Source organism: Gastrolobium bilobum, unplaced genomic scaffold (assembly GCF_033153095.1).
Source record: "Gastrolobium bilobum isolate Gb01-03AN ecotype WA unplaced genomic scaffold, APGP_CSIRO_Gbil_v1 utg2926, whole genome shotgun sequence".
Taxonomy (NCBI): Eukaryota; Viridiplantae; Streptophyta; class Magnoliopsida; order Fabales; family Fabaceae; genus Gastrolobium; species Gastrolobium bilobum.
Window position 1 is genome coordinate 252,628 of NW_026898807.1, and position 60,948 is coordinate 313,575.

Sequence of the window (60,948 nt, forward strand, 5' to 3'; positions counted from 1 at the left end):
TGAACACCGCTACCAGATCTGGAATTCGACCTCGATAATTAATCAACTTCTTGTGCCTCCGATTTTCATATGCGGCTTTTAAAACATAACTAGTTTTCACCAACTATTTCAATATGGTGCTTTGCTGCAACAGTTCGATTCCACAAATTAGATTACATCTACAAGGAAGGGGATAACAAAAATACCAACGGCAAAGGTTAGAACCTTCTCCAGGTTCTACCTACACTTAGCTAACCCAGATTATTCTTGTTATTATTCTAAAAATATATATGGTTAAACAAAATAATATTAATCTACGAAGCAATAATTATGTGCTATTATTTAGTTACCTTGATCTATCTGATAGAGATGGATTGGGATATTAACAAGGCCCGAAATCTTCACCCCTACCCAACGGAAAACCAGAAACACGGTCGTAATTCGTTGCAGCAAAACCACGGGCTGAGAGAGAGAGAGAGAGAGAAACGGTTGGTTTTTGTTGTTTCTAGAAGTTTCGAAGGAGAGACTAAATGATGCAAAAGATAGTAGTAAAAATAGGAGCTCCTGTGGATTTGAGAAGGAAAGGCAAATGAGAAAAAGAAAAAATAAATTGGAGAGGTCCAAAATGAGTGGGGCCCACGGAGAGGCAGAACTAAGAAGGCGCTAGAAGAAAGTTTTGATGGATAAGGGATGCTACGTGTTACTTGGCGGAGCTGTGATCACGGCCGTGGCTTCATCCGAATAAGGCTTTGGACCGTTGGTTTGGTAATCCACTTTCCAGAACCTTCCTCATCCTTCATTCATTTCTCATTATTATTATTTATTATTATTTTTATGCCTTTTAATTTGTCCGATGTTATTATGCACTTCCACATTTACACGTGTTGCAATGTTTATCATCGACGGGGGCCCACTGGGGCACATAACGCACTTCCATTCGAACTGCAAGGTTTATTTATATTTTTTCCCTTTATGGATCAAATCTTCTACGGGATTTTTTAGCTTCCAGATGATCTTAACTATATTAATTATGGGTTAAGAAATAAACATATTTAATTATTTCATATTATAAGAAATAAATTTATTTCTTATACATAAATAGAAATGTGTGAATTTTTTTTTATCTTCTCTTCACATAAAATTATCCCTCACAATATAAGAAATATTAATTTCATTAATTATTGGATTAGTAGCTATATCTCTTGATTCAGATTCTTTTCCTAGTGATGTTGTACACTTGGGAAATAATTAATCCACATTTTGATAAAATTTAATTAAATGTAAAGATGATTGATAAAAAATTCAAGTAATAAGTGTAACTTGTCAATCCAAATTTTAATAATAATAAATATATAAATTTTTAATGTTTTCTTTCATCCAAAGGCTTATTTATTTTACATGAAAAATTTAAGGTTAAGAATAATTATCTCATTATAAAATTATGATAAGTGTCTAAACTGAATAAAAATATACACTAATGCTTACATTTTTATATTTTCAGAATGGGTAGGATATTGTAACAATCAATTAATATTATTATCAATCAATTTCACCGTTAGATCAATTATGTTGATCTAACATTTTTTTTATCTTTATATGGTTATGATTCCCTATATTTAATATGCAAGCATTAAATATTAGAAATCATAACCAGGTGAAAATAAATATAAAATATTAAATATGAGAAATCATAACCATACAAAAATAGAAATAAATATAACCGTTGGATCCACGTAATTGATCTAACGATAAAATTAATTGACAGTAATATTGGTAGTAATATTAATTGATTGTTACAATATCCTTCCCGTTTGAGAATTCAAAATATTCTTATATTTTCACACAAGAGATCTGATATCAGAAGATAACATAATGCAATGATAAGGAAAAAAAAATCACAAAAAGACCTTGATAAAGTTTGTGCGGAAGTAACGTTAGCTAGTACTATATTATGTCTTGTTTTTTTTTTTTCCTTCACAGTACCTTCTTGTACCCATTCACATGTTATCTTTTATACTCAATTTCGGGTAACTTTCTTCTTCTTTTCTTAGGTTTCCCACGACATAAGTAATGTGATTAGAGAAATTTCGTGCAACTTTTTTTGTCTTAAGTACTCGAACTTTTTAACTTTTATAAGATGATAGTTTCCTTAATACTGCACTTAATCTCTTATGAGTAACTTCGTCCAACTTTTTTTTTCAAAAATATCAGTGCTTCAAACAAACTAAGAAGTACACCATATTATAGATAGGACAGTGGTGGACCCAAGTAATTTTATTTATATTTAGAAAATATGAGATGAAACGGGTAAAATGTTTTGAAATAAGTTTATATAATATTAATTTTGAATAAGAAAAAGTAATTAAATGTTCCATATTTCTATTTCAATCAAAAATTTCATTAGATGAATTTATAATTTCTTAAATATTCAAATAAGAGCTGAAAAAGAAATATATAACCTTTGACTTAAATTGGCATAAACATTTAAAGAATTAAAGAAATATATATAGGATGTGAGTTATGGAATATATGTTGATGAGATAAGTTCATTTTTTTTTAAAAAAATTAAACAAATAAATGTATATTAATTATGGATCTAATTTAAGATGCGTGATTTTAACTCACTCAAATTTAAGGATAAATATATTCATCCTACTCATTTAAAAAATAAATTCAATTTAAAAGAATTTTTTCCTACTAGCGTGTTAAAAGCACCTACTAATGTTTTAGTAAAGTGAGCTCCACTGCCTACCCCCCCCCCCCCCCCCCCCCCCCCCCCCCCCCACCCAAAATAAAATAAAATAAAAAATGAGCTCCATTAATCTATTGTTTTATATATTTTAAATCCTGAACCTAGAGATTCTTGATATTTGCAAAATATTTCGATCATTCGATTATTAATTGATTATCACCTTTAAAGGTTTTCGTGTTTTACAGCTCTTACATTTGTGAGATTTATTTTAAGTCATTTTGTAATACATACTACATACATTTAAATTACAAACACATGAACTTACTTGATGTCAGAAGTGAAGAAATTACCTGGAAACGAATGTAAATATAATTAAATGAGTCATTTGTTGTTATTTAAGTGGGTATAACATGTATTTCAGAAAGATTAAAAAAAAATTATCCTTGACCGTCCTTCCAGCAAATTGTAGGTATACATTTTGTTAATTGTTATACATTTTCTCTCGGCTTTTTGACCCTTATGATCCTTAATTAATAACTGATTACCAAATTGTCCTTTATTCAAAACTATTTCGAAAATTTACCCTCCCCAACAAACATAACACCAATCTGCCCATGTTTGACCGTTGACCACGAAGCCTACCCGGGTACACCATTACCTACCCGGGTAATTTTTGAAACTTTTTATCTACCCGAGTATGTAGGGGTGTACCCGGGTAGAGTTCTTGAATCTGGAAAAATGGTTGAATTATTTACCCGGGTATGGAGCAGTGTATTGGTATCCATATCCAATGTAGTATATTGTATCCATATCCACTACAGTCTCTAACCTGGCTATCATGCGGTGGATGGAATGTATGCCTTCTGACCCCATTTTTTTGAAGAATTCTCTCCTTCAGTTCATTGCATGTAGTGCCCACTTTGATTTTCATCGTTTTTGTTTTTCCTTCAAATCGGACACCGTTCGGACCTTCAAAATGCCTCCCATTGTAGTAAATAACTATAGGAACCATGTTTGGACTTGAACTCATCTTTCACACAAAAATTAGATCTAGGTTTTGGGTTTGGAGGTTGGTTCGGATTTTTGAGCACAAAATGGGAGTGTGGAGATGTAATCTCAATGTCCCACCAAGATTCAGCTTTCTGAAATGATGAGATGAAATATGTGTGATGTTTCGGATTAGAGAGGGTAAGAGAGAGAGATTTGGGGTTTCAAAAACCCTATACCTCGCAACAATGGCCGAAACCCATACATATTGGGGTTTCTGGACGCTATTTACCCGGGTACACTGATCCATACCCGGGTAAATAATTCAACCATTTTTCCAGATTCAAGAACTCTACCCGGGTACACTCCTACATACTCGTGTAGATAAAAAATTTTCAAAAATTACCCGGGTAGGTAATGGTGTACCTGGGTAGGCTTCGTGGTCAACGGTCAAACAGGGGCAGATTGGTGTTATGTTTGTTGGGGAGAGTAAATTTTCGAAATAGTTTTGAATGAAGGGCAATTTGGTAATTAATTATTAATTAAGGGTCATAAGGGTCAAAGAGCCATTTCCTCTGTCTTCGGCTGCAAAACGGATCAGCCTTATGGATTGAAGTGTTTTAGGATTATTTATGGGTGAAAGATGGGTTTAAATTATCTTATGTCGTAAAAGAGAACTATTTTATGTGAGTGAGACATTAAAAGTCGCACCATTGTTTTTTCTTTTTTTTTGATTTTTTAAAAAATGACGGGACCCACATAATTTATTTTTATAACATGTGATAAGCCATCTTATGCCACATGAGATTAACAAATCCCGTGAAAGATACCCAAAACAGGTAAATGCGGGCAAGACTACAACAATTTAGGCCCAAGTTCTGCCTCTAGATAAAACCATTTTTCCCATATACAAAAAAAGCTTAGGCCAAACAGTCCAACTTTATTTATTTATTTATTAAAAAGAAAGTTATATTTATAACTTATTTTTATTTATAGTTTTTTACAACTATATTTTAATTATTGATTTTTGTCAATCAATAATTATTATTTTTCAAATCAAATTTATTAATTAATTATTAATTCACAATAATTAATAATTACTAATTAGTGAAAATCAATATTTATGATATAATTATAAAGGAAAATAGTTGTCTTGTATCACATAAAATAATTATCTTAGGTTGCACACTCATAAAATCTTGTGCTCATATTTTTTTAAAAATTGTAGGCCTCACAATTTTTTTTTACCTACATGAATTACCTATCTTATCTTATATGACGTAAGATTAATAAATCTCAATTATAAAAGGGTGTAAACGAATTCTTCGTTTTTTTGATACAAAAGAAAACAAACAGCGCTAATAGACATTTTGTGGAGTCGTAACTCCAATAACAGCTTCTTTTAGAATGGATAGACAAGATGTATATTATAAGCTCCTGCATCAGCCTACTCTTTTCTGAGAACTACAGAAATGCAACCCTTGTAGAAAATGTTTGCTGTTTATGTTAAGGTTATATGTCAAATAATACAAGCATATTCCATCATTCCATGCATCCTTCCGGAGATTTGGCTATGGCTGAGTAATTTGGTCTACGAAGGAATGGAATAAACCCCTGTTTCAGTTTTAGATTATCTAAACCAATAACATGTTCTGCTTCAGAAGTACAGACGATGGTGTTTGGGCACTGTCATAATAGTTGGCACTGCCTGCCTTACTGGGAGTTCTTTTCCTTATAATAGAGGGAATATTTTCATAGGTCATTGCTAAGCTTCTTAGTACGGATTCTGGGCTGATGCCGCTTATGTAATTCCTGGGTATAGACGTTGGGGGAGTATAATGGGAACCTTCATTGTCCGCGCACTCGATGTGTGTTTTTGGTCTTAGACATTCATTGAATTCTGCAGGGGACACCAAATCTTCCACCGGGGGGAGTTCATTAGAAAGGTAATCATATTCTTTACTTATGCCGTCTGCATTGCGTGGCATACTGTTGATTTTATTGTTGCTTCCCCATCCAACTTGATCTTTCTTCTCACGATTAGACGATTTTGAGTAGCTCAAATGGGGGCTGTCAGATTCGTCACCCACAATAGACTTTATATTCGAAGAAGAAACCTTTTGCCTTTTGAGAGATTTATAGGCCTCATAAGTAATAGTTGTGGCAAGAGGGAAACAATCCAAATTTTTAGTAAGCATGTCCAGAGAATTATTCAAAGACGACTCCATAGATTTAATTGTGCAAGTAGGGTTGGTATGGTCTTTGCAACATGTAACAGTGTCTATCTCATTTGGTAAATTAATCAGTTTGCTTTCACCTTGTCTCGAGGCCCCAGGAGTTCCCTCCTCACAACAGCTTTTTCTAGAGCAAAATTCCTCTCCAGAAGCATTTTGAAGAACAAGTTTTGTTGGAAAGTTATCAACACTCTGGTTCAACCAGTGACTCTGCTGGAGAGACACCATTCCATTGAAACTTTGATCCTCAACTTTGACCAACACATGCGCTGGCTTTATTTGAGAAGCGCAGAAACTGGAAGTGGAAACCTTCATGTCACACCCAAAAGGTGAGGATGTATCCAATTTCTTCTTCATTAAGCAGTTCCAATGATTTTTTATAGCATTGTCAGTCCTGGCTTGCCCAAAAGAAATAAAAAATTATCATGGTTCAATAGACAACAGGATGATATGAAGCTGCTTCAGAAATGCAAATACATTTATCAATATCTTCAATATTATTGTTCTACTTTTATTTGCCTACCTTGCTTTTCTAGGGAGAGGTGAGGTGACAAGGGCAATACAGTCACAAGAGAGATACATAAAGGATAACTTAGGCATACAATGGAAATGACCCATCAATTAACTGCTCATCTTTTCCTCAAAATCAACTATTAAATATTTATGCATGTTTTGAAATATATATTGTTAGAATGCAGGTTGAAAAGCCTGCGTAATAGTATCAGATAAGTACCTTCCAGGAAGAATCTTTGCAATTTTTGCCCATTTACTGCCATATATTTGGTGATAGTAAGCAAGTACTGATTCCTCCTCCTCCGTCCATGCATCCTTCTTTATAGCTGGATCAAGGTGATTGTGCCACCTGAAATGATAACTACTTAATTATTACTTCATTTTCTGGCAACATAATTCATTGGAAATATACAAACAGTGATCTGTCAAATATATTATCAATGGGAAATAATACTCTTATGCTACATAAGAGTACGTCATTTTTCTACACTAATTCGTTTTTCGTGTCAATTAATTTTTCTTTTCTTTTTTAATATAAAATATGGGACCCACATTTAACTCCTCTCTACTTTTTTTATCTCCTACAATCCTACAACATAAGAAAACTTAAACCCATTATCAATACAACACCTAGGTTATCTAACATATGCGTCCAACATAAACAATCTAACTCAAATATCTTCTTGATGAGTCAGTTAGACATCAATCAAGCATTGAAATCCGACAAAGGCTATAGAAAATTGTCTGCGAATGAATAGTAAAATTGCATACAAAAGTTGTCATTGGGTTACCGCAATAGTAATGCATCAAATAAGAAAAAAAAAGGAGAAATTAACAGGATACATAAAAATACCCACTCTATGCCACAAACATAAGGGCACTTATAAGGTCTGTTATTGCCTACCTCTCTCTGCATTGCTTCCCAATACGACCTGGCAAGGAATTTGCAATAACAGACCATCTCTTTAAACCATACTTTCTGACTAGCTCAACGAGGCAATCATCCTCCTAAAACATTAAATGGAGAAGCAGACCTCAATTACAATCAACATTTCAACAAACAGCATTTAGTACATTAAAAAATTATAACAAAAGTTAAAGTATAGTAGAAGTGCACCTCCTCTGTCCATGATCCCTTTACAAGATCAGGATTTAAAACCTTTTGCCAGCGATGCAAGCATTGGACGTCAGTTCGCCCAGGGAGGTATGTAGCTGTAAAGGACCAGTTTGGCAACCAGATTAACTTGGTTAGCAATAAGCCTAAAAGAGTATATGGCAATTAACTCCTGCATGAATGCATTCAAAGATGACAAAGAATGTCATTAACAGTATCTCAGTGTACTAAATTTCATAACGGAGGAGCAATCTATAGTTTTATAAAGCATCTCTTAACAATGCAGCGGTGAAAAAACCCAAAATGCAGTATAAAAGAGTAGACACTAGCCAATAGTTGGCGAGTTGTATTAAGTTCTCAACATGTTGCTTTAGCCTTTAAGATAATTTCAGTTGAGAGTAGACACAAGAAATAATAGTTCAAACTGATACTGATTTTGCCACATCCACCTATTTTCTTCCAGTTCTTTCCATCGTGCTTCTTCACAGTCTCAATCAAAAGGTTGTCCTGTTTGTCAGAGCCACAGGATGGCCAAGTTAGGAAGCGTTAATACTGCAAAATGTAAGATAACAAAAAAAAAAAAAATCCGGAGAAAGGATAACAAAAGAAAAAAGAGAGTATAAAACCCATGTACTTCATTGCAGTATGCATATTAGCTTTATTTTAGGGAATTTGGTAATCACTCGTCATTGTAGTTTCTCTGTTTTCAAATATTTCGATATTAAGAAGGAAAATTGCAACTTCCGTTTAAAGGGAAATTTCCACAACAAAAATTTCAAAGAGCACACAACAAAAATTTCACAATTAGGAAACTGTGGCTTCCGATTGTTTTGAAAAGGAAAAAAGAGAGGGTTAAAATCAAGCGACAGACCTCTTCCTCTGTCCAGCATCCCTTTGTCGAGCGTCTAGCTTGGGCTTTTATTCTCCTATCAATTTTTGTGAAAAAATAATTAGCACTAAGCAATAGAATGCATTTTTAATAAGGGCGTTTAAAAAGTCCAAAGTACCTAGAACTGACTAGCAAAAAATTCTAGAAGCCAAACACGAATCGATTTCCAAATCCCAAAAAAACAACAACATTCGAGGCTTGATACCAGGAAGTGTCAATAAAAACTTCGACTGGATCAAAATTCTGTAAGGCCCCTTCTATAATTATATAGGCTTCAAGAAAGATGATATTTCCCCGAATCCGTTTCATGATTTACTTGTTCCATGATCATGGAATCTATTTCATGTATAGCATATGCTTAGTTCGAAATCATTATATAATGCTTTAAGATGGAAATGGAGATGAAATTTTAGATTTAGACAGAGTAGCTTACCCTGCAACAGGTGTTGATTTCAGAAGAGAGGTATCGCAATTGCAATTGGGCGAAGAAAGACACAAATGGAGCCCATCTTTATGAGGTGAATCAGATTCGAAATCCTCGAGCTCCTTTTTAACCTCCAACATGACTCTTTTTTCTAAATCAAATCCTTCAACAGAAAATGACGCATAATAATGATCACATTGCGAACAAAGACCACAGATAATAATCATAAACAAAATATTTAATAACACGAGTTTCAATCCGTTTAGACGATAATGGATTCAGCTTCAAGTGGCAGATTATTTCATTATTTGCAGATATTTTATGAAAAGGAAAACAGAACATGGAAAGCGCGTTGCTAAAATGAAGTAGAAGATGCTCAAGTATGAAATTTCTACTCGTAACTACTCGAAAATTGCTGAAGGGAAAAGGAGGACGTTACTGAGTAGGAGTGTGAAAGAAAATGCTGGAGAAAGCAAGCAAAGACAGATATTAGTCTGAAGTTTGAAATGACATAATAAGTGGTTTGGGTAGTTTTAACCGCTTCTTAGTGTGCTGCAGAAGCAGCTTACGTTGGAAGCTAATGGAGAGAGACGGCCGTTTTTTTTTATTTTTTTAAAGTTAATAAACGGCTTGCATTGCAATTTTCTTGTGACTAGTTAATGAATAATGAGGTAACGGAGATGAACGGTTTATTATGATGAAGATATTGTAGGCCTGGGCTTGAGTGTCTCATGATGGAGATAGATTTCTGCCCATTAAGATAACCCATGTTCCTTATTAAGGGCCTCAATCCTATAAAGCCCAAATATCTTCGGCCTCCTTCCTTACTAATGTGTAGAGGGGATATGAATAATTTGACTTTTCTGATTCCTAGTTTACACGCAAGTAAATATAATACATCAAACTTCAAGGCATCATCCACCGAATCTAGAAGATCAGGATCAAAGAAATTCGAAAATTTAACAATAAGATTTAAGACTTAACTTCGACCATGTTTTACACAATTGACTTTTATTTTATACAGGTATTCAGCGCTCGTTTTTCAACCTTCGGCTCTACACAAAATTCAAATGTGACTTTTGACTTTGAATTCTTTTTTTTTTTTACCACTTTCATCCCAATTAGTTTATTAAGAATGAAAATGATATATGTTAACATTAAATTTACAAGGAGCAACATGAGTCGACATATATGATTTAGGTGCTTGATTTGACCCCAAATTCATTGCCTCCTGTTCCAACAATTAAACATTTGTCAATTGGGATGATGAATCCTTAAACATATTTCGTAACTAATTATTCTCTTATCATTAGATAAATGTCTGCGAATTAATCATATAAAAATTGGAACTGCAAAAGATTATGCTTTGGAGATAAATTTTAGCATAAATAATGTTGTGAACAGATGTTACAGAGCTCCAAAACTTTCTTATGTAATTGATACACGCGCTTCTTGTACACTTTTATTTATTTTTATATAAAACAATATTCATTAAACCGTGCATAGATAGGTTACTTCTTGCGTGTTGAAGCTAGCTTGCTAATTCACATTTGCGTATTTCCAGTTTCAACAATAGTGGGTTGATTATTGTCCTCACGTTGATTTATTACGACTTCAGATGAAAACTCATAAATCTATTTATTGGTTGGGTGATTGGATGGAAATTGATTTTTCATCTCTTCTTTTTTGGCAACTGTATATTTCTTTACAGCATCGTCTTCCGAGACCCCAAGTAAAAAATGAGGGGATATTCTTATTATCAAAAAAATTCAGTATCAACTCATTACTTATCTAATCACTATTAAATCATAGAGAGAATGCTGAAAAGTTTACGAAAAGAGAGAATATTGATTCAATGATAATTAGATAGAAGTCCATTTTTCATACAACGGTCACATGTACTATTGTTACTCACAATCAAACACTGTTTAACACATTATTTTTTTCTCTTTTTTTTTTTTGGAAATATTCCATCGATTCATCGCTTCGCGACTAGTCTGATTCGAGGCGGGTCCAGAATTAAGGTTTTAAACCCCTACCAAAGATGATACTGGGGATTGATATGAGTATTTTTGGTAGTAAAAATATCTTACTTTCGTATAAAATAAAGAAGAACTTGAGAAGGTTAGAAGAGGTTTCTTACCAATGGAGGCAGGAGAATCTGACCCGTATTTAACTCACCAGATTTCTAAAATCACGGCTCAAACCACGTTTTAATTAACGTGACCCATTTTGCTAAGCTACCATGTTCTTCTACAAATTCAGTTATTTGTATTGCCAAATAATTGACTTGTCTTCTAGTCCGTAACTTATATCTAATACATGACATCATCAGATGAATTTTTCAAAACCATCCTATAAATATAATTATATATAAACCCAATTCTCATCCCTTTTCCTTGAACTCTTTGCAACACAGGTAAATTATAATTGCGGTCATGAAAAGCCTCTCCGTTTTCCTTTTCATCGCCATAAGCTGCATCGCTGCAGCTCAGGCAGCCAAATTCGACATCACAAACAGATGCAACCACACCGTGTGGGCAGCAGCCATGCCTGGCGGCGGCATGAGGCTTAACTCCGGCGAAACATGGAGCTTCAACATGACAAACGGCACCACGGGAGCACGCATTTGGGGTCGAACCAATTGCAGCTTCGACCGTGCAGGACGCGGGAAGTGCGAGACAGGTGACTGTGAGGGTGTTCTGGAGTGCAAATCATACGGCACAGCACCGAACACACTTGTCGAATTTGCCTTAAACCAATACAACAACCTGGACTTCTACGACATCTCACTCGTCGATGGGTTCAATATTCCGGTTATAATAAGCCCAAACTCTACCTTGTGCAAGGCCGTTAATTGCACCGGTAACATCAACGGAGAGTGTCCACGTCAGCTGAAGGCTACAGGTGGATGCCACAATCCATGCACTGTGTACAATACCACTCAGTATTGTTGCTCCTCTGGTAGCTGCGGTCCTACTACTTACTCCAGATACTTCAAGGACAGGTGCCCTGAAGCGTACAGTTACCCTAAGGATGATGCAACCAGCACCTTCTCATGTCCTGGAGGAACCAACTATGGGGTTGTATTTTGCCCTTGAGCTTCTTTTTTCTTTCTTTTATTTTTATCTGTCGTTATTCTATTGTCCTTAATTCTGATCTCGTGATTTCTATTGGTGTTTATACTTTATTATATATACTTTCATATATTGTAACACCGAATAAAGGTTCATGTGGGCTTTGTATTTGTGCACAACTCTGGGATGTGCTCTCTTTGTCCATATGTTGGTGAATAAGTGATCATGATTATTATAAAGAGTCCTTGATTCATTGTTCATTTCAAAAACTAGGATATGATGGATGTTGTCAGGCACGGATCATTTGGTAAGAGAAACTGAATGCATTTTAATATCTAGTTTTAAGGCCATAGTAGTCAATATATGCATCTTTTCAAGATTAAAGGAGTGCTCTAATGCAGCACTAGTTATTGATTATTAGATTATTAGTATTTTAACCCGTTCACAGAGCAAAATATAAAATTTTAATTGTATTCAAATTTTCTAAACATATACAATAATTATTAACTTTTTGAATTGAAAACGTATAATAATTATTGACCATTAAATATACATTGTTAGTGAATTCCTACTCCTTCTTTGATAGTATCACTAAAAGAATATGAGTTTGATTTTGATGCGTAAAATATTTTTACACTACTATTCGTCTTATATTACCATCTTATTTAATGATTTTAATTATATTAACATGAGATAGTTGTTTCATCAAATGATGTCACAACACATATTATCATATATAACTAAACATGAAATGTATTAAAAAAATTTTGGGAGAGAGAACTTTGTCGTATTTACAATCCTACCCAAGTTGAATTGAGATTAATCGGCATCCGTTGGCAACCAAATACCACGTGATTTATATAAATTTTTTTACTTATACACCGACTATCATTAAAATTAAATTGTTGTTTATATATATTTCCTGATTTAGCTTCACAAATTTTACTCCGTGATTTACCATCTATGAAGTTGATTTTATTTTTAGTATAGCCAAGTTTGACCTGGAAAAAATTGGAAACAAAAAACGACTAGTCTCTATGCTGATTATTATTAAATTTGTTAACTTGTGAAACAATCTTCCATCCTATTGTTCGACCTTTGAATTTTGGGAACAACAACGACTTTCATTATTATCATCAACTTGTTTATTTTATTAAAGGGATCTATTAATTATATCATATTCCATGAGATAATTATTTCATGCAACATGAGATAATTATTTCTCTTTATTAAAACAAACAAATAGGCGGGTTCTAAATCTTGTTGGGATAATTAATTTAAGGGAAAAACTATTCTCACTCTACATGAGGTAGGTTTTTTCTTCTACACACCCTTCGATAACTGTGTCATTTTTTTTAAGTGATGAAACCCACAAGTTTGTCTTAATTTAAGGGATTTATACTTCCGTTTACACCGCAAAAGTATAATCTCCTGTCATAGACTCATCAAATTGTGTGCTTTAATTTATTTATTTTTTAAATATGGACCCCACTGATAAATGTATCTGTTGTAAAATCTCAACATTTGTTGTCACTAGGGATGTAAATAGGTTAGGTTAGGCTAGACTTTGGCTTAAATAGGTTAGACCTGTACAAAAAACATTGGGTCTAGCCTGACCCGTTAGCCTGTGTAGGTCCCAACTTATAAGTCGTCCTATATTTAAAAAAAAAATTATTATCCTAGGCCTGTTAGCCTGTTTAAGCTTATTAAACATTCAACAATTAAAAGAATAACTAAAATAATATTACTTTATTATTCAATATTTTTAAAATAATAATTTTATTTATTTTATTTAAAATAAATAATATGATATAGATTGGCCAGTAGGTTTATAGGCCCGACATGTAAAAAAAAGCCTATGACCTATTTTCTAAATAGATTTTTTTAAAAGTCTAGGTCTGTTCTATTTTATTATTTGTAATAGGCCAAATATAGCCTAATATATATAGACTAGATCATAGGCTCCTGTAGGCCGACTTAACTTATTTACACCCCTAATTGTCACTGCAGAGCCCTTAATTTAATTTACATACACTAATAATGTGAAGGAGTTTTACACTTGGAATGAGATATTGTACGTACTATTTTTCATACATATTTATTATTATTATTTTTGTGGTATCCTCTTTTCATGCATATTTAACTCACTTCTCTCCACACTCTTATATTACTCCTTTATCCTTTATCTCTCATTTTACTATTGGTTGAGATTGTGATTTAATGAAATGAAAAGAAATAGGTAAAATAAGTATAAAAAAATTAAGTATAATATCATAACCCTAGTTTATAATATAATTAAAATTTTATTTTTTATTTTTGATAAATTAATTTGAACTTATATATAAAAAAAAGATAATTTAAAATCATTAATGGCACGATAAAGATTGTTTAGGGTTATAAGAAGTTGCTATCACTCGGTTATAAGAGGTTGTAATATGATATAAAGTATTAGTTCCATCCTAAAGCTTTTTTTTTTGTGTGTGTGTGATCCTAAAGCTTAACTTATTAAGTGAAAGACATATGCATAATTTTATAATATACTTTTCTAATATTATATTTATTATTTTTATAACTTACATTTAAATTTATGAAATTATATGCTACATGTTAAAAGAATTATAATAAAAAAAATTAAAACTAACTCAATTAAAACTTTATTTTTAATTTTTATTATAATTTATTCAATATATATAAAACGACTAGATTAAATTGATTCACTTATAACTTCAAATCAAACTTTTCCATACCAGGCCTATTGTCAATAACAAGTGTAGGGCCATCTATGATCATTCTATACCTTACTTATTTTGTATTCACAATGTTTAAGTGGGCTTTTTGGACAAAAGTCGGATATTATTACAAACTATGGAAAAAATGTGTGTATTTTTAAAGGATATAAATTTAGGTCTTTTTAACAAAGAGTTAGAGATGTTTTATTTAAAATTTAAATTAAAAAAACTCTCACTTTCTCTTTCCCATAATATATTTTTATATCTTTTTTAAAAGGATCTAAGTTTGTGTCCTTTAGACATATTTTTCCCACAAACTATTTATCATGTTACAATCAAAACTATCTGATTAAGGTACATTTTATATATAAAGCTAGCAACCCTCCAAATGTATATTTTTTTGGGACCACGTTATCGAAGGAGTCAAATATATGGATAAAGTTCTTCCACTGTTGTGTAGCTGATTTTGGTATTTGCATTCGTTGTTGGAGTATATGCCTCATATTCCAAATCTATTTTTAAAGATTTTTCTTTCTCACCATAACTTGCTAATTTAATTTCATTTTTTTAATATTTTTTTCAAATTTATGCATATTTTTAAAATATTTCGAAAGAAATTAATCGGTCTGTACTCTTACTGCATGTAACGGAATTTTTTCACTCACATCCACCAAAATTTTGTTATATAATCATTTATCACTATTTAAATTTGAAATAGTACCTTTTTTATGTCTACTTCATCATTTCTAGTTGCGTAACCACATTCACGTCAACAGGTGCCTTGGCACATGTTTGTTTTAATTTTTTTTTACTTATTATATAGATTATATAATTAATTATAATTAATCAAGGTTAAAATTATAATTTGACACCACATGCATATAAAATTAAATATTCAATACAAAGTAACAACAAACCATCTAAATGGAAACAAATAATAAGGAATGAGTACAATATGGTTGTTTTTGTGTTTCACCTTTTTTTATTTTTTATCTTGTATATTTATTTATTTTTGCTTTATTTTAATCAGTTATGTTATTTATTCTTATTCCTAGTATTTTAAAAAGAAAGTCTTCTAAACTTAATCACAAAAATGATTAGTTGACCTATTTCAAATTTGGGTCCAACTAAACCAAATAAACTCATTTAAAGGTAGGAAAAAGAGTTTATCTTTTTAAAGGACACAAGATTAGTTTTTGACACTATATCTTATCGGTAAGACATATTTATAATATGAAAAAGTACTTTTTTCTCTTTTCTCAGTCACTTCAGTTAACGTGAAAAGAGAAAAGAAGTAACTTTTCATGTTATAACTATGTCTTAACGGTAAGACATAATATTAAAAACTAAAAGAACACAATTTGTGTCAATAGCGGACCCAGAAAAATTTATTTATGTCTACAAATTTAGTAGCGTTGACTTTTTTAAATGCATTAAAAAAATAAACAATAAAAGAAAAAAAAAACTTTAACTTAACATTAAAAAAAAATAATCAAGAGTCAACTAAGCTATCATAATTTCAAGCAATGATTATTTGTTAAGTTTTTATTTGTATAGCGATGCAAAATAATCTTGTCCTGATTTTTATTATTATTTTAATATTAAATATAACTATATATCACAAGTGAGGGTGAATTTTTTTATATTATGAGTTGTACAACATTTCATAGAAACTCCAATAAGTTTCAATATTTTTTGTTGTAAAGCCAACTTTATACCTAAAAGATGCATGGCTAGATATTAATATAAAATATGTGTCATAATGTATAAAATGAGGGTAAAATTGGTTGATTTGAAACATTAATATATATAAAATTAATATAAAACTTGTGTAAAGACTTGAAATATGTTGTTGTTCAAGTCTTTACATTTCATTTGATATTTCATAGAAATAAGTTCCAAGTCTTTACATTATGAGTTGTTCAAGTCTTTATATAAAGTAAACTCCAACGTCTCATAAAGCTAACATTCCCACAAAAACTTGTGTCTGCAAGTGCCCACACTTGCAATAGTGTGGGTCCGCCATTGATTTGTGTCCATTAAAAAGACACACTTAACTCTTGAAAGTAATAATCATGAAACCAAATAAATAACAGGTCTATAGTTATGGAATATGATGGTTCGTTGAACTATTGTGTTTTGAGTTATTGCACACACAAAGAATAGTCAAAAACCTAATTCTCAAATGTGAGAGCTTTCCATCGTGCTTATTGTGGCTGTTGCAAACAAGGGCGATGTTATCTAACGTGAGATATTGAAAATTTAAAGAATATAGATAATGAAAGAGAAGACGAAAGACAATTCTTATTATACATATAATTATTTTATTTGTGTGTTTTCATATCCTTAGGACAATGTTTGGTTCATTACTTATTTGTTGTGGAAGAAAAGTGAAATTATTATGTTTGAAATGGTTACCGGAAAAGTTAGTGCATTTTTATATGTTTGCTTTGATATATAATTAATGACAATTGTTCATTTGAATTTTCAATGTTATGTGACATTATTTAGTACATAATTTAGATAACTATGCTAGAATTCATACTAAATTTTTTTCTGATAAATTTGTGTAATTGCGATCAATATTTTGATAATTTTATCTGTCAAATCTTTTGGCACCGCCTAAATTTTTGGGCGGGCTCCACCACTGATCATTTCTTTCCCCACTTTTAGATTCCAATCTCAATTAACATTGGGAGGAGAGAAAAAGGGTGAAAGAACAATTTCCACCAACAATGTGAGGAGAAAAAAAGGGTGAAGGAGTTGATCTAATGATGCAGAGTGAAATAAGTAAAGTAGAAAAGTAAAAATAAATAAAAGGTAGGCATAATATTTCATCCCTTTAAATTAACTTTAATCAAAATCTAAGAATAATATATTATGCCTATCTTTTTTTCTTGATTACTTTATCTAACGATATGGAAATAAGTAGGTAAAATAGGCATAAAAAAGGCATAATATCCTTTCCCAAATCTAATAAAGATAATTATGTTTTCTTTGGATATAATAGAAAAGTTTATAATAATTTTGAATAGGGATTAACATTTCTTTTGTAAAAGAAGAAGAAGAAATATCTCTTGTAAACTCAAAACAACATAATTTTAGGATTTGACAAAAAAAATTAGGGTATTTTAGTAAAAATTTATCATACGAGGAAAGTAAAGTTTTCAACATACCATATATTTTTTGTTGTTGTAAACTCCACAACAATGTTGTCTTGAGGTAGTTGAAAATAACTTTATCTATCAATCCAAGAAAAATATTTTTTCCTCTTAAATAATATAAAGCTTCTTGATTAAAATATATTTTTAGATCACAATCTCAACCGGCTTTTATAATTTCTCTCTCTCTCCTATCATTAGTTGAGATTGTGATATGGAGAGAAATAGGTAAAGTATCTAAAATATATATGACTTTTAATTTGATTTAAATTGGATAAATTTACAAGCTTGAGTACGAAGACGAATTTAATTCAATTAATGTTATACATCTTTAGTTTTTTCAATTCATTCTATTTTCAATTATTCAGCTCAAGATATTCGATTTCAACCGGGCTATAATCAAAGTTATTTAGCTAATAAATATAATTAGTGGACAAGATATTGTGCTTATTATTATTTTTTGGAAATAGCTTTTTTTCATATCTAGTTAAATTACAATCTCAACCAAGGAGAGAGAAATGAAGAAGGTCAACTGAAAATATAATATAATGATATTAAAAGAAAATATATAAAATAGACATAATAAAAGATATGTAGACACAATATCTGGCTCTTTGACCCATTTGGGGTTTTTACCCCTTTAATTTGTCAATGTGGTATTTAGTTCACGGTATTTACTAATTGGAGTTATTGAGTGACGTGAGGGGACCAGGCGTCACTGAGTGCCGCACACCTCTCCATGTGTCACTCACACTTCTTTTATTTATTTATTTATTTTAAATGACTGCCGCCTCCCTCCCCTGGGGAACTCACACGATTGTGCCAAGTGGCACAATTCTGTTTGTTCTGTTACCGTAAAATTTCGGAAGGCCATAACTTTTGACTCGGGTATCTAAGTCAGATTATTATTTTTTGATTTCACATAACTTTTCGATATCTACGCAATGACATCTCATTTGACATATTTTATCTTTCATTAACATAGTTCAAATTTACAACAATAGTTCTATTTTTTTACAAATTTGAATTATGTTTGTGAGAGAAAAAAAAATATGCCAAATGAGGTGTCATTGCGTAGATCTCAAAAAGTTATGTGAAATCAAAAAAAATTTATTTGATTTGGATACCCGAGTCAAAAGTTACGGCCTTCCAAAGTTTTATGGTAACTGGACAAACGAAATTGTGCCACTTGACACAATCGTGTGAGTTCCCCAGGGGAGGGGGGCGACATTCAATTAAAAAAAAATAAAAGAAGTGTGAGTGACGCAGGAAAGGTGTGTGGTACTCAGTAACGCCGGGTCTCCCTCACGTCACTCAACGACCCCAATTAGTAAATATCGTGAACTAAATACCACATTGACAAATTAAAATCCCAAGAAACCCCAATCGGTCAAAGAGCTCACAATATCTTATTTCTATAATTATAAGTTGGGTTCAAAAAATTGCTACCATATTCAACGAAGGATCATAGGTAAAAAAATAAAAGAAGAGAATTGAGATAAATAAATTTAAATTTAAAATACGAAATGTCAAAATTAAATGAAGGGTTTTATGTTTATGTTACATAATATAACTCTATTTTTTTACACACACATCAAAGAAGTGAGATCCATATTATTTTTTTCTCTCTTTCATTATTCTACTTTTTCTTTTTCCTTTATTGTGTGTGTAGAAAAGTGGAGTCATATTATGTAATATAACAAACATAAAACCTTTAAATGAAATATAAAGAAGTGAACTGGCACGCGTACGTAACACCTACTGGCGCCCACCACCCTGCTTCAATTTTTATGTTTAAGAAGAACAGTATCACTGTCGCACTGAGTAGGCATACGACTGCCCTTTAAAATGAAATTACAAATTATATATGTATTATAGGAATGCCCAGACACAGTTTTTTTTTTTTTTTTCTCTTTTAAGAAAATATGTCACTATATGTGTTGTATTTTTATTGGGTGGATGTATATATAACCTTATTATGTTAGAAATTTCGTGGTTAATATTCTTAGAATTGCGATTGCGTTCACGAATGAGCTTCGGACTGAGCAGCCTCTATTTCTGTTGAGATTTAACCCACTTGATATATATGCAAGTGTGCTGTGTTTGACCATTAATGAACCACAGGACCCATCCTTTCTTTCGTGTGACGATGCTTTCCTGCCTAACCATTTTGCTGTTATAAATATATTAAAGTTTTATTATGCATGTATTCATCTCAATAGTTATACCATTAACTGGTTTTGTTCAAAATAAATTGTACATTTATCTTTCGATAAGAATCTCTTATATTACTCAATGGTATTGTTAACGAGTGTTTTCTACGTACAGATGAAAGATAATATAATAATTATATTAAATATTGTAATTATTAAAAAGAAAAAATATTGAATATTTTTAAGTTCTTAATATATTATATGCCTCACTTTCATTTAATATTTCAATATTTAATTCCTTTAATCCGTATTTTAAAGACGCTCATTAACAACCTCTTTTTATATATAAAATTCCAGTAGATGCAGAATAGAGTCAGTCAAGTTTGATTTACAATGAATTTTATGAAATTGTTTTAGGTATATTAAGAGTCCGTTTGGATAAGCTTTTTTTTCCTTCAAAAGTTTTTTTTTTTAAGGAAAAAAAAGCACTTCTCGAAAAAAGTCTGTTTGGATGCCTGCTTTTAAAAAAAGCAGAAGTCATAAAAAAAGTCAAAAACTTACTTTTTTCGGAAGCTAAAAATTTTAGCTTCTCAAAAAAGCAGAAGTCAAAAGTCAAATATTTTTTTCAAAAATCAAATATTTTTTTAAAAATCTAAATAGCTGTAACTTTTATAAAAAGTACTTTTAAAATAAGAAAGTGATAAAATTTTTTTTTAAAAAAAGTGAATACAAACGGGCCTAAGTACTATTCTTTAAGAGTAGTACTCTTAAAATCCGTTAAGATTTATACAGTTTTACATTATTTTTAATGATATATTTTGTAATTATTTGTTCAATGTGCATCAAATTAAAATTTAGTAAATAAATATCCAATAATTAATTGCGTTATATTTTTGACATTATCTTCATTAAGATGTCTCGTCAGGAAGGTGGATAGCCGCCCCCCACTTTTAATTATGACAGCTGAGCCACTTGTTTTGTTTTGTAGTATTCCAATGTGACAGGTTTGGTTATTAATTATACTAGTCTCTATATAAACCCCAAATAGCATTCTTCTATTCTCACACTTCCCACTCACAAATCAATTTTGGCTCTGAAAATGGGTTACTTATCCAACCTCACACTGTGCTCCGTACTCATGCTGAGTGCGTGTTTGGTCACAACAACGCGAGCAGCAAATTTTGAGATAGTGAATAATTGTCCTTACACAGTATGGGCAGCTGCCAGCCCCGGCGGTGGTGTCCGCCTTGAAAGAGGTCAGACATGGAACCTGGGGGTAGCACCTGGCACCGCCATGGCTCGTATATGGGGCCGTACAGGCTGCAACTTCGATGGCAGCGGTCACGGTCGTTGCCAAACCGGTGACTGCACCGGCGGACTTAAATGCACAGGTTGGGGTGTCCCTCCAAACACCTTGGCTGAGTTTGCATTGAACCAATATCAAAATCAGGATTTCTATGACATCTCTCTTGTTGATGGTTTCAACATTCCAATGGACTTCTATCCCCTCAATGGTGGCTGTCACAAAATCAGCTGCACAGCTGATATTAATGGACAGTGTCCTAACGAATTGAGGGCACAGGGTGGGTGTAACAATCCATGCACAGTGTTTAAGACCAATGAATATTGCTGCACCAATGGCCAAGGAAGTTGTGGAGCCACTAACTATTCAAGGTTCTTCAAAGACAGATGCCATGATGCATACAGCTACCCTCAGGATGACCCAACAAGTACCTTCACATGCCCCGCTGGCTCTAATTATAGAGTTGTTTTCTGTCCACTTGGTTATCCTCATATCCCACTTCAGATGCCAGGAAGTACGACCAATGAGTATTGAAAACAAAAGTACGAGAAGATGAAGTTTTTCGCGAAAACTTCATTTATATATGATAATCAATAAGCTCGGAGCTTGTTTAGTTTTTTGACTGTGTGTAATGAAATAATATATATGGACGAAATGAAGGCGTACCTTCTACTAATGAACTTTCTTTGTTATGATAAGATCCCTAACTTTGTTACAAATTAAGACTACTTTATATAACTTCCTTTATCTTTTGATAACTTTTTTCCGATAAGTATATGGTGACCATTGATTTTGGATATGAAAATGTAAGCTTCACTAGCGCAGTCGCTGTTGACTGAAGTCCCTTGGTACTGTATAAATTAATAATTGAGTATATATTAGGCTTTTTTTATCGTTTGATGATGACATCCAGTAATCTCTACCAATTTCATCTTCTATTCATTGGATCCCGACAAGTTATTTGTTTTGGCCAATTAGATCATTTCATTGTAATGTGACCAATGTCCACTTGTACTGTATGAGTATTATAGTGGTTGTTGTACTAGTTTATTATCACGTCATAGAAACTAGACTAATTTATTAGAGGGTATCAACCATAACAATCGTCATATAATTAACAACTTTCAAATAATTCGAGAAATTCTTAAGTAGACTTTATCAAAAGTCTAGGGGACCACTCTAAGGCAAGATGTAGCACCTGCTGCTTTTTAGAGTTTATTCCTTGGATATAACAAAGGATCCATGCATTGTATCAATCCTTTCATTATTACCTTTTTCTCTCTTGAAAAATGCTTTTTACAAGCATGCATGAAATATAATGATAGATAACATGGAACCAGTTGGAATTCAATGGTAAAAATTCTGATCTTGCCTTTGCTTTTCCTTGATCCCGTTACGGCCATGTCTAAGACTATGGTTAATTTTTTTAACTTTTTTTTTTTTGGGTAAACAGACTATGGTTAATTTAACTACAATGGTCAAGGTGAACGAAGATCTTTTTTGGCTGAGGTTAGGTATACCATTATTTTCGCGCAAACATTTCTTTATTGATATGGATTCATCATAAAGGTTCAAGAAGACTAGTGTCGCGTACTTAATTACGGCTATAGCTATCGTTATAGGTTTGAAACTTTGAATTCAATGAATATGAAAAAGAGTGCTTTTATGGGGCGGAAGGATACTATATATTGACAGAGTTTACATTTAATTTATGGGTTTAGTGTTTGTCATTTTAAATGACATAAGTTATGTCAATTTATGAGAGAAATAGACATAAAGAATGAAAATCATGATGAAGAAAATAATTTTTTTTTAATTTAAATTTTAAATAAAAAAATTTATTTTGTATTTATCTCTATTTTAAAATGACATAATTTTATGTCATTTTAAATGAGAAACACTGTTACGTGATTTTATTGTAGCGATAACATCTTATACTATCAGTTATTACAGTAGTTAGTCCCATTTTACTAATAACGATTTTTTTTTTGGTAACACTAATAACGATATTTTACTACTTAAAGTATGTGCCAACGTATATTTAATTAATGGGAAAAGTATTTAAGGTAAGGTAACGGGAAAAGTATTTATGTTTTAACTATAGAAATTTTTTTATAACATAATTATATAAAATTTTTAATTTTTTTTATTTTAAATTATTCAAAAATTTCTAAAAGTCTTAATCTTAAATAAAATATGCTAAAATACATAAAATAACTTCAAAAAAATTTACAAAATAAAAAATTATATCTTCAAAAAAGTAATTTTAAATTGATTGGTAGTATTTATGTATGTAGCACAACAAAAATAATTTGAATAACATTAACATGAAAAAAAATTCATATTCACACTCAACACAAAATAATTCAATTTAGATAATAACTTGAGTTAATTTATTTAGTGGATATAAATAATAGTTAACCATGTCAATCACATATTACTTGTAGTATTTAGATAAAGTTAGAGATTTGTTACCGATCAAAGTTAATGAATTTTTTTTAGACACGCACATCACAATGGCAGTGTGGTTGGTCGATGATGGTGTCAGTGGTAATGGTGATGACACGTGATAATGACAGTGATGGCGACTTTGACGTTCATTTGGAAGCTTTAATGGGATAAAGAGTTAATTTCGGGAGAAGAGTTTTCTATCATGTCACAATAAATCCTAATTAATGTTCCCCATTAGGATTGTTGGAAATCGACACCACAACGTACAAATCAAAAATAGAAAAGAGAAAATACAATAAGTCAGAGGCCCACAACAGTACGATGGCAGTATGGCTTCCTGCTGGCCCCACCAATAAGAGTGGTCATCAGATTGCGAAGTATGAGCCATACCCAACATTCTCCTACTTGGTGGATGATTCACATTTTTCTTCAGTCCCAATGTAGCTGTACACTATTCAAATTTTTCTAAATTCACTGCCTTGGTCAGAAAGTCAGCACTGTTAACCTTTGTGCCAACTTTCTCTAACAATACAACCTTGTATTCTATCTTCCCTTTGATAAAGTGGTACTGTATGCCGATGTGCTTGGTCCTCACATGGAAATTTGCATTCTTAGCCAAGAAAATGGCTCTTTGACTATCACACCCAATTGTCACCTCTCCTTGTGCAAAGCCAAACTCGTTGCCCTCCGCAACCAAATAGCCTCCTTGACAACATGTGTCAAGGCCATGTACTCTGCCTTTATAGTAGATAAAGCAACTGTGCTTTGCCTCTTATTCATCCAGCTGATAGCTCCGCCAAATAAGGAAACAACATATCCACTTGTAGACCTTATATTATTAATGGCGCCTCCCCAATCAGCATCCACCAAGCACCTCACTCTAATAGTGTCTGTCCTCTTGAGCCTTTCACACCTTCATAGGATTACCCAAGGTCAGATGTTCCACGAAGATAACGGAACACATGCTTCATCGCCGTCCAATACTCCTTTCCTGGCTTGGACATACGCCTGCTCAAAACTCTCACTACTTGAGCAATATCATGAGGAGTACAAACCATTACATACATCAGACTTCCAACTACACTAGCATAAGAAATTGGTGCCATATCTTCTTCTTCTTTAGTCTTGGAATATTGGTCAGCCGATAACTTGGAACGGTAGACATGGGAGTCAACACTAATTTGCAGTCAATCATTTTGAATTTCTTAAGAACATCCAGTATTTACTTCCGTTGACTCAGCCATAACATTCCTTTGTCACGCCCCCTCTTGATCTATATCCCCAAGATCACATTTGCAGCGTCTAGATCTTTTATTTCAAGCTGCTTCGCCAGCAGTCTTTTGAAAGTGCTAATCATCTTGAAAATGTTTCCAACAAGTAGCATATCGTCAACATACAAAGTTAGAATAGCAAATTCACCTTCTAACCTTTTCACACAGACACAATGATCAGTATCACAATGATCAAAGCTAAGCTTCACCAAATAGGTGTCAAACTTTAGGTACCACATCCAAGGGGATTGCTTCAGGCCATACAAGGATTTATTTAGCTTGCAAACTTTGTCCTCTTTGCCTCTTGCTACTAACCCCTTTGGTTGTTTCATGAAAATAACCCCCTCCAAATCACCATAAAGGAAAGCCGTCTTTATATCCAGCTGCTCCACCTCTAAGTCATATGCAACAACTACAGATAGAACAAGTCTTATGGAGTTTAACTTTGCAATAGGTGAAAAAATCTCACTGTGATCAACCCCTTCTGTCTGTGAATATCCTTTTGCAACCAACCGAGCCTTGTAACGCTCAATCTCCCTATTAGCACCAACCTTTTTCTTGAACATCCACTTGCAATTGATTGCTTTTTGGTCTACAGATAGCTTCACCAAACTCCAAGTTTAATTTTTCATCAGAGATTTCGTCTCATCTTTCATGGCTTCCTCCCACTGTTTGGCATCATCCGAGCTCCTAGCTCGTTTTATAGTGCTTGTATCATCAAATTTAATACTCAATGCACAATTGTCATCACTAGCACATAGGATATAGTTTTCAGGTGTATACCTCTCAAATGGTCTCATTTCCCTTGCAGACCTCCTCAGCATTGGTGCTTCAACTTCAGCCTCGATTTTAGAGTCTTCATCTTCCACTCTGTTATATTCAGTAGCTTCAAAATCTGAATTTTTCGCTCCAACTTGTGAGTTTACTGTATCCTCTTTCAAACCCTCATCTAACTCCATCGTCTGTGGCTTTTCAGGAGCTTCCGAAAAAAATCTTATTTAGCTTAGATTCCTTGAACAAACATCTCTGCTGTAAGTTACACTTTTAGTATACGGATTCCATAACTTGTACCTTTTGACACCATCCTTATACCCAATAAAGATGCATTTCTCTGATTTCCTGTCAAGCTTGCTCATTTTCTCCTTGGGTACATGTACATATGCCTCACAGCTAAACACTCTAACATGAGATACATCATACACAGGCTTCACCTTCAAGGCCGATGTAGGAGATTTTTTCTTCAACTAGCAAGCATTAGCTACTGCCTTCGCCCAAAACTCAACTGCAAGCATGCACCGCTCAACATACTCCATGTTTTTTCATGAGAGACCGATTCAATCTCCCTTTCATCCCATTCTATTGAGGTGAGTAAGGCATAGTCTTCTGCCTTGCAATCCCACTACTCGCACAAAACTGATCAAATTTTGTTGAACATAACTCTCTTCCACTATCAGTTCTCAACATCTTGACTTTTTTTGTCAAACTGATTTTCCACTAAGGCCTTGAACTCGTGGAATTTATCAAACACTTCATCTTTGCTGTGCAAGAAATATAACCACACATATCTTGAAAAATCATCAGTAAAAGAAATATAATACATTGATTTTCCATGTGATGCTACAAGTGTGGGGCCAAACACATCACTGTGTATCAGGTTTGAGATCCCCTTAGCTCTTCCTCCTATGGAGTCAAAAGACACCCGATTTTGCTTCTTGTGCAGGCAATGTTCAAAAAATCTAAAACCCATAGAGCAGCTTGGAATTCCATCAACCAGTTTCTTTCATGTCAAAGTCTCCAAAAAAATTTCACCAATGTGCCAGACTCCTATGCCACTGCATTGCAGTGTCTTCCTCCGCCAGTTTAGATATGCAGCTTTCACCACTGAACACACAACTACTTAGCAATTTACCATGATGTTCTTCTTTTGCAATAATCGTAGCTCCCCGAGTCAACATACATGAATACTTTTCACTGTTGAAATTGATACCTGCATCTGCCATACTTCCAACGGAGATCAGATTTCTGGCAAGGCTCGAAATATGCATTACGTTCGGCAGCTTCTTGACTGTTCTGTCATTCATCTTCAGCTTTACCTTTTCATGCCCCACAATAGCATGAGTCGTGTCATCTCTCATTCTGACCGTACTGCCATAATATGGTTCATAAGTGCAGAACCACTCCCTATGAGGTGTTATATGAAAGGATGCTCCAAGATCAATAATACATTCATTGCAGTTGTTGTTACTGTCAAACGCCATATGCAGATCCCTTGCGCTATCTCCATCATCTTTCTTTGTACCAGAACCGGAAGGTGGTGGATCTTCCCGCTTCTTAGGACCTATGCTTTTACTCCTGCAATTCCTTCCCAAGTGTCCAATCTATTTGCATCACTAGCACCTCACTTCAGATTTATCACAGGACTTTGACCGTACCCTCGATTTATCTTTGTGACCAGACTTTGATCTGTCACCACTCCTCCCTCTAACAAATAGAGCCTCATTACTGGTACTTTCAGAACCTATCATTTTCATCTCCTCAGACAATAAGGTAGCAACAGCTGTCTCAAACAACAGTTTATGAACACCAATACTAATTGAAACAATGATGTGCTCCCAAGAGTTAGGTTGTGAACATAATAAGGTGCAAGCTTTGTCTTCCTCATCGAGGTTCACATCTACAAATGTAAGTTGCGCACAAAATAGTATTAAATTTAATTAAATGAGTAGAAAAATAATCACCTTCGCTCATCCACAAATTATACAGCCTCCTTCGCAGGAACAACTTGTTCATGAGCGACTTGCTTTGATAAAGACCTCCTAGCTTCTTCCAAAGATCCTTCGCGGTCTTCTCAGAAGTTACGTTTACCAAAATGTTATCTTCCAGGCATAACCAGATCAAGCTTCGACTCTTTTGACTATCTCTGATCCACACCTTCAACTCCTTCGACTTTCCTTCCTCAGATGTTCCGTCACCGATAGGTATCGATGGCTTCTCATCTTCGATCACGTACCGCACCTCCCTGTCAACGAGCAAAGCCTCCATCTTCAGTTTCCATAACTCAAACCCCTTTCCTCTGAACTTTTCAACCTAGATCCATGATTGTCCAATGGACATCCTTTTCAGATCAATTTTGCAGTTTTCTCTACGCCAAGACAAAATCTCAAATCCTTAAACCCCAATCTGCCGTCACAGGAACCTCGGACGCAGAACCAAAGCTCTGATATCAAATGTTGGAAATCGACACACACACACAAAACACAAATCGAAAAAAGAAAAAAAGAAAATACTCAGTTGGCTTTTTACTGACCCCGCCAACAAGGATCGTCATCAGACTGCGACGTATAAGCCTTATTCAACAAGGATAACCTATCATTTCGTGGGTAAGATAAAATGAATCAACAAGATTGACTTATCATATTATGTTAGGTCATCAAATAATAGTTTATTCTATCACATGTCCATTAGTATGTTCATCAAACAGGCTATAAATTTTGTAGAGTAAATTATCAATTATTAATTTGTTAATAATTTTATAATATATTTAGATATTACCTAAATTTAAAATTGCTGCTAAGGAAATACTTAAAATTTTATCCTGAATAACCCAAAAAAGTAACCAGAATTAATAATGCTCATGACCATAGTTTTGAAATTATCATTGATGCATCAATCGTGATACTAATTAGGAGGAGGCATAGAGGCGCGTGAAACGTGTGGTGTTGTGTGTTGGTAATGGAACTGGTTTCATTTCCTCTTACCATACACACATGGGCCATTCGGATCATGTTTCTCGGCATTTATATTCTGGTCCATTCATATTTTATTTATACTTTAGACTAATTTTGGACATGAATTTGGAAATTGTCGACTTAAATTGAATGACAGATTTTTTTTTACTCTATTTATTAAATATATGATGCCATATATTTGAAATGGTAAGAGATTGTTATTAAAATGGGAATAATAACTGTAATAATTTCTTGTTTATTAATAGTAAGATGTTACGACGACGATAAATTAAATGTAAACTCTGTTAATATATATAGTCTCCCTCCGCGCCAAAAAAGTACTCACATTCTCATGTAACCATGTTCATTGAATTCAAAGTTTCAAAATCTCTCAAAAGAACCTTTATGATCAATACATATCGATCATTGAAAAATGTGTGCCTAAAAATAACGATGTACCTAGAGCCGGCAAAACGAGCTCAACTCGGCGAGCCAACCCGTCCCACCTGCTAAACGGGGTGAGGCGGACTCATTTTTTGACGGGTTGATGGCGGTCATAGACGGGTCGAGGTGGGTCAGTGTAAAATAGGCTCGGGCTGGCAGGCCAACCCGCCTAACCCGCCAAACGGGACGGGGCGAGCTAAATTTTTCAGCCCACTTTCAAAAGCGGAGCTGAGCGAGCTGGTTCATTTTTTGGCGGGCTCCCGCCCCGCTCACTTTGCCACCTCTAGATGTACCTAACCTCAACCATAAAAGATTCCTCGTTGATATGACCAATTAAATTAACCATAGACATGGCAGTAACAGCACCTAGGAAAAAAAAAGGCAAGATCAGAATTTTTACCATTTAATTACAACTGATTCCATGTTATCTTATAAACACTTATATTTTGATTCAATTGTATACTTAACATATAAGATCATTGTTTCTTGCATGTGTGTAAAAAACATTTTTGAAGGAAAAAAAATAGTGCCGTGGAAACGAAAGAAGTAATGATAAAAGGGTGAGATGTCGTAAAAAAAAGTTGGGTAAAAAGCATGGGAAATTTTTAAAATGTTCCGGGACTATCAAATTTTTTTATGCTCCTTTTTTTATTTCTGATAAAAAAATTACTCTTAAATTCTTTTTTTTTTTTATATATTTCTCTCTCAATCTCTTTTTATTTTTATTTTTTGACAAGAAGCACCGTGCTCCCATATTACGAAAAAAGGCTCCAAAGCATGAATCCTTTGTTATATTGCCTTAGAGTGGTCCCCAAAACTTTGGATAAAGTTTCTTAATAATTTCTCTAGTAGTTTGAAAGTTGTCTAGTACAATTATGGATGATCCCCTCTAATACATTAGTTTAACTTGCATGACTGAATAATATAAAGAAAACATAATTTCTCACGTGACATGAGATAATTTTTTTTTAAGATTATCCCATACACATACAGTTACACACAAAAATAAATAGAATCCACTTATTTTTTTCTTTTCTTCTTAATAGGCTTTATTCACTTTTTTATATGTGCATGAGATAAAATTACCTCATATAACAAGTCATATAACAAGAGAAATTATATTCCTTAATATAAATGCTACAATTGGACAATGAAATGATCTGATTTCCCATAACAAATACTTTGTCCTGGTCCAATAAATAGAAGTGGAAATGGGAGGATCTCATCGTCAAACGAGAAAAAAAAGCCTATTTTGTACTCGATTATTAATTTATACAACAATACCTTGCTGAATTGGACTTCCCTGTCAACAGAGCTTGCGAAACTTACGATTACATATCCACAATCAATGCTCCGCATAGTTAGGGGAAAAGTTATCAAAAGATAAGGTAGTCATAATTTTTAGAGTAAATATATTTTTTGGTTCTTAGCAAATCTCACGATATTTGCTTTAATTCCTAACAAATAAAAAGGTCTATCGTGATCTCTAAAAAATTCAAAATAGATCCATTTTAGTCCTTTTAGAAATTAATATGAATCTTTTTTGAATTTGTGAGGAACTACGATTTTAACTAAATAAATCCATTTTGAATTTCTTAGGAACCACGATGAGCATTTTTATTTGCTAGGAACTAAAGCGGGTATCGTGAAATTTGCTGAGATCAAAAAAAGATATTTACTCTAATTTTTAACAAAGTTACGGATGTTCGGTCATAACATATGTAAAAAGTACATTAATAGGAGTTACCCCTTTATTTCGTCCATATATTTCATTACACAGAAAAGCGCACACAAAAAGCTAAGCGATCTCCGAGCTTATTGATTATCAATTTATCATAAATGAAGTTTTCGCGATAAACTTCATCTTCTTATAAGCCAGTTGAAGGGCTTAACAATGATCACACTTTTGTTTCAATACTCATTGGTCGTACTTCCTGGCATCTAAAGTGGGATATATGAGGATAACCAAGTGGACAGAAAATAACTCTATAGTTAGAGCCAGCGGGGCATGTGAAAGTACTTGTTGGGTCATCCTAAGGTTGGCAAAATAGGCCAATCTGACTTGACTCGACCCAACTCACGTGCAACTTAAAAAAAAAATTGAGTTAAGATTGGCTTGAAAAAAAGAGAGCTAGAAAACCCAACCAATCCAACCCGAGTCGGGTTAGGGTTGGTTTGCGAGTTGACCCAAAAAAATGGCTTATGGGTTGGTTTGTTTTAAGCATATTTAAATGAACTTGTAGTATTAATGCGCCAGTTATGTGACTTCCACCGGTTTAAACAATTCAATTGTCGTACAAAATAGTTTATAAAAAAAGCAAAATAGAAAAGGGTTACAGAATCAAAAGTAAAAGTAAAATGTTCTAGTTTCGAATTTTTTTCACAATAAATTTGCACCAACATTGAGAAACAATCAGAATCACTTGTTACCAAGTGGGTAAGATATTTGAACCAAACAGAGCCAGCACAACCTAACAATATAAAAAGGGAAACTCGAGTGCATGTTTTTAATACTTTAGGAAGACATAATTACCATATAAATCTGGACTAGGTGACAAAAGTGCTTATCAATTGGGAAATATGATTAAGTAGAGCTTGCAAGGATTTGAATATATATATTTTTTAAAAAATACTCAACCCGCAAGCTGGCCCGTTTGATCCACCGGTTGGCTCATTTTTTCTCGAGCTGACAGCTCATTTTTACCAACCCAACTCTACTCATTTTTTACGGGTTATGAGCCAACCCGACAGGTTTACTCATTTTTGCCAACCCTAATCCTGAGGGTAGCTGTATACATCATGGCATCTGTATTCGAAGAACCTTGAATAGTTAGTGGCTCCAACAACTTCCTTGGCCATTGGTGCAACAATATTCATTGGTCTTAAACATTGTGCATGGATTGTTACACCCATCTTGTGTCCTCAATTCGTTAGGACACTGTCCATTAATATCAGTTGGGCAGCTGATTTTGTGACAGGCTGACAGCCACCATTGAGGGGATAGAAGTCCATTGGAATATTGAAACCATCAACAAGAGAGATGTCATAGAAATCCTGATTTTCAAATTGGTTCAATGCAAACTCAGCCAAGGTGTTTGGAGGGACACCCCAGCCTATGTGATAAATCTTTAGTTTATCATGTTTGTAGGGTTAAATAATAGATGAATTACGCATAGTCAATTGCATGAAAACTTAGGTTTTGTAGTGAAAAAACATGAAAGTTGTATTTTGAGCTAACATAATGCGATCTTACTTGTTTTGAAGGTGAATTGACACAAAATAATGTAAAAATGAAGTAAAGGGCTTAGAGGTGAAGATTGAAGATCAAAGGAAGTCCATATAGAGCAATTCACATCAAATGGAAGAGTGGTAGAACGCGCTTTAGCAAACAACCAAGATCCCTGGAAGAGCGCGCTAACACGCACTTTGATGAACAATTTTTTCTTCAAAAAGCATGCTGCAGCGCACTAGTGTTTAGAAATCTCCCTTCGAAGAGCGCGCTCAAGCAGAGATTTACAATGATTCAACACGCTAAAACACGCTCATCAGCGCTTTAACACACTGTGAGATCCAAATTCAGGCCCAATTTATGGAATCACTTAGAGCACGGATTTCACCATTATAAAAGGAGTTTTTTGACATCAATAAGGTAGCTTTTGATAATTCAGAAGAGAGAATCCTACTTTGGCGATAGAGAACGCGTCTTTCATGCTTTGGAGCATTGGGAGTGGATGGAATTCACGAACACGCTGGGAACTTTGAAGATTCACAATGCCATCACATAATTGGAGTATGAGGGATCTTTATTATTTTCATGTGTTTTTGAATTCACTATGCTAGGCTAGATTTCTATGTTGTTAGGGATATATGAAACTCAATTGAGTCTTTATGTTTATAAAATAAGTTGTCTTTGAAATTCTCTTATTTTATAATTGAATGAATTTATCTATTTGTAATGTTTTCTATGAGTTTGCTCCTTGTATAATGATCCTTGGGAAATTGCATGACAATAGGGATGTTAGTGTATGAACCCGAAATTGATAAATTTATCGTAATCCTTGTGATCTAGGGATAGACATATGGTAATTATGCAATCTTTAAATTCTTGATTTTAATGCATGTTTTCTTGAGGAATAACCGAGGAACTAGGGTTCTTTAAGATAACATAGAATTAGGGTAACAAGGGATTGAGCCTTAATTAATTTAGAAAGAATTGATTGGCAATATACTAAGAGCGATTTCTTAACTATTTAATTCATAATATAAAGAGGATATTTGGGGAAATTGAAACCCTAATCACACTTTTTCTTGATTATCAAAACCAACTTCATTTTAATTGCTTGTTTTAATTCTGAATTCTTATGTTTTTTATTCATCTTAATTTTAAATTCAAAGTTTTCATATTAGTTTGTCCAAATAAAGCAGTGCAAATAGTGAATTAGTGATTGAAATCTAATCTTGGTGGGAACGATCTTGTACTCACATACACTTTTATTATTTTTACGGCAGATGCATTTACTGAAGTCACAATATCGTGCATTGAAGTCCACCGGGGCAATCACCGATTTGGCAATGACCGTGACCGCTGCCATCGAAGTTGCAGCATGTACGGCCCAATATACGAGTCGTGGCAGTGCCAGGTGCTACCCACAAGTTCCATGTCTGACCTTGTTCAAGGCGGACACCACCGTCAGGGCTGCAATTGCCCAATACTATGTAAGGACAATTATTCACTATCTCAAAATTTGCCGCTCCCGTTGTTGTGACCAAACACGCACTCAACATGAAGAGGGAGCATATTATGAGGTTGGATAAGAAACCCATTTTGGGAATAAAATGATTTATGAGTGGGAAGTGTGGGAATAGAAGAATGCTATTTGGGGTTTATATAGACTATAAATTAGTAAGCAAAGCTATCAAATTTGAATACTAAGGAAACAAGTGGCTCAACTTTTATAATGGGATGTTTGGTAGGAGGAGAAAAAAAAATTTCCTAGGAAAATGGAGTGAGGAAAATTATTTACCTATATTTGGTAGGAGGTGAAGTAAAAGTATGGCTGGGAATTTTTTTTTTCCATAATTTGTTTTTCCATATAAAATGGTTATGGAAGATTACCATTGATTAAGTGAAATTGTTTTTTTCTCATATGGTGAGAAAATTAACACATAACATCAGTAAAATTAACCCAACATTTTCGGAAAAAAAATGACTTACGAAATACTTTTTGATAACTTACCTGAAATTATTTTTTCCATCATATTTCTGAAAATTATTTTTTCCCGGTAAAAAAGAATTTCTCCTCCCCTAAAAGTGAAGGGCGGCTATCCATCTTCATGACACCTTAATGAAGATAATGTCAAAAATATAATGCAATTAATTATTGGATATTTAGTAAATTTTAATTTGATTTAAATTGAGTGTAAAATTTCTTATATTATTTATGTTTATGTTGATATTTAATTTAATTTGTTTTGACACTTGTGAGATTGTATGAAACTGACATTATCGAAGAAAATATGCGGACTTTAGAAAATATGCAGACTTAGAAAATATGAGAGAGAAAAGGGCTTTATTAGTCTTCTTTTACAAGAAAACTAAGAAAAAAAATTTCCTTTACAAAGATATCTTCATAAGTGGGTCAAGTGACAAATTATAATAAGTGGCCCGACATTATATCTTAATTCAAAATCTTAAGACAATAGGTTTATCGATCTTTTGTAGTTATATGGTTATTACTTGTTTCAATTCTAACCAATGCGGAACTTCTTTTATAACTCACACTTAAGTATTTCTAACAAAGACGCACCAAAAAAATAAAAACAAATTAAATGAAACCCACATCATTTTTAAGTGAGCAAGAAAAAAATCTTGTCTCCTTTGATAGGTGAATAATAAATCCCTTAATAAAATAGATATTCTGTTCTGTTTTCCTTAGCTTCAATTTCTTTTATCGCCATTTATATTCACTAAAGAATTAGACAAATGTTGTTAACACATAAACATTAATGAACTTATTTTTGCTAAAAAATCAGTAATATTGGTTTTGAAGGATTGGGTACGCTTAATTGGGCCTACTCTCAGCCCATTTTGGGCATAAGGCTCAATGGATCCATGTTAAAAAAAATGAGGTTTTTCTAAAGTCAAAATGGGAAGCTGATTGGGAGCCTGGGTTGCCTGGATGCTACATTAGTTATAATCGTTATAGGAGTTGATTTATCTTTGCATGATTTTCAAGTGGCATATTGAAGAGCTGTTTCAGTAGGCAATACCTCAGGTTCATGGCCAGCAAGTCGCTTTGACAACAGCCTAGGCATTCTCAGCTCTTACTTGTTCTTTGTTTTCTTCGAATTTACATGTGCGTTTTTGTCACTGTTTTCACAGGTTAGCTATTAGGAACAGGTGCGGCGTTGTTCTTCTTAAAGGGTTTTGTTTGAAACTTGAACTAACCTAGAGAAGGAAAATACGCATCTCGCCCAGCACAGGCTTGATAGTGCAATTGTTCCTTCAAGATCCAGAATATGAGGTTTACAATCGCGCATGGAGTTTGATGGGGCATCAAATCATAAACATTTTAACAAGGTTTGTTTACCTAGATGTTCTCAGCAGAGAATACAACACATCAAGCCCGATCTCATGTTATTCTCAACTGTCACCAGGAAAAAAAAAAAAAGGATGCATCATGACATTGATTTTGCTGTCTAAACAAGTACAGTCAGCCATTAACACTAAAATAACTAGTTATCCTGGGGCTAGCCAGCTTTGCGAGTTCACCTTCTCTGAAAATTATTATTGCACTGAGAGTAGTGTTTTTGAGGATCAACCCCAGAGAAACCATGCAGGCTCGGTTTTTCCAGGGGGAGGAATGAAGAGCTCGTTGATGACTGCTGCCCTGTCTTGGACTTCTCTCCTATATCATTAGGAAATGAGATATCACTTTGAGAAATGCTGGAAGATCCAAATTCAGGCAACATTGAGCCACCATCTCTCTGGGCATGGCAGCTAGCATGTTCCTGGAAACATCCTTGAATTGCTATATCTTCCTGTACTGGTATTGTGCCTGTAAGAGTCTTAAATGCAAAATCTAGGCATGGGTCTGACCAAGAATCCATAAATGAAACACAAAACTCTCGTCCAGAATTATCATGGTTTGCAGTTTCAGTTTCGGGTTGTGTTTGTTCCGCAACAGATACACCCTCAAGAACCTGTTCATTTTCAAATAATGGCCCTTCAAATAGTGTGTTTATATCAAATTGTGTTACGTTCCCAGCTTCAATATGTAGGGATTCTCTTCCATCCAAATTCCTTGTTGCATTGCCTTCATTGCTGTAAGACTGTGTAGTTGCAAATTTAGGATCATTTTCACAGGATGTGAAGCTGGTCCTCAACTCAGGCTGTTCCAGGAGTTGTTCCGAAGGATGGCAAACCGTATTAAGCTCCTCCTTGATACTCTTCTCAAGCAATTCCTTAGTTGGTGGGTCATTAACATCAGGAGTCGTAACAGGCAAAATGTCAGCAGCACCATCACCAACTGGCAAAGCACCAGTAAGAGTCTTAATTGCAAATTCTAGGCATGGATCTGACCAAGAATCCCCAATTTGTAAGGGTAACTGTGGCTCTGATCTGTCATCATCAATATTTTCAGCTTCAAGCCTCTGCAATTGTTCATTGGGAATAGTTTGGGCATCAAATGACTTCTCACTCTTGTTTGATGATTCACTACATAATGCTGTTTTCAACTGGTCAGACGCATGAACAATAATCTTGGATTCTTTGCCAGCATGAAGTTGCTCAGATGCTAGATTTGTTGAAATCGTTGTAGCAGTTGATTTATCTTTGCATGATTTTCTCGTGGCATATTCAAGAGCTGTTTCAGGAGGCAGTACCTCAGGTTCATGGCCAGCAAGTCGCTTTGACAGCCGCCTAGGCATTTTCAGCTCTTTCTTGTTCTTGGATTTCTTTGAATTTATATGTGCGTTTTTGTCACTGCTGCTTCCTGTAACATTCTCAAACAACTTCGTTTTGGAAATTATATCATTTGCAGGAACTCCAGTGGGTCCATTACCAACTGAATCCTCAACTGGTAATGCACCCGTGAGGCTCTGAATTGTATATTCCAAGCATGGGTCAGACCAAGAATAGTGGAATGCTAAGGATTGCTGAGGTTCTGATTTCTCATCATTCACTTCCTCATCATCAAGTCTCTTCAGTTGATCATTGTTTATAGGCGAGATTTTAGGTTTTCCGCTTTTATTTGATGACTCTTCATTTATTGATGCATGATCTGTAAGCTCCATAGCTGGTCGACCCTCACTTTGGTGCAAGATTGCATTGACCTCACCTTTAGACTTTTTGCTTTTATATTCGGGAGCAATTTCATTGTAGATGGAGTTATTCATCAGCTTGGGTTCAAATCCAGCAAGTCGTTTTGAAGCCCGACGATACTCTTTCTTGTCGCTGGTTTTGTTCGAATGAATTTCTTGCAAACCACTTTTTCCAGTCTCACCCACATGCAATTTGTTTTCCTTCAAAGCACGAGCTTCAGAAGCCAAACCATGACAACTATGAGGATTATCAGCTTTGTGCTGCTGAAATGATTTATTAGCCAAATCAGCATCTAAAACATTTCTTTTTCTCAAGTTTCTTTTTGGAACTTGAAGAGTCTGTTCATTAGTCATGTTGTTGGTCAACTGGTCAGGTACTGCACCAGCAAGTCTCGGCGAAAAACGGGGAGCCAGACTAAGCTCGTTGTTTTTGGATGAACTACGGTTATTGTGATTTGTTTTACTCGCATTCTCCATCACATTCACAATAAGATTCTTCTCTTGCACATCATCTGCAGGATTTAAGTGAAATCCATCTTCAGCAGGGAACATTTTTTCTGATTCTTTAAAGGATTCAAATTTAACATGTAACAATGCTGAGCTACCTGGATCAGATGTTTTCTTCATTTTTGGAGGGTATGCAGCTGCATTCTCTAGTGATTGAATCTTGACAACAGATTTACCTGTAGGAACAGAAGAAACCATTCCTCCAGAACACGCCATCACATCTTGTCCCTTTTTCAAGCTGTTAGCATCTGGCAATTCTAAGGTGCTTTCATCAGATATTTCTTTGCCTGCATTAACAAGTTTCAAATAGAAAGAAATGGGTTTTAGATGTAAATGGCATATTCCTTAAACCCGTGATTTGGATAAACTTGTAGAACAATTGACCAGCCAATTCTAAATATAATCATTTAAGATTTCTTACCTACAAAAAGTTGTCGTTTGGTTGCAGACAGCTTTAGTTTCTGTTTTTTGCTGGCAGATGTTGGCTAGATTGAACAAAAACAAAACACGACTTATAAGTATACTCACCCTGATTTCACACAAACAAAAATAAATATATTTCTGATTTGTTAGGAGGCCCATATTATAAAGCAAGCTTGGCTTATAGACAATTCATTCCAAAAGGAGCCTTTATAACAGGATATTATTCAGGAAGACAAAGCTTAATAAAGAACAGTTATTACCAGCTAATACAAAGTGGGAGACAGTTTTCATGGAAAGGAAGTCCCTCAAAATGCTTGAATTTGATGTTATGAAATTACCAAATTCAATTTTGCTTTGAAAAATAATTAAGAACCCATATACACTTTTTAGCAGATGAACAGAATAACCCACTGAAAGATAGAACATTATAGTGAATATCGAAACTGGAATTGCAATAGGAGCATGCATAATACATGTTGTAGTGGAAATATAGAAACTGAAATTTCAGTCAGCCTTTAATTATTAGAATTTTGAAGATAACTCAAATTTACTTATTTTTGCAGGGGCATAGATTATTTTCAAAATAAATTTAAGTCCAATTTGATTGATAAAATTTTCTTTCTTCTTTTAATCTTTTACAGGTTCAAAGTAAATGGGCCTACTAAATAAAAGCTACAATTATAAGATAGTACTCATGGAGAAAACAATCCTTACAGTTGATTTGGGTTCATCTTGGATTTGTCTTTTACTTGGTTTAATAGCACACGTACTTATATCTCCAGACTCAAGATAGCGCAGTGCATCTTTCTTGGAACGGAATACATATCCACTCACTGGATCTGTATAAAGCTGTTGGAAGCATAACCCAATCATAACTTATGTAAGCATTAAACATTTGGGAAACTGCAAATGCAGTATATCACTATGTAATATATTGCACTATAATGTAATAAGCCGCACTGATTATGATTTGTAATCCACCTCCCCAAAGGGAAAAAATAAAAACACTAGATTTGATGGAAAAAAGAGAAAAATACCCATATTTTTATTTCAGATACATAAAAGAGTTCCTCTTTTGAGTGGAGAGGGGCAACAAAGCACGAATCAAATGAAATTTCATACCAGATCTTTCCTATTGTCATTGCTGCCCTTCCTAATCTTGACTTCTACTATCCACTCCGGTGGCAAATCCTCCACTTTGGACTTCTCAACCGCATCCTAAAACAACACTCCAAAACCATGAAAACTACATACTGGACAACAATTTTATTAAGATAATTCATAAATTCCAAGTTCTAATAATATTTAGTTGTTTTAATAGATTTATCCAATAATCAATATCATGAAGAATATTTTTAAAAGAAGCAATCCGCATATTATCTTTCGACTGCATCTGCAGTTGTCTTGCTTTGTAGTTTCAGAATGAAAGCTCAGTTAGATAATAGTATTAGTTTCATATAACGCTGCTTTGTAAATTCATTTTATGTCATCTAAAAAAAATGCAAAATTTACTAATTATATTTTGAAGAATTATCATTGAATCTTACAGATTCATCGCATAATATGGTCATGTTAAAATTAAACATGAGCAGATCCATTCCCAATAATGGAAAGATCCTTTAATCACGAACATTTAAGAAAATAAAACTCCCTCTTAATTATCTTTTAATTCCAGCGTGACTATAGCTTCATACGTTACAAAAAAATTCCAATTATGCAAATAATCAATCGTACATGTCCCACAACAGTGCACCTATATTTGGCTTAGAATCATGCGTGCGTGCGACGTGCATACATGCATAATTTTTTTGGGGATTTTAGGCTTATTATATTTCCAATGCCAATATTGTAATTTTTCATTTTATTTTTAATTGTGTTTTAGGATTATTTGACACCATATAAAAGGGTGTTTAAGACTCTAATTATGAGTTGCTGAATTTCTAAACATTGTTTTTCGAGAACTAGAATTGTCGATATCAATCCCAATTCGTCCATTTAGCCAATTTTCTGTGAATTTTGGCATTATAGCAGATGACAATAAAAAATAAATAAAAGTCATCATTTTGATAATAAAGTTCACAACTAAAAACGAAAAAACGAAAAGAAAATTAGTGAAGAGTGATATAGAGATACAGACGTTGTTTTTTGGAGAACGCATGGTATTGCATATCTCCTCCTTGGAAGTGGGGCTGTTGCCCTTCATAGTTTCAAGATATCGTAACACCTCCGGTTTGGAGTAGAACTTGTTTCCGTTTGGGTCAATATAACACTGCAACAAGAAACACAGATTTATAGTGTGAGAAGATGCATTATTAATGGCAACCAACAAATACATAACAAGTAAACAACATATTCATGCAGATATTTTACGAATAATTTTTACTTTATTATTTCAAAATTTAATTAATAGAGCAGAACGAAAGTACAAAGCAAGGATAAAGCCACATTGCAATTCTGTAATTAATGTACCAAACAATTAATATTCCAACAACAGAGCAGGAGAAAATAAAATATCAAGGAGTACAGAATCACATATTCACACCAATTGACGAGTAGAGAAAGTACTAGCGAATATAACCATTGCAAATAATTTAAGTATGGCCTCAAAAGATATCTCCCAAAACCCAGCTCAAGCCAATTCAGGACAACTGGTCATATGCCAAACACATGTGGAGAACAAAATAAAGTTGTACAATGATGGGCTAGGATAAGTGGGCCCACGTTTAACTATTCGAAGAGAGAGATTGAGGGTCTATATAATGTATGTGGGTGGGAACGGGAAGGCATGTGGATTATAATAGTTGGTTATTGGTAGTGAAGAATCCGTGGGGATCTCCTCGGAAGAGGGGTCCCGGGGAGTCCCCTGGTTATCTTTTATTTTGGTGTTTTGTTGCTTTCAAGGCTGTATCAGCCATTATCATAGTGTTGTTGCTAGGAGTGTCTCATTTTCCTTTTAATCTGTCACTGCATTCTGTAACTAAATTTTCTTTTAATTCCAAATTGAGGTTTCATCATACAATAAGCTAAAAGCCATGATTGTAATTAAGAATCAAGTGTATATTTTATGGACATGTCTAGGTGATCATGTGATGTTCATGCCATGAACAACCCAAGCACTGAACAGTTTAGCCAGAGGTCCCTAGGGGTTGCTTTCTTAATTAAGATATTCAAAGAACCTTTCCACTATAGATCTCGTACAGAATCTTATTTTTGTGTTTCAAGGCCAAATACACATGTGAGGAATGTGCAAGTTATAGACTAATAGTGTCAATTATGTTGGGAGGAGGATATTTGAGAAAAGGAAAATTTTAGAAGATTTGGAGGAAGTGAAAACTTTATTTCTACTTAACTCTTTTTCTTTTGGCTTGATAAAAAATGGTGGAGAACACACTTATTCATACTAGTGGCACCTCCTTAACCATTGGCTAGGATTGTGCCAACACAATTTAATCCAAGGGCAACAAATCATTCTCTAGAATTCTGCACAATCTCCTAGCCTAGACATTAATTATGATAGTACAACAAGTCTATAGAACGCTCATGGAGTAGTCTAGAGTATACTATTCTAGAAATTAGGCTAAACAACTCCTAAAGATTATTCTAGAAGTTGGGCCAAATAACCATCAAGTCCAATTGACCCAAATCAAGTTTATTATTCAACAATGGGAGTCATAAAATCAAGTTTAAAGGGGGTTGTTAAATAATAAACTTGATTTGGGTCAATTGGACTTGATAGTTATTTGGCCAAACCTCTAGAATAATCTTTAGAAGTTATTTAGCATAATTTCTAGAATAGTCTACTCTAGACTACTCCATTAGAGTTCTAGAGAATTGTTGTACCTACTATAATTAATATTTCGGATAGGAGATTATAGAAAACTCTAGAGAGTCATTTGTAGCCCTTAAATGAAATTGTATTGGCGCAATCCTAGCCATTGGTTAAAAGGTGCAACTAGTATAAATAGGTGAGTTCTCCACCATTTTGTATCAAGGCAAAAGAAAAAGAGTTGAGTAGAAATAAAGTGTTCTCTTCCTTCAAATTTCTCTAAATTTACCTTTTCACACATATCCTCTTCCCAACAAAGAAGTATCAGAGCTATAAAGATCCTTTCTAGAGAAATGACAAGTAGCAACATGGTTGCTTTCCAAGTCCCTATGCTCACCAAGAGCAACTATGATAATTGGAGCATCAAGATGAAGGCCCTCCTTCCTTGGATCACAAGATGTGTGAGAATGGTAGAGAAAGGCTACAATGAACCACAAGGAGTTACTCTATCCCAAGCTCAAAGGGATAGCTTGAAGGATTCAAGAAAGAGAGACAAGAAAGCTCTCAATCTCATTTATCAAGGAATAGATGATGATGGTTTTGAGAAGATTTCGGAGGCAACCATCGCAAAGGAAGCATGGGTGAAGCTACAAACCCCTTACAAGGGTGCAGAGCCAGTCAAGAAGGTGTGTCTCCAAACTCTAAAAGGTGAGTTCGAAACTTTACATATGACAAATGTCGAAAGTATCTCCGACTACTTTTCAGAGTCTTGATGATGACTAATCAACTGAAAAGAAATGGTGAAAAGATAGATGATATAAAAATTAAGGAGAAGATTTTGTGATCTTTAGATCCGAAATTCGATCATATTGTCACTTTCATAGAAGAAACAAAAGATTTGGAAGCTATGACAATAGAGCAACTCTTGGGCTCTTTACAAGCATTCGAGGAGAAGCAAAAGAAGGAGCAAGGGGATGGTGAACAATTACTCAAGACGCAACTTAACTCCAAAGAAAAGGAAGAAGACTTTAGCAATAGAAGAGAACGAGGAGGATATCATGGTCGAGGAAGAGGTTGCGGGCGTGGAAGTGAAGGCTTCAACAACAACTATGGCAATGGAGATCGAAGAGAGAGCTCAACAAGAGGTCGTGGAAAAGGTAGCTCCCAACAAAGACGTGACAAGTCTCAAATCAAGTGCTACAACTGTCAAAGGTTTGGCCATTATGCTTCTGATGTAGAGTCCCTACAAGAAGGATTGAGGAGAAGGCAAACTATGTGGAAGATAAGAGTCACGAAGATGGCACATTGCTTATGGTACGCAAAAACAACGTAGGGGAACAAGAGAATACATGGTATCTAGACTCGGGGGCAAGCAATCACATGTTTGGGAAAAGAGACATGTTCGTGGAACTTGATGAATCGGTGAATGGAAATGTCTCGTTTGGAGATGAATCAGAGACACCAATGAAAGGCAAAGGTAAAATTCTTATCCGATTAAAGGACGAGAGGGACAAATTCATTTCCAACGTCTACTATGTGCCCAACATGAAAAATAATATTTTGAGTTTGAGGCAACTCTTAGAGAAAGGGTATGATGTTTACTTAAAGAATAATAATCTTTCTTTAAGAGACAATCAAAATAACTTGAATGCTAAAGTGCCTATATCAAGAAATAGAATGATTTTGTTAAACATTCAACACGACATTGCAAAGTGTCTCAGGGCTTGCTACAAAGATGCATCTTGGCTATGGCATCTGTGATTTGGACACCTCAACTTTGATCCTCTTGAATTGCTATACAAGAAGGAGATGGTGAGAGGATTGCCTTCCATCAGTCAACCGAATCAACTTTGTGAAGGGTGTTTGCTTAGGAAGCAATGTCGGAAAAGCTTTCCAAATGAGTCCTTATCAAGAGCCAACAAGCCACTTGAGCTCGCACATACGGACATATATGAACCATTGAAGCCAAGCTCTTTCGGTAAGAGTAATTACTTTCTTCTTTTCATAGACAACTTCTCAAGGAAGACATGAGTGTATTTCCTAAAGCAAAAATCGAAGGTGTTTGGAGTGTTCAAGAAGTTCAAGGCCAGTGTAGAGAATGAAAGTGTACGCGAGATCAAACCCATGAGATCCGATAGAGGGGGAGAAGTTATGTGGGAAAAGACGTTTGCGAACAAAAAGTTGTGGCAACTAGCCCTTAAATGAAATTGTGTTGGCACAATCCTAGCCATTGGTTAAGGAGATGCCACTAGTATAAATAGGAGTGTTATCCACCATTTTGTATCAAGCTAAAAGAAAAAGAGTTGAGTAGAAATAAAGTGTTCTCTTCCTTCAAATTTTTCTAAATTTTCTTTTTTCAAACACCCTCCTCCCAACAAGGGTGCATTTGTGACAATGGTTAGCTCCTAACTTAACAGAAAGTGTTATTTAAGGAAGAATCAGAACTTACTGGACAAAAAAAAAAAAAAAGTAGATAAAAATGATTGAAGACAATTAACTAAAGTTGCCATTGATCTGGAACAATAATATCCAAATCACTAGTTAAAGAGACTTTATCTACCACCTTATACCCATGTCCCATATTTGCACCACTTTTTCGAGTTCTGAAATCCACATTCCAGCCATCAGGTAACCATTCAGGATGTTCATTTGCTTTCTCTCCAATCTGAAATTGTCAAACATCAACCAGGAGGTAAGTGATAAGAACTTAGCTAGGTGGGGAAAACACCATACCAAAAAATAATAAAAATTCAAACTTTGTGCTCACCTGATTAAATTTGCATTTTGTGTTGCTACTGATCTGTCTATTTGATGTTTTAGACTTTTCAATTTGGGTTTTTCCCATTTTCAGAAGGGAGGTGAAGTTATCTAAGAGAAAATATCAACTTTTTTCAGAGCCCAAAATTTCTTCCTTGCTTCCCTAATTTAAGTTTATTCCCACTCATTCTTACTTTTCTCATTGTACCAAGAAGACATGATTATCAGCACTATATTAGAAGCTTAGACTTGACCTCCAAGATAGTAGTTGGGGTTTTTACCATCCAGTATTGCATCTCCTGAATCAGAAAAGAATTCATGTTACGAAAAAGCAGTAGAGAAAGAAGACTGGATAAGATACAATCAAGTGGCATCTGAACATAAAGGCACATTAAATAGATTCTCCTCCTATCACTCAGTGAAACAAGATTATGAGACAAATACCGTAATATGCTTATCACTTCCCCCTAGTATTTTGGTCAGAAAGTAATTCCAGGAACAATATAGAGAACAATATTTTACACAGATTCCCCATCAAATTCAAGTCGAATAAACAAAAATTGCACAAGCCATGAATAACCATAGTCTTTTAGCCTTTGTTTGGGAGACACAATGAATAATAAAATAGACAATGAAGCCAGAAATAACAAACGCAATAATACAACTAAACATTCATTCATCTCGTGCTCTTTTCCAACACATGTTGTTTCCAAAACAAATTATCACTAGACAAGCATCACAAAACACAAAATAATAATAAAATAAAAGGTTATCAAATCATAAAGAGGATGCCGATCATGGAAGTTGAGTTCCTCATACAGATCACTGAATCCCAAGATCCATGTTATTCGTTTTCATCTCAGCTCAGGAAACGCGGCATTGTCTATAGCACCTAGAGAGCAACCATTCATGTTTAACTTTTATATATATTTTCCTTTCACTGCAACTTAAGGCACGTATCACACCATCTTCGTATGAATAAATTTCTGTTTTCGAATATATTGAAGGTCTCGCTAAAATTGCAAAAAAAATAAAATATAATAAAATAAAGATACCTAAACTTGCAAAAAAAATTACCGAGTAATTAATTATAAAAGCGGGCAAGAGAAGAGGATTTTAATTTTCCCCACCCAAGCATCATTTTGGCTAGAAGGAATAGGTTAAAGTTGAAGCAAAGAACAAAATCAAACACGATATCAAAACCAAAGAGTTAATCCTAAATCAGCTGGAATCAAATGATTAGTTACCCTAATCCAGTGACCGAGCGCTTTCTTCTGCAGGAGGGCGAAGGAATTTCAGGATCGGAGACTTCTGGAACGCTTGGGGCGTGAACATTGGACTCTGACCTTGAGACTTGAGAGTCGAGAGAAGAGGATTGGGATTGGTAGCATTGATTGACACTGTAATAAACATCAATAAATATATGTATGTACGTATGTGTATGTGTGTATATATATACGGTTTATCTGGTTGAGAATGTAAAAATAACGATAATTTACTTGGATGGTTAAGTAAAACCAAATATTACAATGGATCTATAGTTCCAACTTCCAGTATTAAGTCTGTTAGGAGTCCACGTGTTGTTAGAAATGCCGGTTTCGGTTTGATTGTGCTGTGTTGTGTTGCGAATGCGATGTATCAAATGGTTATGATTGTGGGACATTCACCATTTTGTCCTCTTTTTAAATATAATATATCTAAATATATTATAGAGTTAGAATTTTTTTTCAGACACCATAATTACTGAAATAGTCCGTTATTATGGACGAGACACGTGTTATTTGTCTAGCGGCTGGAACATCAAAATAGCTACTTTATGTAGCGACTTTGGATTGAATGAGTTGCGTGTTCAGCCGCCGGAGACGTGACACGTGTCTAGTCTATAATAGTTAACTATTTCAGTGATTATGATGACATAACAAGTTTAAAAAAAAATTCAACTCTATATAATATATTTAGATATATTATATTTAAAAAGGAGACACTACGGTCAATCTCCATGTGATTGTTCATAACTCAATTCGCATACTCACAATGAGTGAGTTGGGTTGCTTAATTGTTGGGAGAATGATTCAAATAATCAGCAATTTGAATTGCACAATATTTTTTTTAAATGTTAATTGATTTAATTGATAATTTATGTTCTTTTGTTAGGTTGTTACAATGCTACATACATACAGGGAAGAAAATAGTTGCCCGGACTTGCTAGTTAATCTCCCTCTGCTGAAGCTAGATCAAAAAGATTTTATTGTTTTTCATGTTCCCCTCCAAATATTAGGTGGTTGTATTTTTCTGATTTTAACTCTGTACACAGGGCTAAATATTCTATGATGTAATTTCTTTCACTTTTGTTTTGGGGCAGTGCCCCCACACCAAAAAAAATATTTAATTTTCTTAGTTGCCGAAATTTTTTTAAGTAATAGTTATTTTGATAAATTAATTATTATTATTATTATTATTATTATTATTTTGATATTAAATTAAATTTGAAAATTTTATTAATCAAAAAATATTTAAAATCATAAATTAGTGGAAAATTTTGAAAATTTAACTATATCAAATTTATTATTGATAATGATAAATTAGCATTTGATTTCCTTTTCTCTTTGTTCTAAAAATTCGATGATTCCTTTATATTACAAATGGGAAAGAAAAAAAATTAATATTATTTTATTTTTATAATAAATTTAATATTTTTGAATTTATAAAAATTTCAAAATATACACATATAGATTAAAATTATTTTGCATGATTAATTATTATTTAACTTAAATAATTTACCGATAAAAAATAATATCAATTTAATACAATTTATGTTGAGTGAAATAATAAAAGTGGGAGAAATAGTGAAATTTAGGACGGAGAACTAAAGGGCTTGATTGATTTCTGTTTTTTAAAATAATTTTTTTATTTTCAAAACCAAAAAATAAAAAAATCTTTTTGATAAGGCCTGTTTTGTAAAAATAGTTTCAAAAATTATAACTGCTCCATAGTTTCTAAAATCAAATTTAGAGAATATATATGAGTTTAAAAAAAAACACATAAAATATTTATTTTATTAACTATTCTACAAAACAGTTTTAAGAATAAAAAACATAATACAATTAAACAAACTCAAAGTTTTGCAATGTGATAGAACCTAAATGTGCACGTGGGATTAGTGGGATAGGAAAACATACATTTTGACGATAAAATTTCACGTCGTGGCATATTGGGAATTAGTTTGAAAAAATATGACATACTGATAGTTGTGCCTTCTCTTGCTTCTACCACCCCACCTAGCTAATTGTAGTAAATATTATCATGTGAAAACATTGGATAGGAGAGGAGATTAACCAGGGAAATCGAAAAAAGATCATGAGTTATATAATGTTAGGACGGGATCCCTCTATTAGTGTACAAACAATATTAAAGATATAGACAATATTTTATTTTACTTTATTATGTTTGTTATTTTACTTTAGAGTGAGTTGTATAGTTATTATAACCCTCACTCATTTATATTCTGTCATGTATCCATTTTAATCAATCAATTAAAATTATTATTCTCTCTCTTTTACCTTCGATTTCAGAAGAAACCTTTTATCCTCCATTCGTTGCCGTCATTTTTTTTCTCTTCTCTTTGTTGCTATTTTTTTTCCGTTTGTTCCCTTCATCAATCTACCTAGAGCCACCGTTGTCAACCACTGTTGTGCCGCCACAGACCAGCACGTCGTCCACCTAACGCCACAGACCAAGCACGTCGTCAGCGTCTTCGTTCGTGTCTCTGTCATTCGCAGGGTTATAATAACTCTACAACTCACCCTAAAGTAAAATAACAAACATAATAAACTAAACTAAACTAAAATATTATCTATATCTCTAATACTTCCCCTCAAGATGGACGATGAATAGCATGAACACTCCATCTTGGGAAGAAAGAAGAGTAAAACGAAGCTTCACAGAACATAAGCCAGAGAAATTGATAGCATAACAAATCACCTAGAATGACCATCAATCTGAAGAGCTGGTAAAAAGACAGTGCTGGAATGGACATCGGCCTAAACGACAGTGTTGCGACTGTGCCGCCGTTGGATCAATACCTCATGCTCCCTTTGATTTTTGTTTTCCTCTGTTTAGCATATTGTTTGGTATGGCTGATATGGATTTTATTTTTTATTTTTATGGTTTTTATTCAAGTCTAATTGTTGGGTATGGCTCATACTTCACATGATGATGTTGGCCCTAATTGTCGGGGTCAGCAGAAAGGCAACTGGGGTCCCGCTCCCAAGTGAGCGGGCGGGGTCCGGGGGGCAGCGCCCCCAGGCCCGTAGAGGCTAGGTAATGTTTAGGCCTCTGTTTCTATTGTAATTTTCTTAGCAGTTTGGGCTTGGGCCCATGAATAGCTGCTGTTAGGGTTTTTTGTAATCCTATTTATATTTGCCTTGTAAACCGAGAGACTTGTAACGAGTGGCGGTGAGGTGAATATAGTACAGACAAGCTGGACGTAGCCTATATTGGGTGAACCAGGGTAAATCATCGTGTTAATCTCTCTACTCTTATCTCTTTTTCTGTTTTCTCGATTCTGTGTGATTGTCGATTTCCAACACTAATATGGCTTGATTTGATCTCTATTTTTTACTTCGTCATTGTTTGGCATATTGTTATGATTATGCTTTTATTTGGCCAATTTGATTTTATTCCCATATATGTTTGTGGTGTTATTCAAGTCTGCTTTGACTTGTATCTTGTTTTTCCATTATTATTTTTTTGCCTCCGCTTTAGGGGAAGCATTTATCTCGACTGTTGCTTGATCCACAGATTATTCTAGTTACAGTGGCTCCGTTGGTATCTATCTCAATCGCAGCACTATTGTTTAGGTTGATATTCCTTACTTTGCGGATGTCCATCCCAGCATATTCTAACTGATGTCCATTCCATCACTATCTTTTTATCAGCTCTTCAAATTGATGGTCATTCCAGTTAATTTGTTGTGCTATCGATTTCTTCGGCTTATATTCCGTGAAGTTTCGTTTTAGGCTTTTTTCTTCTCCAGATAGAGTGTTCATGTTATTCACCCGCTATCTTGAGGAGAGTATTAGAGATATAAATAATATTTTATTTTAGTTTATTATGTTTATTATTTACTTTAAGGTGAGTTATAGAATTTGTACAACCTCCACTCCTTTATATTTTGTCATGTATCCATTTTACTCAATCAATTAAAATCATTATTAACAAACAATATAATGTCAAGTGGAGTTCGATACTCGACACTTGAAGGTCGATATATTAACAAATCAACCCAAAAGAGCAGAAAATACATAAACTGCTAAAAAGAGAACAAAGGATATACACATCAATTTATAATATGGAAAATCATTTCAAATGTTAAGACGTAAAAATCGTAAGACCTAGTTAAAAAAATCACTATGAGAATAATAGAAGATTACAATAGTTCTTCCCTAGTAAACAATAGAGGATTAAACAATTATCTTCACCTTCACAAAGATGAAATACACAAAGTTCTTTTCTAAAGAGTAATACACATTTGGTCTTCTTTATAGCGGAATTCCCTAAAACAGGTTAGCTCAACTTTCTCTTTCACGTTTCATTCGATTTTCTTAATTTCTTCACATTTGTTAGGGTTGTTACGACATTGAGTCTTATGCAATAAATATTCAATCTATTGAATCGCCAAAGCAATAAAGGAGGAACAAACCTAACACACACACAAATGATGGAAAATCAAATTGAGGAAGGAGATTCGGTAGTGGATCGAGCAAAAGAGAGAAAAATTATTTTGATTGTTTTTTCTCATTAATATTCATCGCTATTTATCATAAAAATTTGTTACAACAAACTTACATCAAAATGTAAACAAATATTAAAAGTGATTGTTGAAGTTAAAAATAAAGAAAATTCTAAAACATCATTTGAAGGATGAGTTGTTACAATTTTTTTCTTTTTTTCTTTTTTTAGAGAATGATGATGGATACAGACTAAAATTATATGTAAACATAAATGTGTTGTTAATTCAAGTCCCTCAACTTTAATTAAGTGATTTTTGGGGTGTTTCATACTTGTGTGACTTGATCAATCATGACATAAAATAAAATTCATTTATGCAATTCAAAAATTGATAATTGAATCAGATCCAGGAGCTTGTTTGCTGTGGTCCCGGCCCAACAGCTTCTTTTCTAAATATAGTAAGAAAAAGGGACAGAGGAAAAATTTGAAAAAAAAAGAAGAATATAAATGAAATGAAATTTTACCCCTTTTGAAAAAAGACCACAAAACAGTGATATGAGTTTGGATCACAATAAAAAAAATTCCAGATCCAGAGCTAATCACTAATCACCATTTAGCTAGTATTATGTATGTGATTTTCTATAATTTGTCAGTTGTCACTATCTTAAGACTTGACTTGATTTAAAATCTCTCGAGGGATTGGATCTTTAATTTTGGGGATATAATCGTCAAATATGGACAATTTTTTTTATCAAAAAGCTGTCCAATTTCTTCTTATTATACAGCATTACTCAAATTATAATGGGTATAAGTTTAAATGCACCGGGAACAGCGAATGAAAGAGAATAGTCATATAGAACGAACTAAAATATGTAGAGTTAATAGTAGTCCAAATATTTTAAATCCGTTTATATGAACTGCTCACATTTGTTTAAAATAATACATATAGGAACTAGGAAGACACAACACACCAAAGCACACTTACAACAACATGTAACCAATCCAGTGAGAATTTGGTCTTTATTTGGCTTAAAAAACTTAGCCACTAAAGCATGCAAAAAATTTCCTTGGCATATCTCCACGGCTACGAAACTTTGCAGCTGTCTCCTCTAGGTCGAGGAATTCTTCCTTTTTTTGGGCCTCAACAGTTGTCCTTTTCTCTTCTGCTGACCGGTGGATTTCAGCTATTTTATTCTTCATTTTTTCAACATACTCAGCTTTCTTTCTTTCCAAGTTTTCCTGTTAAAACATTTTTTTTTTCAAGTATTTGGGTCAATACTATGATCAAATTCTCTTTGCCAGTCATAATTAGCTAACTATACATCTATGTACATGCAGAAACCCTACAGTTAATTACCTCAATTTTCTTGAGTTGTGCCTCTACATCTGCTTTCTTGCTATCCTCCCACAATCCAACAGCAGAGAACTTCTTGTATGCCCTGTGTGACCATTTCACTTTCATCAAGCTCAGCTTTCATAATCATATTGACATTTGCACATGACTAAAAGACATGTATCTTATTCAAAATTACAGCCAACTAAGTGGGTAAGTTTGCAAGGGAAGTATACATTCTTCAACTAACATTTTCAGCCTTTCAGGGTCCATTCCACACTTCAAAGTCATGCGAATGCCAAAGAAATCTCGCAAGGTATAAAATAAGGGAGAACCTCACCACTTTCTTCGAAAATGTAGGAGGATTTGAAGTAAAATAATGTCGTAGAAAAGAGAGTTACTCAAAATTTTACTGAAATGGATCATCTCGTGTGTTATTTAACATGACATAGTCAAATGAAAATATCTTAACCATCAATAAATAAATCAACAGATCTTAACCATCAATAAATAACCCCATTCCCTTATTGATTCATCCTTGTATAGTTAGGATTCTCCTTCACAACATAGTAAAGTTAAATAACACATAAAAGGATCCCCAGATTTTACAGTGAAGCATTTGTCTAATGAAGCCAAGCACAGAATTTTTACGCCTGAAATTTACCTTGGAAATAAGCTAGGCTAGAACTTTACTCTCTCTCTCTCTCTCTTGGAGAGGGGTGCGGGTAAGGAGCACTTATTATTTGATATAAACAATGTGCAAAAGGCTAACATACGAAATTAATTGCTTTCATGTAGAATATCACTATTTAATAGTTACCTGCACTGAAACAGTAGGATGCCTCATAAATTGATGAGAGAGTCATTAATCTTTGATTTGAATAAACAACAAGCAAGGTTATGCTAGATATATCGAGAATTAATTCATTGTTAAAATTTAAGTTGAAAGGTGTACATCTAAATTATAAATCTTAACACATCCCCTTAAGGGAAAGCTCTCAAAACATGAATGGTTTATATTTCTAACAAGATAGTCATAGAATAAACAAACTATCAGATGGCCTCTTGCCTGTTCTCTGCTTTTGTCTTTTCACTTTCTTCCCATGCTTTAATTAAAGCCAATCTTTTCTCTGCCACAACTCTTGCAAGTCCAGCATCTGATGAAACAATATGAAAAAGTTAACTACCTCTTAAACATTCAATAACTTTATACTAAATTTTTAGAAATGACCTCTGTCAATTGAATCCTCTTTATCTGTTTTACCAGCATGATCTTCAACCTCTGTATGGAAAAATGATGGGTTGAATGATTAGTAATAGCATAGAATACGCAAATTCATGCATGCCTAAGCCTAATCCATGTACTTTGTTTAATAGGCTAAATTATATGTTAGTTTTAGGCCACATGGAGTTTAGTGTAAATTAGCATACATATATATTGTGAAGATCGAATAAACTACTAAAAGTCAAAATATACACACCAGAAATGTTACATTAGCTAATCCCAATTATCAATGGAAATGACGAAAGTTGCCAATTGTTTCATATAATAAATTCATCAAAACAAATTCATATCTCTTCAAATCTGTCTAAATTATACTCTGCATCAACTCCTAATTAAACTATTTTCCAAACTCCCCAGCCAGTTGAATATCCTGACTTTAAATCAATTAGCTTCTTGTGCTGTTATCAATTACCAACTTTAGAATACGATGCTACCAAAAAGAAAATAAAGATTTATGATTCCCTTAAAAGCAATTAAACATGAAAATAAGTATATGCACTAAAAAATTCAGCTACGATCCAAGAGTCTGGTCTGTATTATCTCTCTAAAAGAAAATTTATAAAAGAGTCCAAAGCATCGTTTGATTAAAGAGAAACTCCGAGGGAGAAAAGAAACTGTCATGATAGTCAATTCGCTTTCAGCATATGTAATTACCGCTAATGAGAGTCTACCAAAAAAAATCACCAACAAGAGTCTATGAAAATATTAGCAGGATACAATTTTTTACAGTTTGGATGACCAATATCAAACTTGCATAAAAAGAGTTTCTGTCAAGCTTACATAACGATTAAAATAAATTGAAACAGTTCATATTTTAGTTTTCCATTAAGACTATGCATATAGTTTCTCTGGAACTGAAAGACAACAGAGAAAGCGAGAAGAAGAGTGAGAAACTTACTTTGAACAACTGTAGTAGTGAGAGTGTTTGGAGGGTCTGGTTTCTCCGATTCCTTTTCTTGAACGGAGGAATGTTCTTCGGGAACAGAGTCTTCCACAGACTCTGGCTGTAATTCGATTTTGTTGTTGATGGAGTTGGACTTCTCTTCTTCCATTACGTATTATGTGGTCACAGTGCAATTACAACCTTGAAAGTTGGTGGCAATAACAAAGCTTCGGTTATAACACGAATGAATGAATTAGGGGATAGCATTAAACTTGAATATATAGGAAAAGAGCAAAGACAGAGAGTAGAAAGTGTTCATCATTGGTTGTGTTGGAATTTGGAAATAACAAGGTGGTGAGCTGACAGGGTGGCAATGTTAGTGAGAAGCGAAATTTCAAGTTGGGCCGCAACATAGCTGTGCGGATATTCGCGGTCTTGTTTTTTGTTTAGTAGTTAGTATCTATGATATCATACGAGACTGCTTTGTAAATTTTCCCTCGTTTATTTCACTACAGATAAATTAGAACTTAGTTAATCTTTTAATTGTTCTTGACAGTTCATTTTGTGCTTTTTTATTCTATTACCAATATTTTTAATTTTTCAATTTAGTTTATTAATACATTTATGTTCATAAGTGTTTTATAATAGTGTGTACCTCTAGATAATACGATGGTCAAGTCATATCTGTATTAGTAAAAGATATGTAGCATTAAGGTAAGGAATATACCTGTTTGATAATGAATGAAAATAAAGTTATTGCTTGTAAATGGTGGCCGTCAAGGAATACGGGGATTCTCCCCTAATGAGTGGGCCACATATATATGGGGCTTAATTGGACCAAATGGTAAATTTGGTTCACCATTATTTAAGATTAATTTTCCATTCATTTATGACTTTTTTTTACTCCCACTGTACCACTCTAATTTTTGAAATTATGACGCACGAGACAAAGTAAGCAAGTGTGCAGCATACACTAAGAAAGATGGGTGTAGCTTAAAAGTCATGATGTTTATCAATACATGAATAATTTTTCAGTATACATCTCCAAAGCGACATGAAGTTGACATAAAATACTAAACAAGAGTAACATCTACATTATCTTGGTTATCACGATAATTAGTGAAAGAAGTAAAAGCCTAAGAAACAAAGTAAATATTGTAAAATTTAGGTGTAGTAATCCTGACCCAATATTGTGGTACGAAATATATATATATATATATATATATATATATATATATATATATATAGGGATAGGATCAACTTACACCGGTGTAAGAATAATAAATCTTACATCAAATCTTAACCGTTGATTTCCGTGCATCCAATTGTTGAGATTTATTGGGAATTAAAAATTAATTAATGAGTGAGACCTAATAAATCTTAACCGTCAGATGTAGAAAATCAATGATTAGGATTTGGTGTAAGATTTATTATTCTTATACCGGTGTAAGATGATCTTGTCCCATATATATATATATATATATATATATATATATATATATATATATATATACTGGTGTCAAACTTTAAAATTTGACATCAAATTCTATCAATTGATTTCATTTCTGTCAACTAACTGTTATTATTTATTAAGAATTAATAATTAATTAACAATTTTGATTCTCAATAAATGATAATCGTTAATTAACAAAAATCAACGGTTATGACTATATATATATATATATATATATATATATATATATATATATATACTTTTAGTTTCAGATATAGAAATAGTTAAAAATATTATTTGATAAAAATAATTTATTTTCTATTGTACACAATGAATCCGAAATATAAGAATACAAATAGAGAGAAATAAGAAATATTTTTTTTCAGGCACACTATTTATGAAATATAGAAATTATAGAACGTGTTATTAGAATTAAATACACACTGTTTATTAAATATATATTCTTTCTTTGAGTTACTTTCAAAATAATAATATCATGATTATATAAAAAAATATTTTTCTTGTCACACAAGATAAAATTATCTCCCAAAATTTCAAAATAACTTTGGATAAAAAAATTATATAATATTTTTAAAATTTTACTTTTCTTGTGCGACATGAATTTTTCAAATTCTAAAACAACGTTAATTTTAGTTTGGAGGAGATAAATTTATTCATCTAACAGGAGAAATACTGATACTATATAAATTAAATTCCTTGGGTTCAACAGCGGTCAGCGAGGAGCTGATTATATCCTTGAGCTTTTGAGGTTTGATGGGATAGCATGAAGTGCTGGTCAAAAAGCTGAAAAATAAAATAAAATAAAAATCCACAAGTCCTTTAAATGGAAATGCATTTGGTTTTTTGGGTCATGTGACTCACCACTCACTAACAAGCTTCACATGTCTAAATTATGATAGTTAAAATCTTAATTTATTATTATAATTTTATGTTTTTATAATTTTTTTCATCAAAATGATTTTATTTTATTTTTTGGTGAGGAAAATGATTTTATCAATATGTCAAATAGAATTACGATTTTATGATAATTTTACATTATAATTTTATATTTTACAATTTTTTTTATCCCTTTTTTAATTTTACATAAAAATTTCAATTTTAAGTAGCTTACTCACATAAGCGAGAGTCCAGAAATTGGGGGGAGGCATACGATAATGGAACCATAATCATCCACAGAGAATCTTAATCTCGGCAGATTGGAATTTGATCATAATCTATCGTTCCCCAATTCAGATGGTACCGCGTAATGCCTCAAACAAGCAACCATGACGCTTCCTTTTTTGACATTTATTGTTCCTTGACTGTAATCGCTACTCAAGCTATATTCAAATTGGTACCTTTTTTATCCTGGAAAAGCATGCGTTACATGTGGTGTCAATGAATCTACGCTTGTTCGCTTTATTTAGCTTTTGATTTTGAGACCATATCATTCTGACCTTTCTCTCGCCACATGTAACACTGGGTCTCACCCATTACACTACCGAAGTTTTCATCCGTTTGATTGGGATCACACATGTTATCCTATCAATCAATCCGTGGCGATTTGATTATAGAGGGAGGATATTTTTACTACTAAAATTTTCTACTATCAATTTATTACTTATCTAATCACTATTGAATCAAAGAGAGAGAATGTTAAAAAAAATTTGAAAAAAGAAAAAATGTTGATCCAATGGTGATTAGATAAGTAGTAAGTTGATAGTAAAAAATTTTAGTAGTAAGAATAACCCTCCTCTTGATTATATTATCTTATACACCGACTATGAATTGTGTTGTTTGACTTGTACGACTTGAGAGATAAGGTATCATTGTCATACTATTACTCATTCGAGAGGGCAAGAGATAAGGATAGTAAAAAGAAAAATTATGAAAAGATTTCGGTTTTTATTCATAGTTCGGATAAAATAAAAAGTATTCATTGGTGATTAATTAATAAATACGACTCAATAATTTTCAATAAATAATAACCGTTAGATTGACAGAAATTAATACTGATTAGGTTGGTTGTAGAGATTGTAAATTTTTTTTGTGATAATTATATCCTTCCCCTTGTTTTGAATGAAAACCAAAATGATTATTATTTTTATAGAATCAGATATTTCAATTTTGTTTTTCCTGACCTAAAGTTGATATCCCAGTCAATAGGAAAGACCTATTAGCCAAGAGAGAGGGCACTAATGAATCGTAATCTCCACTTTTATATAAATTTCGAGTTCAACATTAATTTTTTTTCAAAATGCGTAAGAAGTGTAAGCATTTGAGTAAAGAACTAAAAAAAAATGACCTAATAAAATATCAAACAACTTTTTAAGAAAATTCCGACGACATAATATATCAAATTTAAAATAAGAAATGAATATCAACAGAATTACAAACTCATGTGACTACAATCATTTTCTTTTTATCGTTACAATCATGTGTCTGCTGTCGTAGAGTAACAATGGGGAATGGAGTTGAGGTTCAGATTAGTAAGGATGAACAAGTAAAAGGTGTAAGAAAAAAATATTTTAACAGTATTAGTGTAATCTAAACCAAACAGATTAATTTATTTATTTTTCGAATATCAGAACTGATTTATTTTACATGCTAAACTGACGAACATCTTTTTACCAAACTGATTTATTTTTTCGGCTTAATTAATTTCTACACCTACATTACATTATGTGGTGCTCGCAACCTCAAATCCTTTTTTACATGGAGATGGAGTCTGATCTGATGGACAGAGTTCTGGCTTAATGTATGTCAATGGACATTGAACAATTTTGTACTAACAACATAAATGACATGTTGCATTTTAGTGTTGCTGGATTTGTATAAAAAAAGCAATTCAGTCTTGAGTACAAAAAGGACGCTTTACCAATTAATTAACTGATTATTTTTTATTTCTCTTTTTGTGTTGCCCATTAGGCCATTAGAATGTTTCTTTTCATTTACCAAAAAGAAAAGAAAAGGAATGTTTCTTTTTATTTTAGACACAAATGGACATAATTTTCTAATGAAGGGAGCCCAAAGCATTCGCTTCTCGTTGTATTCCCGGCCCATACCTTGACTAGGCTCCTAGATGTGTAAGAATGGAAAGTGTGCAAGTAGCACTTTTCCTGACTTTAAATCAAGAAAAGATTAGAATTTAGAAGGGTGTGGCTCGGGTCATAAAACAAAAGTTGGGCTTTTAATACGGGTCCAGTGCCCACCTAGAACTATTTGCGTTTCAGCTACTAGCAGTTGGCCTGTGACGAGAACTCCCAAGTCAAGTATGTATGTCATTAATAGAACATGGGAGCTTCAAAACATTAATTCAATCAAAACAAATATTTTTTGTTCATCTCGTTTCTAAAATAAAATTTCATGTCAAGGGGAAAGATATTCATAAAATGTCAAATTATCAGGACTACTGATAACATACGTAATATAGTATTTTTCTTCACGTTTTCTGTGATCTCGGATCACGCAATGAAACAGCATATAACTAGGGATGTTAACGGGTCGGGCCGAGCCGAGATTGGGTTTTAAAAGGCTAAAGTCTGTGTTTAAATGCGTCAGCCTGACCAAGCCTGTTACCTGTTATGAATATAATTATCGGCTTGTGGCTTGACTTATTTGTAAAAAATAAAAGCTTGGTTTAGCCTGTTTAAAAAAATAAGATAACAAAAATTTATCCAAACAGAATATACAATCAACAACACTAGTAGTTCCATAAATATTCATAAATTCAATGTATATCTAAACAGCATAATATAGAACAAAATCATTCAAAAAAATCTGTTTAACCAATAAAATGGGGTGAAATGGATTGAGGAGAGAAAGAGAGCTATTACAAGTAGTATAAAAAATATACAATAAAAAAATTAATATACTAGGTCAGCCTGAGAGACCCTAAGGTCGAACTTTTGAATTGAAGCCTGAAGCCTTTTTATTAAACGAGCCTTTATAGTTTATACATGTCTAAGCCTAATTCCAACAACCAATTTTAGACATATATGCTCAAGCCTTCACGAGCCGAGCCAAAGGCCCCTGGTTTGTTTATCACCCCTAAGCATATCTATATGAATTATAAAACTTAATTTCATTTTATGAAACCAATAATTCTTTTATCATGTTGTTTAGACTGGTATATCCATAATTACGAGGCCCAAACTATTTTATATATCTTAAATTGATTTAGTCAACCTAACAATAAATTTAAGTATGATTAAATTATGGGTTTTATTTCTCTTATGTAACATAAGAGAAGTTTTATCTTCCACTCTCACTTCGATTTTCGTATTCTTTTTTTTTCTCTTTTCTTTTTAAAAAAATAAAGTGGGTCCCACCATTTGTTGTGAGCTATGTTGTACCGACACAGGACACGACATCATAGACATGCGGACACGTTAATTCTAAAAAATATCATATTTTTACATGCTGAGACACGTTTTGATATTAAATAATATTTTTAATATGTATAATATAATTTATATTTAATACATATAACAGCCCATAATAAGTTATATAATCAATCAAATATTCAAATTTCATAACATAAATATAAACAAAAATAATTTTTCGTACTTTGTTAATTTTTCATGTTAAATTTCTTAACAGAAAAAAATTGACTTATAAATTATTTGTGGGTTTTATAAGAGTTATGTTGTAGGAAAAGTGATTGTGTAATGTTATAGAGATTCGTTTGCGTGTCGTAATTTTCTTTTTTTCTTTTTTCTTCAAAAAGGGTGGCCCCACAAAATGTTGTGAGTGTAGAAAAGTTTGTTGTGTCATGTTAAAAGACAAATGAGAACCCCATTATTTTTTGATGTTTAGTTAGTAAAAAAAATTTAGACTTAAAAAATCGTGTCAAATGCGTGTCGGTAAAAGTTGACTGCATGTCAGAAAAGTGTGTCAGAACGTGTCGAAGCATTGACCACGTGTTTTAAAACATTGACCGCGTGTCGGAACATGACGGTGTCCGACACGTGTCGGACACACATTTTTTTTAAAATTTCACGTGTCCGTGCTTCGTTGATTGTGAAAGTAAGAGAGAAAATTTATCTTATGTGACATAAGAAAAATAAAACCCTTAAATTATTAAGTAACAAATGTTTATTAGACATTAAAACTTACATAACTTGGCACTTGACACGCTTAGCTTATGAACTGTCAGAGTTAGGGCTTATGGATTGATATGATTTTCCTGGGCCTAAGTTCAATATCATGCACCATGTTAGGTTACTACATACAAGTATGTTAATTTATCTACTTATACTTTTGTCCTCATTTTCACTCAAAGAGTGATTTGGGTGTGTCTTTTACGCGTACCACATCTCGTGTTCAATCAATGAACCC

At 33.3% G+C, this 60,948-nt stretch overlaps 6 protein-coding genes and 1 pseudogene across 7 annotated transcripts in view; 2 read left to right on the forward strand and 5 right to left on the reverse strand.

Annotated features, from left to right (window-relative positions):
* Positions 1-557, reverse strand: part of LOC133284275 (heat stress transcription factor B-2b) — a 2,898-nt gene extending 2,341 nt beyond the window's left edge. The window contains exons 1-2 of one of the 2 annotated variants that reach the window (XM_061481274.1): positions 330-557; positions 1-158 (exon numbers count right to left, since the gene is read on the reverse strand). The exon at positions 1-158 is cut by the window's left edge and continues 248 nt beyond it. In XM_061481274.1, coding sequence (XP_061337258.1) covers position 1 — 1 coding nt within the window. In that variant the 5' untranslated portion in view covers positions 2-158; positions 330-557. The remainder of the gene's footprint in view (positions 159-329) is intronic. The other variant, XM_061481273.1, reaches the window with a different exon arrangement.
* A 4,454-nt stretch (positions 558-5,011) lies between these two features.
* Positions 5,012-9,359, reverse strand: LOC133284279 (uncharacterized). Its single transcript, XM_061481279.1, has 9 exons — positions 9,272-9,359; positions 8,842-8,995; positions 8,391-8,445; positions 7,960-8,026; positions 7,523-7,617; positions 7,310-7,413; positions 6,626-6,754; positions 5,645-6,286; positions 5,012-5,449 (listed from the first exon to the last, which is right to left on the reverse strand). The coding sequence occupies exons 2-9, from the start codon at positions 8,970-8,972 to the stop codon at positions 5,293-5,295; spliced, it is 1,380 nt and encodes a 459-aa protein (XP_061337263.1). The 5' UTR covers positions 8,973-8,995; positions 9,272-9,359; the 3' UTR covers positions 5,012-5,292.
* Positions 9,360-11,261: 1,902 nt separating this feature from the next.
* Positions 11,262-11,984, forward strand: LOC133284281 (protein P21-like). The gene has a single exon (XM_061481281.1). It carries the CDS (start codon positions 11,271-11,273, stop codon positions 11,931-11,933), a length of 663 nt encoding a protein of 220 aa, XP_061337265.1. The 5' UTR covers positions 11,262-11,270; the 3' UTR covers positions 11,934-11,984.
* A 9,047-nt stretch (positions 11,985-21,031) lies between these two features.
* On the forward strand, positions 21,032-21,957 carry LOC133284280 (thaumatin-like protein 1). The gene has a single exon (XM_061481280.1). The coding sequence runs from the start codon at positions 21,052-21,054 to the stop codon at positions 21,787-21,789; it is 738 nt and encodes a 245-aa protein (XP_061337264.1). The 5' UTR covers positions 21,032-21,051; the 3' UTR covers positions 21,790-21,957.
* A 9,090-nt stretch (positions 21,958-31,047) lies between these two features.
* Positions 31,048-33,973, reverse strand: LOC133284288 (thaumatin-like protein 1; annotated as a pseudogene).
* A 1,727-nt stretch (positions 33,974-35,700) lies between these two features.
* LOC133284277 (uncharacterized) lies at positions 35,701-46,318 on the reverse strand. Its single transcript, XM_061481277.1, has 9 exons — positions 46,172-46,318; positions 44,935-45,223; positions 44,731-44,832; positions 40,539-40,670; positions 39,524-39,619; positions 39,116-39,250; positions 38,400-38,463; positions 38,077-38,265; positions 35,701-37,983 (listed from the first exon to the last, which is right to left on the reverse strand). Exons 2-9 carry the CDS (start codon positions 45,010-45,012, stop codon positions 35,918-35,920), a joined length of 2,862 nt encoding a protein of 953 aa, XP_061337261.1. The 5' UTR covers positions 45,013-45,223; positions 46,172-46,318; the 3' UTR covers positions 35,701-35,917.
* Positions 46,319-51,517: 5,199 nt separating this feature from the next.
* Positions 51,518-54,553, reverse strand: LOC133284304 (remorin-like). The gene is made up of 5 exons (XM_061481303.1): positions 54,171-54,553; positions 53,219-53,269; positions 53,057-53,144; positions 52,012-52,093; positions 51,518-51,893 (listed from the first exon to the last, which is right to left on the reverse strand). The coding sequence occupies exons 1-5, from the start codon at positions 54,322-54,324 to the stop codon at positions 51,693-51,695; spliced, it is 576 nt and encodes a 191-aa protein (XP_061337287.1). The 5' UTR covers positions 54,325-54,553; the 3' UTR covers positions 51,518-51,692.
* Between the last annotated feature and the right edge of the window lie 6,395 nt (positions 54,554-60,948).

Excerpts from the sequence above, each read along its gene's own strand:
- LOC133284304 (XM_061481303.1), bottom strand. The coding sequence starts at position 54,324 with ATGGAAGAAGAGAAGTCCAACTCCATCAACAACAAAATCGAATTACAG. Across the intron at positions 52,094-53,056 it reads AAGACAAAAGCAGAGAACAG|GGCATACAAGAAGTTCTCTG; the intron begins GCAAGAGGCCAT and ends ATGGTCACACAG. Across the intron at positions 51,894-52,011 it reads CACAACTCAAGAAAATTGAG|GAAAACTTGGAAAGAAAGAA; the intron begins GTAATTAACTGT and ends ATGTTTTAACAG.
- LOC133284279 (XM_061481279.1), bottom strand. The coding sequence starts at position 8,972 with ATGTTGGAGGTTAAAAAGGAGCTCGAGGATTTCGAATCTGATTCACCT. Across the intron at positions 8,027-8,390 it reads GATGCTGGACAGAGGAAGAG|GACAACCTTTTGATTGAGAC; the intron begins GTCTGTCGCTTG and ends TCTGACAAACAG. Across the intron at positions 6,287-6,625 it reads GCAAAGATTCTTCCTGGAAG|GACTGACAATGCTATAAAAA; the intron begins GTACTTATCTGA and ends TGGGCAAGCCAG.
- LOC133284277 (XM_061481277.1), bottom strand. The coding sequence starts at position 45,012 with ATGGGAAAAACCCAAATTGAAAAGTCTAAAACATCAAATAGACAGATC. Across the intron at positions 40,671-44,730 it reads ATATGGGACATGGGTATAAG|TGTTATATTGACCCAAACGG; the intron begins GTGGTAGATAAA and ends TTCTTGTTGCAG. Across the intron at positions 38,266-38,399 it reads CAAACGACAACTTTTTGTAG|GCAAAGAAATATCTGATGAA; the intron begins GTAAGAAATCTT and ends TTGTTAATGCAG.
- LOC133284280 (XM_061481280.1), top strand. The coding sequence starts at position 21,052 with ATGGGTTACTTATCCAACCTCACACTGTGCTCCGTACTCATGCTGAGT.
- LOC133284281 (XM_061481281.1), top strand. The coding sequence starts at position 11,271 with ATGAAAAGCCTCTCCGTTTTCCTTTTCATCGCCATAAGCTGCATCGCT.